This window comes from Myotis daubentonii, chromosome X (assembly GCF_963259705.1).
Source record: "Myotis daubentonii chromosome X, mMyoDau2.1, whole genome shotgun sequence".
Taxonomy (NCBI): Eukaryota; Metazoa; Chordata; class Mammalia; order Chiroptera; family Vespertilionidae; genus Myotis; species Myotis daubentonii.
Genome location: NC_081861.1, coordinates 83328404 through 83400492, shown reverse-complemented (window position 1 = coordinate 83400492; position 72089 = coordinate 83328404).

The following is a 72089-nucleotide window of genomic DNA, read 5'->3' as shown; positions in this document are numbered from 1 at the left end:
TACTTCACCTCCTGCAATCCATATGGGGGCCAAAAGAAGTGGTAGTAATTCATTGCCGAGGGCACCATAAGGGTGATAGTCCCGAAGCACAGGGAGTTCGACTTGCAGACCAAACCACCAAGGACGTGTCAAAAAGATCAGTAGGGCCCCGAGAAATTCTCGTAGCCCTGCCAGCAAGAAGGTTCCCAGAGAAGCCTACTTATGTGAAGGGGGAGCAGAGGCTAGCTGTGAAACTAGGGGCCCAGGAAGGAGAGGCTGTATGGCTAATCTTGCCCGATGGTAGGCCTATAGTGCCAGAAGCCCTGGGGTGGACCATCGCTTCCCAGACCCACCAGAGCACCCACCTGGTGGGAACGAAGCTATCAGAACTAGTGGGAAGAGAATTTTACATCCCAGGGCTCCAGAAAAATATCCCAATATGTGGCTAGGGGGTGCCAAGTGTGTGCCCGGGTAAACCAAGGGCCCCCCTGTTGTAGCCGCTCCAGGGCAGTGATTCCGAGGACAGAACCCTGGAGAACACTGGGAAGTGGACTTCCCCGAGATACCAGGAGGACAAGGAGAGTATAAATAAATACTTGTTGGTTTTCATTGATACCTTCTCTGGCTGGCCTGAGGCATACCCAACCAAGGCAGAGACAGCACAGTCCTTACAGGCTTTGCAGAGCAGCGCCTCATTGGCACGACGGGTGGTGAGAGCCGTACGGGAGGAGGACTTGCTGAGATCCAGTCCAACACAGCCTGCCTTCTCACCGGGAGATCTCATCTAGGTCCAGCTCCACGACCCTAGCAGCCTGGAACCTAGCTGGGATGGACCGTACCAGGTGGTGCTGAGCACTCCAACCGCCATCAAAGTCGCAGGAAAGAGGAACTGGATCCATCCTATGCAGGTTAAGAAAACGAAGGACAGCTTTGAGGAGTGGCGGGTCCAGATGACTGGAGACCCGTTGAAGGTCAGACTCACTCGGTGTTCTTCCTAACTCTCCTCATCTGCCTGCAGCCAGGACTGGGAAACCCCCATTTGGCCAGAAATTACTCTTGGGAGGTCACAGGTTCTATTGATGGGACTGTTATAGGCTCTGTTTTTGGAACAGGGATGACTGTCATCCCGACAGATCTCTGTAAATGTTTGTAGAAAACTGGGGAAATTCCCCTAGCAAAACTGCATTGACTGGGTATGGCTCGGGGGGCCATCGCTGGGTCACCAAAGCCATGGATTTCGGGTGCGGAGACCTAACCCTAGAGCAAGAATTGTGGCACACTGGACATTATGCCTGCCGCCGGGAAGTGGGTAGGAACTGTGGAAGAGAGGGTGACTTCTATTGTTCCTCTTGGGGTTGTGACACCCTAGCCCCATGGAAAAAACCTCCCACTGACAAGCTCCTCAGTCTGAACAGAGAGGTTCGTCCTGGGGCCCCGAAGAAGAACTGTAGGATCAGAAATTGTAACCCCGTCCTCCTCATGCCTCTTGCCTGGCGGACTGACCAAAGGGAAGGGGGAAAATGACGTGGGGACTAAGACTCTATGTAAGCGGCCAAGACCCTGGCCAGCTCTTCAACATTCAAAGCCGAACTCTTTCCCAGTGGTGCAACCCGATTGGCCCCTTGTGTCCCACAGACAAGCCAGAGAGGCCAAGCCAGACACAGCACCCAGTCCCAGCTAAACCTCCTGGTTCCCCTGAGTCACAAAGATCTGGGAGCCCCAGCCCTACTCCACCTGCAGCCACGACCTCGTCAGCCCATGGGGACCTAAAATAGCTTTTGGATACAGGCTGTAAAGTTAATGTTTTCATACACCCAACACTCCAGAATCTTAGAGGAGGACACTGAATCAAAGATTTGATTCCCAATTACACCAGGAGGGAATGTACTGGGCTGTATATTGGGATGCACTGTACCGTCTGATCCTGGAACAGACAGATAGGAAGGTACTGACATCAGGTCAGGCCTTGAGATATGGTCTCCTGTTCCCTCCTCAATATACTGTGCTCTCTGTTCCCGGAATACATAGATAGGAAGGTGATAAAGCTATACTGTGTTGGGAACAAATTGCGTAAACTAGGCTTTGTAACTTTGTAGTTTTTGCAAATAAATAGGCCGTAATGTTTGCAGTCATTGCTGCAGTTTTGCCTTTGCTTTGGTGGTGTGCTGGGACTGCAGACAGGTGGCCAGCTTAATAAAGGTTCCTAAATATAAATTCTGAGTCAGTGGTCTATCTCGCTGAGCCAACCCATAACAGGGGGGGTGGGATGGATGGTGGTGGTCGAAGTCATGAGGAACAGGGTTCTGTGTTAGTTCTGGCAGTGAATAATAAAGAATTTGATTTCCTTTTTACATGGTAGACTATTGAATATTGTTAAACTATTGAAAGGATGGTCAGCTCAAGATCTGAAGTTTTATGCCGCAACTGGTCCAGTTTTTCCTTTAACAACTTGGTGTAGAACAGCATTGCTGGATATTGGAGATACTAGAGGAATCAAGTTTCACTCTAACTGTTTCATTGATGATTCACTTCATGTTACATTTGCCCAATGCATAAGTAACATATTAGTAATATGGGAAATTATGTATGGTGTACATGGTTTTTATCTTCACAATACTTCTGTAAATCTGGAACTATTCAAAAATAAAACACCCGTTAAAACAACACTCAAAATACTAGGAAACGTTAATGTCTGAACATAGTGGAAAGGACCACTGAAATGACGGGGGGGAATGGGAATTGTCTTAGAGGAAACACCACCTCCCTGCCATATGCTGGACTATAATGGAACTAGTGGAAATGAGAGAGAGTGAGAGGACAATTTGGGAAAAATTTTAGGAGTTAAGAGGAAGGTCTCTGTTCTATAATCAGAGTGTCTGAGATTTCTTCATCCTCTGCCACCCTCGCCCCTCCTGGATGGTCAAGCTGAGGCTTCGTCATGTCAAACCACACCATCGCAACCACTGATTTGGGGCAACCAGAGCTGAAGTGAGTGGCTCCTCATTAACCTAAAGAGTATATATAGAGGCCAGGACCCTTTGAGTAGTGTCTGTTGCCTCAAAATAGCGAAACTTAATAAGACGAGAGTGCAGACTAGTAGAGATAAGGAATAAGACTCCAAACACAAGGATGGATGAAGAAACTGCAAGTCCAAAAGTGAATTTATGTTTGTATTTAGGAGGGGGTGGGATGGATGGTGGTGGTTGCAGTCATGTGGAACATGGTGTTGTGTTAGTGCTGGCCATGAGTAATAATGAATTTGATTTCCTTTTTACATGGTAGACTGTTGAATATTGTTAAACTATTGAAAGGGTGGTCAGCTCAAGATCTGAAGATTTATGCCGCAACTGGTCCAGTTTTTGCTTTAAGAACTTGCTGGGGAACAGCATTGCTGGATATTGGAGATACTGGAGAAGTGAGATTTCTCTCTGTTTCACTGATGATTCACTTCATGTTATATTTGCCCCACACATAAGTAAGATTTTAGTAATAAGGGAAATTGGGTATGTTGTACATGGTTATCTTCACAATTTTTCTGTAAATCTGGAACTATTCTAAAATTAAACATCTATTAAAACAACACTCAAATCCTAGGAAATGTTCATATCTGAACATAGTGGAATGGAGCACTGAAATGACGGGGGAGTATGGCAATTTTCTAAGAGGAAACACCACCTCCCTGCCATATGATGGACTATAATTGAATTAGAAGAAGAGAGAGAGAGAGAGAGAGAGAGAGAGAGAGAGAGAGAGAGAGAGATCAGTTTGGGAAAAATTTTAGGAGTTAATAGGAAGGTCTCTGTTCTATAAACAGAGTGTCTGAGATTTCTGCATCCTCTGCCACCCCCGCCCTTCCTGGATGGTCAAGCTGAGGCTTTGTGATGTCAAGCCACACCATGGCAACCACTGATTTTGGGCAACCAGAGCTGAAGTGAGTGGCTCCTCATTAACCTAAAGAGTATATATAGAGGCCAGGACCCTTTGAGTAGTGTCTGTTGCCTCAAAATAGCAAAACTTAATAAGACGATAGTGCGGACTAGTTGAGATTAAGAATAAGACTCCAAACAGAAGGATGGATGAAAAAACTGCAAGTCCAAAAATGAATTTATGTTTGTATTGGGGTGGGGGTGGGATGGATGGTTGTGGTCTCAGTCATGTTGAACAAGGAGTTGTGATAGGGCTGGCCGTGTATAATAATGAATTTGATTTCCTTTTTACATGGTAGACTATTGAATATTGCTAAACTATTGAAAGGATGGGCAGCTCAAGATCTGAAGTTTTATGCAGCAACTGGTCCTGGTTTTCCTTTAACAACTTGGTCTAGTAAAGCATTGCTGGATATTGGAGATACTAGATAAGTGAGGTTTCACTCTAACTGTTTCACTGATGATTCACATCTTTGTTACATTTGCCCCATACACAAGTAAGATATTAGTAATAAGAGAAATTGGGTATGGTGTACATGGTTATTATCTTCACAATTTTTCTGTAAATCTTGAACTATTCTAAAATAAAACACCCATTGGAGGAGGAGAAAATGGCGGAGTTATAAACGAAGGTGTCCTGTGTCTTGTCCTGGAGCAGATAAGGGTGAGCACCTGAATCGGGTAACATACAGCCCGAATAGGCAGAGGATTTTCAGCTTAGAGACTGTCTGCAGCCTGGAAAGACTGAGAACTCCCAGAAAAAAAAATGAGGGTTGGAGACTGCGGCTGAAACCTCTCCCGTGCGTCAGTGTAGCAGTGGAGACCGCACCATTTTAAGAGGCCTTGCCGGCATCCAGATACCAGCTTCTAACCTGGAAACAAGGGATCTCAAGAAGCGGGACTTCGTGAACTCAGACAAGCACTGCTTCTTCCCAAGGAAAGGTTAGACTTCCCCTAAAGGTGCAGTTTGCAGTTCGGGTTGGAGAGAGGACCGAGCTCTCGCGCGAGGTGCGAAATCTGTGCCCCACAGAGTCTGCGGCCATTGGGACCAGCGGGACCCGCGAGTGGGGAAGGGTCCCCACAGGGTTGCTGGCAGAAGGGAACGCTAAAAATAAGCCCATAGCTGGACTGGATGTAAAAAAGCAGCCTTGGGCTTTGCCAGTGTGCTGTCTGCTTGGTGCCAGGGGCGAGTGGGCACGCTGAGACTGTGCGCAGACCTGGAAGGTGGAGGCTTGCGAATTCGCACAATGTATCAGGCTCTTGTTCCAGTTCCCCTTAGATCGTGTGTTTGATTATTAAACCCAGTGCATGGGATTCCCCAGTTGGGGTCATCCGCAGAGCCTGTAGGGGAAAGTTCCTTTTGGGGAGCCTGGGAAACAGAGCTGGCAGTAAGGATTAAAGAACCAGCTCTGGGCAGTGGTCTTTTCCCAAATCAGTTTCAAGTACCATAGAGAATAATAACCCTACTGATAGAGAGGACTTATAGCCTTGGAGGTCAATCCAGACACACTGCCACCCAGAGGGAGAGCCACGAACTGTTTCTTCTGTGATCACAAATAAAGGCAGTCTGGTAAACAAATACAACCTACCTTAAAATCAGGACTGTGGTTTACAGCATGGAGGGACAGTGTATCGCAGGGAAATTCAACACTCTCCTGAAAGCCTGGCAGGACTAAGGCGTGCCAAAAAGAAGAGTAGAAGACCTGAAGCACCTTCACTACTGCATATTTTTATTTTTTTTTAATTCTTTTTTTACCATTTTATTAAGAACCTATTTTTTAATTTTTTTATTTTTTTTCATCACTTGATTTTACCTTTTTAATTACTACATTTTTTAAACCAGTATTATTGCTATCATTTTACCATTTTTTCAAGTGTCATTTTATTTTTTTATTTTATTTTTTATTTTTCTTTATTTTATTTTGGGATTAGTGTTCTACACTCTATTTTCATCGTTCCTTCAGCATCATTTCTCTCTAACTCACCTTTATCCTTAAGTCAAAACTCTCTTCCTCACTTTTCCTCTTTTGTTGTCCTGTTTCTCTTACCCTATTCCTGCTTTAGATTTTCTCTATTCCTTCTTTTTACCCACTGTCTAAATTTCACCCTACTTATATATCAAATTTCCAATCCCTTCCTCTAAATCCATATACACCTCTCTCTTATCTTTCTTCAATATCCAATTCTCTCTCTCTCTCTCTCTCTCTCTCTCTCTCTCTCTCTCTCTCTGTCGTTTTGCTAGTGTTTGCTTGATTTTGAGTATATTGGGTTTTTTTATGCTTGTTTGGGAGATTGTTTTGTTTTTCATTTTCATTTTTCTGTTTTGCTTACTTTTTCTTTCTCTGGTTATTTTTGTGCTTCTGTTTTCCCTTGCCTCGCTTGATATTAGTGGTTGTTTGTAGTTTGCATTAATCTCCAGAGATCTGCTGCTGGAATTCATTGAGATTAGTTGCGGCTCTCTTAGAGTTTTCTCCCCATACAAATAGCCTCTTCCCCACCTCTCTTTCATTCTCTTACTTTTTTTGTCTCTTTGTTTTTTTCTTCTCTCCCTTTTCCCAATCTCATTTCAGCACTCGTTTTTGGTTTTTCTTTTTCTCTTTAATCTTTTTCTCTTTTTTCTTCTTTATCCCCTAATTCTCTTCGCTCAGAGGGTCACCTTTATTTGGGGTTATTAATATTTGTGAATACATTTTGTTCAGTGCCTTGTACATTGTGCCTTGTTGTGTTGTATTTTGTGCCTTTAAATCAACAGAACAGAGAGAGAACTACATAAGCAAACACCTTGAGAAGAGAGATCATAGGGAAACAAAGAACCAACCCAAATATGAAAGAAAACCAGGCATCATCAGAAAAGGAAGTAAACGAAATGGAGGCAATGGAGGCAAGCAACCTGTCAGAGAAAGAATTCAGAGAAATGGCCATAAGGTGGATGAAAAGAATGGAAGACCAATTCAACAATATGTGTAGGAACCAAGAGGAAATGAAGAAGAACCAAGAGGAAATGAAGAGAAACCAAGAAGAAATGAAAAATGACATCACTCCTATAAAGAACTCAATAGAAAGCATCAACAGTAGACTAGAAGAAGCAAAGGACCGCATCAGCGAGCTAGAAGACAAGGTAGGAAAATAATACCCAAACAGAACAGCTTCTAGAAAAAAAAAAATAAAAAGCAAGAGGAGAGCCTAAGAGAACTCTGGGACAACGCTAAACGAAACAACATCCGAATAATAGGGCTTCCAGAAGGAGAGGAAACTGAGCAAGAAATAGAAAACCTGTTTGAAAAAATAGTAACAGAAAATTTCCCTGATATAGGGAAGAAAAAACTCACACAAATCCAGGAAGCTCACAGAGTCCCAAACAAAATGAACCCGAAAAGATCGATGCCAAGGCACATAATAATTAAATTGGCAAACACCAACGACAAAGCAAGAATCTTAAAAGCAGCCAGAGAGAGACAGAAAGTTACCTACAAAGGATCCCCCATCAGACTAGCGACCGATTTCTCAACAGAAACACATCAGGCAAGAAGGGAATGGAATGAAATATACAAAGTCATGCAAAGGAAGGGTCTGAATCCAAGAATACTGTACCCAGCGAGGCTATCAATCAAAATGGAGGGTCAAATCAGGAGCTTCACAGACAAAAACGGTCTACGGGAGTTTATTACAACCAAGCCAGCAATGCAAGAAATGCTAAAGGGTCTGCTGTAAATAGAAAAAATAGGAAACAAAGAAGGAACGCAGCGGTAAAGAACAAAAATGGTGACCAACAAGTTTCTATCAATAATAACTTTAAATGTAAATGGATTAAATTCACCAGTCAAAAGGCATAGGGTAAATGAGTGGATAAGAAAATATGACCCATATATCTGCTATCTACAGGAAACCCACCTCAGAAAAAAAGGATGCACACAGACTGATGGTGAAGGGATGGAAAAAGGTTTTTCAGGCCAATGGAAGTGAAAAAAAAAAGCCGGGGTAGCAATACTTATATCTGACAAATTATATCTCAAAGTGAAGGACATAAAAAGAGATAAAGAAGGCCACTTCATAATACTAAAGGGAGCAGTCCAACAAGAAGAAATAACTCTGGTAAATATATATGCACCCAATAAAGGAGCACCCAAATACGTAAGAAATCTTCTGGAGAAGATCAAGGGAGAGATTGACAGCAATACAATCATAGTAGGGGACCTTAACACCCCATTATCACCACTGGACAAATCCTCTAAACAGAAACTCAGCAAAGAAACATCAATCCTAAATGATTCACTAGATCAGATGGAATTAATTGACATCTTCAGGACATTTCACCCAAAAGCCACAGAATATACATTTTCCTCAAGCTCACATTTGTCATCTTCAAAGATAGACCATATATTGGGTCACAGACAAAGTGTCTTCAAATTCAAGAAAATTGAAATCATATCAAGCATCGTCTCAGACCACAAAGGCATAAAACTGGAAATCAACTACAACAAAAACAATCCAGAAAAATCAAACACATGGAGACTAAACAGCATGCCATTAAACAACGACTGGGTTACCAGTGAGATCAAAGAAGAAATAAAAAAACATCATGGCAACAAATGACAATGAAAACACAACAATCCAAAACCTATGGGACACAGCAAAAGCAGTCTTGAGAGGGAAGTTCATAGCTCTACAAGCCTACTGCAAGAAACAAGAAACAATGAGAATAAATGACCTAACTCTACAACTCGAAGAGTTAGAAAGAGAGCAACAAAAAAAGCCCACTGTAAGCAGAAGGAAGGAAATAACAAAGATCAGAGTGGAGATAAATGGTATAGAGACCAAAAAAGCAGTACAAGAGATCAACAAAACCAAGAGCTGGTTCTTTGAAAGGATAAGCAAGATTGATACACCTCTAGCCAGGCTCACCAAGAAACAAAGAGAGAGGACACAAATAACCAAAATCAGAAATGAAAGAGGAGAAATAACAAAAGACCCCATAGAAATACAAAGGATTGTTAGAAAATTCTACGAACAACTCTACTCCAACACACTAGACAACCTGGAGGAAATGGACATATTCCTAGAAAAATACAACATTCCAAAACTTAACCAGGAAGAATCTAAAGATCTCAATAGGCCAATAACTATGGAGGAAATCAAATCAGTAATCCCAAAGCTTCCAGCAAACAAAAGCCCGGGGCCAGATGGCTTCACAGGGGAGTTTTACCAAACATTCAAGGAAGAACTAAACCCTATCCTCCTCAGACTATGTCAAAAGATCCAAGAGGAAGGAACACTTCCCAGCTCATTCTATGAAACCAACATCACCCTAATACCAAAACCAGATAAAGACAATACAATGAAAGAGAATTATAGGCCAATATCCCTCATGAACATAGATGCCAAAATCCCCAACAAAATCCTAGCAAATCGGATCCAGCAGTAAATCAGAAAGATCATACACCATGACCAAGTAGGATTTATCCCAGGGATGCAAGGATGGTACAATATCCACAAATCAATAAATGTGATACATCACATAAACAAATTGAGAGAAAAAAAACACATAGTCATATCAATTGATGCGGAAAAAGCATTTGACAAAATCCAACACCCTTTCTTGATAAAAAATCTCAGCAAGATAGGAATTGGGGGATCATACCTCAACATAATAAAAGCCATATATGACAAACCCACAGCCAACATCATAATCAATGGGCAAAAACTAAAACCATTCCCCCTAAAAACAGGAACAAGACAGGGATGCACCCTCTCACCACTCCTGTTCAACATAGTACTGGAAGTACTAGCTGTTGCGATCAGACAAGAAGAAGAAATAAAAGGCATCCAGATTGGAAAAGAAGAAGTAAAACTGTCCTTATTTGCAGATGACATGATACTGTACATACAGAACCCTAAAGACTCCATCAAAAAACTATTAGACTTAATAAATGAATTCAGCAATGTAGCAGGATACAAAATCAATGCTAAGAAATCCATGGCATTTCTTTACACCAATAGTGAACTTACAGAAAGTGAAACTACAGAAGCAATCCCATTTACCATTGCACCAAAAAATTAAAATACCTAGGAATAAACTTAACTAAGGAGGTAAAAGACTTATATGCCAAAAACTACAGGACACTGAAAAAAGAGATAGAGGAAGACATAAACAGATGGAAGAACATACCGTGTTCATGGATTGGTAGAATCAACATCGTCAAAATGTCCATACTACCCAAAGCAATTTATAGATTCAATGCAATCCCTACTAAATTACCAACGGCATATTTCACAAATCTAGAACGAACGTTCCAAAAATTCATCTGGAATAAAAAAAGACCCCGAATAGCTGCAGCAATCTTTAGAAAGAACAAAGTAGGTGGGATCTCAATACCAGATATCAAACTGTATTACAAAGCCACTGTTCTTAAAACAGCTTGGTACTGGCACAAGAACAGACATATAGATCAATGGAATAGAATAGAGACCCCAGAAATCGACCCAAAGCACTATGCCCAATTAATATTCGACAAAGGAGGCAAGAGCATACAATGGAATCGAGACAGTCTCTTCAATAAATGATGTTGGGAAAATTGGACAGATACATGCAAAAAGATGAAACTAGACCACCAACTCACACCATACACAAAAATAAACTCAAAATGGATAAAAAACTTAAACGTAAGATGGGAAACTATAAAAATACTAGAGGAATCCACAGGCAGCGAAATTGCAAACATATGCCGAAGGAATTTCTTCTCTGATAATGCTCCTAGGGCAATGGAAACTAAAGAGAAAATAAACAAATGGGACTACATCAAAATAAAAAGCTTTTGCACAGCAAAGGAAACCATCAACAAAAAAACAAGAAGACCCACTACATGGGAGAACATATTTGCCAATGATACCACCGATAAGGGTTTAATATCCAACATTTACAGGGATCTCATGAAACTTAACAAAAGGAAGATAATCCAATAAAAAAATGGGCAACCGACCTAGATAGACACTTTTCGAAAGAGGACATACAGAAGGCAGAAAGACATATGAAAACATGCTCAAAGTCACTAATTATACGAGAGATGCAAATCAAAACGACAATGCGTTATCATCTCACACCGGTCAGAATGGCTATCATCAACAAATCAACAAACAACAAGTTTTGGAGAGGATGTGGAGAAAAAGGAACACTTGTGCACTACAGGTGGGAATGCAGACTGGTGGAGCCACTGTGGAGAACAGTATGGAGCTACCTCAAAAAACTACAAATGGAACTCCCATTTGACCCAGTGATCCAACTACTAGGAATATATCCCAAGTAACCAGAAACGCCAATCAGTAAGATATATGCACCCCTATGTTCATAGCAGCACAATTCACCATAGCTAAGATTTGGAAACAGCCTAAGTGCCCATCAACAGATGAGAGGATTAGAAAACTGTGGGACATATACACAATGGAATACTATGCTGCGGTTAAAAAAAAAAGGAACCCTTGCCTTTTGCAACAGCATGAATTAAACTGGAGAGCATTATGCTAAGTGAAATAAGCCAGTCAGAGAAAGATAAATACCACATGATCTCACTCATTTTCGAATTATAGAGAACAACATAGAGTGATGAAAAGGGACAGACCCAAAGACTGAGAAAAAGTGATCAGGCTATCAATCCCCAGAAGGAAAGTAGGGGAGAGCAGGAGTAAGGGGAAGAGATCAACTGAAGGACTTGTATACATGTATATAAGCAAAACCAATGGACATGAACAACAGGGGGATGGGAGCATGAGTGTGCGGGTTGGGGGGGGGAGGTTGGGTTTTAATGGGGGGAATGAGGACACATGTGTAATACCTTCACTAATTATAATAAAAAAATAAAATAAAACATCCATTAAAACAACACTCAAAATCCTAGGAAACATTAATATCTGAACATAGTGGAACGGACCACTGAAATGACAGGGGAGTATGGGAATTGTCTTAGAGAAAACAGAAACTCCATGGATATGCTGGACTATAATGGAATTAGAAGAAATGAGAGAGAGAGAGAGAGAGAGAGAGAGAGAGAGAGAGAGAGAGAGATCAGCTTGGGAAAAACTTTAGGAGTTAAAAGGAAGGTCTCTGTTCTATAACCAGAGTGTCTGAGATTTCTGCATCCTCTGCCACCCCGCCCTTCCTGGATGGTCAAGCTGAGGCTTTGTGATGTCAAGCCACACAATGGCAACCACTGATTTTGGGCATCCAAAGCTGAAGTGAGTGGCTCCTCATTAACCTAAAGAGTATATAGAGGCCAAGACCCTTTGAGTAGTGTCTGTTTCCTCAAGATAGCTAAAATTAATAGGACGATAGATCAGACTAGTAGAGATAAGGAATAAGACTCCAATCACAAGGAAGGATGAAGAAAGTGCACGTCCAAAAGTTTATTTATGTTTGTATTGGGGAGGGGGTGGGATGGATGGTGGTGGTTGTAGTCATGAGGAACAAGGTTTTTTGTAAGAGCTGGCAGTGTATAATAAAGAATTTGATTTCCTTTTTACATGGTAGACTATTGAATATTGTTAAACTATTGAAAGGATGTTCAACTCAAGATCTGAAGTTTTATGCCGCAACTGGTCCAGTATTTCCTTTAACAACTTGGTCTAGAATAGCATTGCTGGATATTGGAGATAGTAGAGAAGTGAGGTTTCACTCTGTTTCACTTACGATTTACTTCATGTTACATTGGCCCCATAATTAAGTAAGATATTAGTAATAAGGGAAATTGGGTATGGTGTACATGGATATTATCTTCACAATTTTTCTGTAAATCTGGAACTATTCTAAAATGAAATATCCATTAAAACAACACTCAAAATCCTAGGAAATGTTCATATCTGAACATAGTGGAATGGACCACTGAAATGACGGGGGAGTATGGCAAGTGTCTTAGAGTAAACACCACCTCCCTGCTATATGCTGGACTCTAATGGAATTAGAAGAAATGAGAGAAGGAGAGAGAGGTCATTTTGGGAAAAACTTTAGGAGTTAAGAGGAAGGTCTCTGTTATATAACCAGAGTGTCAGAGATTTGTGCATCCTCTGCCACCCCCACACTTCCTGGATGGTCAAGCTGAGGCTGTGTGATGTCAAGGCACACCATGGCATCCACCGATTTTGGGCAATCTGGGCTGAAGTCAGTGGCTCCTCATTAACCTAAAGAGTATAGATAGAGGCTAGGACCCTTTGAGTAGTTTCAGTTGCCTCAAGAGAGCGAAACTTAATAAGACGATAGTGGAGACTAGCAGAGATAAGGATTACAACTCCAAACACAAGGATGGATGAAGAAACTGCAAGTCCAAAAGTGAATTTATGTTTGTATTGGGGTGGATGGTGGGATGGATGGTGGTGGTCGCACTCATGAAGAATAGCGTGTTGTGTTAGTGCTGGCAGTGTATAATAATGAATTGGATTTCCTTTTTACATGGTAGACTATTGAATATTGTTAAACTATTGAAAGGATGGTTACTCAAGATGTGAAGTTTTATGCCACAACTGGTATGGTTTTTTCTTTAACATCATGGTCAAGAAAAGCATCGTTGGATATTGGAGATACTAGAGAAGTGAGGTTTGACTCTGTTTCACTGATGGGGAGGGATCTGAGGAGAGGGCAGGTATGTGAGAAGGAAGTAATGTAATTTTCTTTAGTTGGGGCACCAGACAATCATTCCATACTGAGCCAGACATTAGCATAAGGACAAGGAGAAGTCTGAATGGGTTTTTTTTTCTCAACACTTTCTCATACTGGCAAGGAAAAAAGAAGCTGATGTTTAATTTAGGTTTGGATTGGTGGGGTGGGATGGATGGTGCAAGGTCGCAGTCATGAGGAACAAGGTGTGGTGTTAGTACCGGCAGTGTATAATAATGAATTTGATTTCCTTTTTACATGGTAGATTATTGAATACTGTTAAACTATTGAAAGGATTGTCAGCTCAAGATATGAAGTTTCATTCCGCAACTGGTCCAGTTTTTCCTTTAACAACTTGGTCTAGGACAGCATTGTTGGATATTGGAGATACTAGAGAAGTGAGGTTTTACTCTAACTGTTTCACTGATGATTCACTTCATGTTATATTTGCCTCATGCATAAGTAAGATATTAGTAATAAGGGAAATTGTGTATGGTGTACATGTTATTATCTTCATAATGTTTCTGTAAATCTGGAACTATTCTAAAATAAAACACCCATTAAAACAACACTCAAAATCCTAGGAAACGTTAATATCTGAACATAGTGGAACAGACCACTGAAATGACGGGGGAAAATGGGGATTGTCTTGGAGGAAACACCAGCTTCCTGCCATATCCTGGAGTGTAAGGGAACTAGAGGAAATGAGAGAGAGTGAGAAGACATTTTGGGAAATATTTTAGGAATTAAGAGGCAGGTCTCTGTTCTATACCCAAAGTGTCTGAGATTTCTGCATCCTCTGCCACCCCCACCACTCCTGGATGGTCAAGCTGAGGCTTTGTGATGTCAAGCCACACCATGGCAACCACTGATTTTGGGCAACCAGAGCTGAAGTGAGTGGCTCCTCATTAACTTAAAGAATATATATATAGCCCAGGCCCCTTTGAGTAGTGTCTGTTGCCTCAGGAGAGTGAAACTTAATAAGATGATATTGTAGACAAGTAGAGATAATGAATAAGACTCCAAACACAAGGATGGATGAAGAAACTGCAAGTACAAAACAGAATTTATGTTTGCATTGGGTGGGGTTGGAAGGATGGTGGTGGTCGCAGTCATGAGGAACAGCGTGTTGTGTTAGTGCTGGAAGTGTATAATAAAGAACTTGATTTCCTTTTTACATGGCAGACTATTGAATAATGTTAACCTTTTGAAAGGATGGTTACTCAAGATGTGATGTTTTATGCCACAACTGGTATGGTTTTTTCTTTAACATCATGGTCAGGAAAAGCATCGTTGGATATTGGAGATACTAGAGAAGTGAGGTTTGACTCTGTTTCACTGATGGGGAGGGATCTGAGGAGGGGTCAGGTATGTGAGAAGGGAGTAATGTAATTTTCTTTAGTTGGGGCACCAGACAATCATTCCATACTGAGCCAGACATTAGCATAAGGACAAGGAGAAGTCTGAATGGGGATTTTTTTTTCTCAACACTTTCTCATACTGGCAAGGAAAAAAGAAGCTGATGTTTAATTCAGGTTTGGATTGGTGCAGTGGGATTGATGGTGCAAGGTCGCAGTCATGAGGAACAAGGTGTGGTTTTAGTGCCGGCAGTGTATAATAATGAATTTGATTTCCTTTTTACATGGTAGACTATTGAATACTGTTAAACTATTGAAAAGATGGTCAGCTCAAGGCATGAAGTTTCATTCCGCAACTGGTCCAGTTTTTCCTTTAACAACTTGCTCTAGAAAAGCATTGCTGGATATTGGAGATACTAGGGTAGTGAGGTTTCACTCTAACTGTTTCACTGATGATTCGCTACATGTTACATTCGCCCCATACATAAGTAAGATATTAGTAATAAAAGAAATTGGGTATGGTGTTGATGGTTATTATCTTCACCATTTCTCTGTAAATCTGGAACTATTTTAAAATTCAACATCCATTAAAAAAACACTCAAAATCCTATTTAATTTTAATATCTGAACTTAGTGTAATGGACCACTGCAATGACGAGGGAGTATGGCAATTGTCTTGGAGGAAACACCACGTCCCTACCATATGCAGGTCTATAATGGAACTAGAGGAAATGAGACATAGAGAAAGAGGACAGTTTGAGAAAAATTTTAGCAGTTAAGAGGAACGTCTCTGTTCTATAACCAGAGTGTCTGAGATTTCTGCATCCTCTGCCACACCCGCCCCTACTGCATGGTCAAGATGAGGCTTTGTAATGTCAAACCACACCATGGCAACCACTGATTTTGGGCCACCAGGGCTGAAGGGAGTGGCTCCTCATTAACGTAAAGAGTATATAGAGGGGCCAGGACCCTTTGAGTACTGTCTGTTACCTCAACATAGCGAAACTTAATAAGACAATATTTTAGACTTGTAGAGATAAGGAATAAGACTCCAAACACAAGGATGGATGAAGAAACTTGAAGTCCAAAAGTGAGTTAATGTTTGTATTTGGGGAGGGGTGGGATGGATGCTAGTGGTCGCAGTCATGAGGAATAGCGTGTTGTGTTAGTGCTGGAAGTGTATAATAAAGAATTGGATTTCCTTTTTACATGGCAGACTATTGAATACTGTTAAACTATTGAAAGGATGGTCAGCTCAAGATGTGAAGTTTTATGCCACAACTGGTACCGTTTTTCCTTTAACATCATGGTCAGGAACAGCATTGTTGGATATTGGAGATACTAGAGAAGTGAGGATTGACTCTGTTGCATTAATGGGGAGGGTTCTAAGGAGGGGGCACGCATGTGAGAAGGGAGTACTGTAGATTTCTTTAGTTGGGGCACCAGACAAGCCATTCCATACTTAGACAGACACTTAGCATAAGCACAAGGAGAAGTCTGAATGGGGATTTTTTTTTTCTCAACACGTTCTCATACTGGCAAGGAAAAAAGAAGCTGATGTTTAATTTAGGTTTGAATTGCGGAGGTGGGATGGATGGTGGTGGTCACAGTCATGAGGAACAGGGTGTTGTGTTAGTGCTGGAAGAGTATAATAAATAATTTGATTTCCTTCTTACATTGCAGACTATTGAATACTGTTAAACTATTGAAAGGATGGTCAGCTCAATATCTGAAGTTTTATGCCACAACTGGTACAGTTTTTCCTTTTACAACTTGTTCTAGAACAGCATTGATGGTTATTGGAGATAGTAGAGAAGTAAGGGTTCACTCTGTTTCACTGATGATTCACTTCATGTTACATTTGCCACATACAAAATTAAGATATTAGTAATAAGGGAAATTGGGTACGGTGTATATGGTTATTATCTTCAATTTTTTCTGTAAATCTGGAAATATTTTAAAATAAAACATCCTTTAAAACAACACTCAGAATCCTTGGAAATGATAGCAACTGAACATAGTGGAATGGACCACTGAAATGAGGGGGGAATATGGGAATTGTCTTGGACGAAACACTACCTCCCTGCCATATGCTGGACTATTACGGAACTAGAGGAAATGAGAGAGAGGTCAGTTTGGGAAAAATTTTAGGAGGTAAGAGGAAGGTCTCTGTTCTATAACCAGAGTGTTTGAGATTTCTGCATCCTCTGCCATGACCGCCCTTCATGGATGGTCAAGCTGAGGCTTTGTGATGTCCACCCACACTATGGCAACCACTGATTTTTGGCAAACAGAGCTGAAGTGAGTGTCTCCTCATTAACATAAAGAGTATATATAGAGGCCAGGACCCTTTGAGTAGTGTCTGTTGCCTCAAGATAGCGAAACTTAATAAGACGAGAGTGTAGACTAGTAGAGATAAGGAATAAGACTATAAAAACAAGGATGGATGAAGAAACTGCAAGTCCAAAAGTGAGTTTATGTTTGTATTGTGGTGGGGGGAGGGACGGATGGTGGTGGTCGCAGTCCTGAGGGTCAGCGTGTTGTGTTAGTGCTCACAGTGTATAAAAATCAACTTGATTTCCTTTTTACATGGTAGACTATTGAATATTGTTAAACCATTGAAAGGATGGTCAGCTCAATATCTGAAGTTTTATGCGGCAACTGCTCCAGTTTTTCCTTTAACAACTTGCTTTAGAACAGCATTTCTGTATATTAGAGATACTAGAGAAGTGAGGTTTCACACTGTTTCACTGATGATTCAATTCATCTTACATTTGCCCCATACATAAGTAAGATACTAGCAATAAGGGAAATTGGGTATGATGTACATGGTTATATCTTCACAATTTTTCTGTAAATCTTGAAATATTCTAAAATAAATAGTCCATGAAAAAACACTCAAAATCCTAGGAAACATTAATATCTGAACTTAGTGGAATGGACCACTGAAATTACGGGGGAGTATGGCAATTTTCTTGGAGGAAACACCACCTCCTTACCATATGCTGGAGTATAATGGACCTAGAGGAATTTAGAGAGAGAGAGAGGACAGTTTGGGAAAAATTTTTAGGAGTTAAGAGGAAGGTCTCTGTTCTATAACCAGAGTGTCTGAAATTTCTGCATCCTCTGCCACCCCCGCCCCTCCTGGATGGTCAATCTGAGGTTTTGTGATGTCAAGCCACACCATAGCCACCACTGATTTTGGGCCACCAGAGCTGAAGTGAGTGGCTCCTCATTAACCTTAAGAGTATATATAGAGGCCTGGACCCTTTGAGTGGTATCTGTTGCCTCAAGAGAGCGAAACTTAATAAGACGATATTGTAGATGAGTAGAGATAAGCAATGAGACTCCAAACATGAGGTTGGATGAAGAAACTGCAAGTCCAAAGGTGAATTTATATGTGTATTGCGGGGTGGGTGGACGGTGGTGGTGGCAATCATGAGGAACAGGGTTTTGGGTTCGTGCTGGCAGTGTAAAACAATGAATTTGATTTCCTTTTTACATGGTAGACTATTGAAAATTGTTAAACTATTGAAAGGATGGTCTGCTCAAGGTCTGAACTTTTATGCCGCAACTGGTCCAGTTTTTCCTTTCACAACTTGGTCTGGAAGAGCATTGCTGGATATTGGATATACTAGAGAAGTGAGGTTTTACTCTGTTTCACTGATGGGGATGGGTCTAAGGAGGGGGCAGGCATGTGAGAAGGGAGTAATGTAATTTTCTTTAGTTGGGGCACCAGACAAGCCATTCCATACTGAGCCAGACACAGCATAAGGACAAGGAGAAGTCTGAATGGGGATTTTTTTTCTCATCACTTTCTCATACTGGCAGTAAAGAAGAAGCTGATGTTTAATTTAGGTTTGGATTGGAGCGGGGGATTGGATGGATGGTGGTGATCGCAGTCATGAGGAACAGGGTGTTGTGTTAGTGCTGGAAGTGTATCATAATGAATTTGATTTCCTTATTACATGGCAGACTATTGAATACTGTTAAACTATTGAAAGGATTTTCAGATCAAGATCTGCAGTTTTATGCCACAACTGGTACAGTTTTTCCTTTTACAAATTGGTCAAGGACAGCATTGCTGGTTATTGGAGATAGTAGAGAATTGAGGGTTCACTCTGTTTCACTGATGATTCACTTCATGTTTCATTTGCCTCATACATAATTAAGATATTAGTAATAAGGGAAATTCAGTACGGTGTACATGGTTATTATCTTCAAAATTTTTCTGTAAATCTGGAAATATTCTAAAATAAAACATCCATGAAAACAACACTCAAAATCCTAGGAAATGGTAGCAACTGAACATAGTAGAATAGACCACTGAAATGATGGGGGAGTATGGGAATTGTCTTAGAGGAAACACCACTTCCCTGCCATATGCTGGACTACAATGGAACTAGCGGAAATGATAGAGAGAGAGACTTCAGTTCGGGAAAAATTTTATGAGCTAAGAGGAAGGTCTCTGTTCTAAGACCAGAGTGTCTGAGATTTATGCATCCTCTGAGCCCCCCCCCCCGCCCTGCTCCTCCTGGATGGTCAAGCTGAGGCTTTGTGATTTCAAGCCACACCATGGCAACCACTGATTTTGGGCAACCAGAGCTGAATTGAGTTGCTCCTCATTAACCTAAAGAGTATATATAGAGGCCAGGACCCTTTGAGTAGAGAAGTATCTGTTACCTCAAGATAGCGAAACTTAATAAGACGATAGTGTAGACTAGAAGAGATAAGGAATAAGACTCCAAACACAAGGATGGATGAAGAAACTGCAAGTCCAAAAGTGAATATATGTTTGTATTTGGGGTGTACTGGGCTCCATATCGGGGCGCGCTGTACCGTCTGTTTCTGGAACAGACAGATAGGAAGGTTCTGACATCATGTCAGGCCTTGAGATATGGTCTCATAGTCCCTCCTCAGTGTACTGTGCTCTCTGTTCCCGGAAAACATAGATAGGAAGCTGATAATGCTTTACTGTGTCAGGAACAAATTGCGTAAACAAGGCTTTGTAGTTTTTGCACATAAATAGGCTGTAATGCTTGCAGTCATTGCTGCAGTTCTGCCTTTGCTTTAGCGGTGTGCTGGGACTGCAGACAGCTGGCCATCTTAATAAAGGTTCCTAAATTTCAATTCTGAGTCATTGATCTATCTCACTGAGCTAAGCCATTACATTTGGAGGCCGCAGCGAGATAACTGGCAGGGAGGAGAGGTACCCCTTGATTAGGGCAGGAGGCTCTCCCCCACTTGTCCCAGGGCTCTCAGTGAGATCACCCACACCTGTGAAGAACGACTACCAAGGAGGCCTCCAGTCCACCCAAAACTTTCAATTCGGAAACCGAGCCACCTGGACTCTTGAGAGAGGTAAGGACCGGTCATTAAACTGGATTTGGTACGTCCCAAGGAAGGACCTATATGGAGGGCTGGACTCAGTGGTACTCCTGGTCCTGACCCGCGGCCACGATGGTGGCTGGGGTCCTGTTTTGTGCGGCTGTAGGCTGCACTGGGTTTGCCTGTCTGGAATTTGTTTGTCTTGGTGTTTATTGTCAAAAAGTTGTTTGCCTCTGTGTACACCCTGCTGAAATGTTTTTTGAAAAATTTTCAGGACTTCAAGGAGCGAGCTGCAGGTTCCGGGCAACCTTAGGTTGCATTTCGCTGATTTATTTTGTCTTTGTTCTTTGTTGTCTTTGTCTTTGTCAAATGGGTTAGGGTCAGTCATCTTCGTCAACCCCCTACCAGTCTGGCCCACTCCGAGCGAGTGGAAGGGGAGAGTGATCACCTCCCTGGAAGCCATAGAGCTCCCTTAGGCAATTAGTCAGGAATTGGTTGGATGGTTTAAACTCTGAATAAACATTTGGTAGAAGGCAAAACTCTAACTGTCTGGTGTATGAATGTAAGTATGAGAGTCTGTGTGAAGTGAAAGAAACTGAAGTTCTGGGGTAGATTTAAAAGTTATAATGTTAATGCTTTTTGATTTACTGCGATTCTGTGAACGGGAGTGGCCCACTTTCCAGGAGGGGTTGCCTGATGCAGGGTCTTTTGATCTGACCACTGCCTACCGGGTCCATTATGTTATATACGGCCGCCCAGGGCATCCTAATCAAATTCCTTATATTCGGATTTCTGTTGACATATTGTCCAAGAAACCCCGGTGGATGACAGCTTGCCTCCTGAGGGGAAAATTGGGACAGAGACAGACAGTCCTCTTGGCTTTGGCCCAGAAGAACAAAACTCCCCCTGTTCTCCAGGGTCCAAGTGAGGATGCACTTCCCAGGGTCCGGCCTCCCCACTATGCACACCCACCCGCCGGCCCGATGGTGGCTAAAGACCCTGGCCCGAACCTCTGTCTCCTCCACAGCCGGTTTCCTTTCCTCCAAAAACACCAGTCCAGGACCTGGCTTCGTTCTCCCCTCCTCACACTAGGCAAGGGACACCATATGGAGAGAGAGAGAGAGAGAGAGAGAGAGAGAGAGAGAGAGAGAGAGAGAGAACCTGCAGGACCCACAGCATCCGCCAGCCCTGCAGTTCCTATGCTGCCACTACGGCAGGCAGGCCCTTTAGATTTGGGTCCAGACGGGCATCCTTTCATGGTCTATGTCCCCTTTTCTACCAGTGACCTGTAAAATTGGAAGAACCAGAATCCTTCTTTCTCCCAGAACCCACAGGGGTTAATCTCTCTTTTAGAGTCTGTGTTTTTTACCCATCGCCCTACCTGGGATGATTGCCAACAGTTGATGCAAACTCTTTTCACTTCAGAGGAGAGAGGGAGAGTCAAGGCAGAACGGAGGAGATTTGTACTGGGTCCGGATGGGCAGCCTACCTCTGACCAAGATAAATTAGAGGCTGTGTTTCCCTCCAGGCGACCTGAATGGAATCCCAATAGTGAGAGGGGAAAGGAGGCTCTTGATCGCTATCGCCAGACTCTATTGGGGGACATCTGAGCTGCTGTTTGGAGACCAACAAACCTCTCTAAAGTGACAGAGACAGTCCAGGGGCCTAATGAGAGCCAGGCAGCATTCCTGGAGAGGCTGTGTGAGGCCTATCAGGTGTATACCCGCATTGACCCTGATGCCCCAGAAAATCGGAGCGCTGTCATTGTAGCATTTGTTTCCCAGTCGGCCCCAGATATTAGAAAATATTGCAGAAGTTAGAAGGCTTTGAGGGGAAATCAATCTCTGAGTTGGTTGAGGTAGCCCAGAAGGTTTTTAACAATTGAGAGGACCGGACGGCAGGTTTAAACATCCGGATGGCCAAGGTCCTCCTGGCCCTGAACGAGGAAAAAGGCAGAAGGGGCTGGAGTGACAATAAGAATAAAGGAAAGCCTTGTCGGAGTAAAGGAGTCCAAGCCAGGCTTGGAAGAAATCAGTGTGCACTTTGCAAAAAGGAGGACACTGGAAAAGGGAGTGCCCTGAATATTCGGGGGAACCGACTCCCGTGCTGGTGGAGGAGGTGGATTAGGGGTATCAGGGCTCAGCTGGCCCCCTTGAGCCCAGGATAACTCTGACAGTGGGGGGCGAAAAGGTGGACTTCCTTCTGGACACGGGAGCCACCTTCTCTTTCATAAAACAGCCAATGGGTCCGGTCTCTAAGACCAAAATCCCCCTCAAAGGGGCAACTGGAAAAGTGAAATCCTACCCATGGACGAAAGGTCAGATCAGCGACCTAGGAAATGGCTCAGTGACTCACTCATTCCTACTAATGCCAGCGTGCCCTTACCCTCTGCTAGGCTGGGACTTGCTGAGTAAATTATAGGCCACAATCTCTTTTAAAGGGCCAGGGCCAGAGGTCAAGTTGCAAGACCCAGGGACTGTGGGGATCTATCTTCTGACATTGCCCTTGCAGGAGGAATATTTACTCCATGAGGAGGAGCCTGGGGAAGTCTCCACAGATACCTATCTCCAACAACTAAGACAGGCTATCCTGGGAGTTTGGGCAGAGGACAATCTTCCAGGGTTAGCTAAACTCCGGCCTCCAATTGTAGTCCAGCTAACCAGCAGTAACACCCCAGTCAGAGTCCGGCAATATCCAATGAGCCAGAAAGCAAGAGTGGGAATCGCCAAGCACATTAAGAGGCTGAAAGAGGCTGGAATCTTGATTCCTTACCAATCTGCTTGGAACACTCCCCTGTTGCCAATACAGAAACCAGGGACTGAGGATTTCAGGCTGGTGCAGGACTTAAGGGAAGTAAACAAGAGGGTTGAGACTATCCATCCCACGGTTCCGAACCCTTACACTCTTCTCAGCCTCCACAAGCCAGAACACTGGTTCTATACTGTTTTAAACCTCAAGGATGCCTTTTTCTCCCTTCCCTTGGCAAAGCAGAGTCAATCTATTTTCGCCTTCGAGTGGGTGGACCCGACCGAGGGAGAGTCTGGACAGTTATCTTGGACTAGGTTGCCACAAGGGTTTAAGAACTCACCCACTCTGTTCGATGAGGCCCTAAACCAAGACCTCCTGGAGGTCCGTCCGGACCATCCACGGGTGACTCTGCTTCAATATGTAGATGACCTCCTACTGGCCACGGAAGAGGAACAGGACTGTAGGCAGGCCACTCGAGAGTTGCTGACCACCCTAGATCAATTGGGGTATCAGGTCTCAACCAAGAAAGGTCAGCTATGCACTACCCGAGTAACATATTTGGGTTACAACATAGAAGGGGGTAGGCGAACTTTATTCAGTAGCAGAATAAAGGCCATTTTGTAAATCCACAGGACTACCAGCAAAAGGCAAGTCCGGGATTTCCTCGGGGCAGTGGGTTATTCCAGGCTATGGATACAAGTTTTTGCAGAAATTGCGAGACCACTATACTCTGCAACGGGGGAAAGGCAGGCCGCCCTGGTCGGGACAGAAAAGGAGAAAGAGGCTTATAAGAGACTGCAAGAAGCCCTGAAAAGCACCCCAGCACTCGACCTGCCAGACCTAACCAAACCCTTTCAGCTATATGTAGCTGAAAGCAAAGGGGTGGTGAAAGGGGTCCTCACACAACCCCTAGGACCATGGGAACGCCCCGTAGCTTATCTCTCTAAGAGACTTCACCCTGTGGCCTCGGGATGGCCCAACTGCTTGAGAGCCATTGCAGCCACCACCCTCCTGGTAAAGGAAGCTTCAAAGCTAACCTTTGGCCAAAATTTCCAAGTAGTTCCTCCGCATGTAGTTGAGACCTTATTAAGGAGCCCCCCGGGAGAGATGGATGTCCAACCTCCGCATTACCCAGTACCAGGTGTTACTGCTAGACCCACCACGAGTCAGCTTCCTGAAAACAGCTGCCTTAAACCCGGCCACACTCCTCCCTGACGAGGAGGCAGAGCCCCCTTTGCATGACTGCGAGGAGACATTGACTGCCTTCACTTCCCTCTGAGAGGACATTGTGGACCAGCCCCTGCAGAATCCAGATGAGACCCTCTACACCAAAGGGAGCAGCTTCGTAGAGGAAGGTACCCGGTATGCGGGGGCAGCAGTGGTGACACAAAAGGACCTTCTCTGGGCACAGGCCTTAGGACGAGGCACCTCAGCCCCAAAGGCAGAACTTATAGCACTCACTCAGTCCCTTGTGGAGAAAAGGAAAAAGAGTGGACATTTTCACAGACAGTTGGTATGCTTTCGCCACTGTACACGTGCATGGGGCCCTATATCAGGAAAGAGGCCTCCTGACCTCAGGAGGAAAGGACATTAAAAATGCTTCTGAGATACTTAACCTCCTGGCAGCCATATGGGGGCCAAAAGAAGTGTCAGTAATTCATTGCCGAGGGCACCAGAAGGGTGATAGTCCCGAAGCACAGGGAAATCCACTTGCAGACCAAACCGCCAAGGACGAGGCTTAAAGACCAGTAGGGCCCCGAGAAGTACTCGTAGCCCTGCCCACACGAAGGCTCCCAGAGAAGCCTACTTATGTGATGGGGGAGCAGAGGCAAGCTGTGAAACTAGGGGCCCAGGAAGGAGAGGCTGGATGGCTAATCCTGCCAGATGATAGGCTTATAGTGCCAGAAGCCCTGGGGCGGACCATCGCTTCCCAGACCCACCAGAGCACCCACCTGGGGGGAACGAAGCTATCAGAACTACTGGGAAGAGAATTTTACATCCCAGGGCTCCAGAAAAATATCCCAAGATGTGGCTCAGAGGTGCCAAGTGTGTGCCGGGGTAAACCAAGGGCTCCCTGTTGTGGTCGCGCCAGGGCAGCGATTCTGAGGACAGAACCCTGGAGAACACTGCGAAGTGGACTTCACCGAGATACCAGGAGGACAAGGAGTGTATAAATACTTGCTGGTTTTCATTGATACCTTCTCTGGCTGGCCTGAGGCATACCCAACCAAGGCAGAGACAGCACAGTCCTTACAGGCTTTGCAGAACAGCGCCTCGTCGGCACGACGGGTGGTGAGAGCCATACAGGAGGAGTTCATGCTACAATCAAGCTCAACAGAGCCTGCCTTCTCTCCGGGAGATCTCCTCTGGGTGCAGCGCCGCGATCCTAGCAGCCTGGAACATAGATGGTATGGACCTTACCAGGTGGTGCTGAGCACTCCAACCGCCATCAAAGTCGCAGGAAAGAGGAACTGGATCCATCCTACGCAGGTTAAGAAAACGAACGGCAGCGTTGAGGGGTGGCAGGTTCAGAAGACCGGAGACCCATTGAAGGTCAGACTCACTCGGTGTTCTTCCTAACTCTCCTCATCTGCCTGCAGCCAGGACTGGGAAATCCCCATTCGACCAGAAATTCCTCTTGGGAGGTCACAGTTTCTATTGATGGGACTGTTATAGGCTCTGTTGTTGGAACAGGGGCGTCTGTCATCCCGACAGATCTCTGTAAATGTTTGTAGAAAACTGGGGAAATTCCCCTAGCAAAACTGCATCCACTGGGTATGGCTCGGGGGGCCATCCCTGGGTCACTAAAGCCAGGGGTTACGGGTGCGGAGACCTAACCCTAGTGCAAGAATTGTGGCACACTCGACATTATGTCTGCCCCCGGGAAGTGGGTAGGAACTGTGGAGGAGAGGGTGACTTCTATTGTGCCTCTTGGGGTTGTGACACCCTAGCCCCATGGAAAAAACCTCCCACCTACAACCTCCTCCCTCTGAACAGACAGGTTCGACCAGGGGCCCCGAAGAACTGCACGATTGGAAATTGCAACCCTGTCCTCCTTGTGCCTCTTGCCTGGCGGACAGAACAAAGAGAAGGGGGAAAGAGGTGGGGACTAAGACTCTATGTAAGCGGCCAACACCCTGGCCAGCTCTTCATCATTCAAAGCCGAACTCTTCACCGGTGGTCCAACCCGATTGGCCCCTTGCGTCCCCTAGACAAGCCAAAGAGTCCAAGCCATGCAAAGCACCCAGCCCAGGCTAAACCTCCTGTTTCCCCAGGGTCAGAAAGCTCTGGGAGCCCCAGCCCTACTCCACCTGGAGCCACGACCTCGCCAGATCTTGGGGAACTACAACAGGTTTTGGATACAGGCTGTAAAGTTAATGGTTTTATACACCCAATACTCCAGAATCTTAGAGGAGGACGCTGAATCAAAGATTTGATTCCCAATTAAGACCAGTAGGGAATGTACTGGGCTGCAAATCGGGGGGCAATGTACCTTCTGTTCTTGGAACAGAGAGATAGGAAGTTACTGACATCAGGTCAGGCCTTGAGATATGGTCTCATGGTCCCTCCTCAATATACTGTGCTCTGTGTTCCCGGAAAACATAGATAGGAAGGTGATAATGCTATACTGGGTCAAGAACAAATTGGGTAAACAAGGTTTTGTAACTTTTTAGTTTTTCACATAAATAGGCTGTAATGCTTGGAGTCATTGCTACAGTTCCGCCTTTGTTTCCGCGGGGTGCTGGACCATCTAACAGCTGGCCAGCTTAATAAAGGTACCTAAGTATAAATTCTGAGTCGGTGGTCTATCTCACTGAGACAACCCATAACAGGGGGGGGGGATGGATGGTGGTGGTCGAAGTCCTGAGGAAAAGGGTGTTGTGTTAGTTCTGGCAGTGAATAATAAAGAATTTGATTTCCTTTGTACATGGTAGACTATTGAATATTGTTAAACTATTGAAAGTATTTTCAGCTCAAGATCTGAGGTTTATGCCGCAAGTGGTCCAGTTTTTCCTATAACAACTTGGTCTAGAAGAGCATTGCTGGATATAGGAGATAATAGAGAAGTGAGGTTTCATTATAACTGTTTCACTGATGATTCACTTCATGTTACATTTGCCCCATACATTAGTAAGATATTAGTCATAAGGGAAATTGCGTATGGTATACATGGTTATAATCTGCACAATTTTTCTGTACATCTGGAACTATTCTAAAATAAAAAATCCATTAAAACAACACTCAAAATCTTAGGAAATGGTAGCAAATGAACATAGTGGACTGGACCACTGAAATGACGGGGGAGTATGCGAATTGTCTTAGAGGAAACACCACCTCCCTGCCCTATGCTGGACTATAATGGAACTAGATGAAATGAGAGAGAGAGAGAGAGGACAGTTTGGGGAAAATTTTAGGAGTTAAGAGGAACGTTTCTGTTCCATACCAGTGTGTCTGAGATTTCTGCATCCTCTGCCACCCCCGCCCCTCCTGGATGGTCAAGCTGAGGCTTTGTGATGTCAAGCCACACCATGGCAACCACTGATTTTGGGCAACCAGGGCTGAAGTGAGTGGCTCCTCATTAACCTAAAGAGTATATATAGAGGCCAGGACCCTTTGAGTAAAGTCTGTTGCCTCAAAATAGAGAAACTTAATAAGACGATAGTGTAGACTATAGAGATAAGGAATAAGACTCCAAACACATGGATGGATGAAGAAACTGCAAGTCCAAAAGTGAGTTTATGTTTGTTTTGGGGGGAGGGGATGTGGGATGGATGGTGGTGGTCGCAGTCCTGACGGTCAGGGTGTGTTAGTGCTCACAGTGTATAAAAATCGATTTGATTTTCTTTTTACATGGCAGAATATTGAATATTGTTAAACTATTGAAAGGATGGTCAGCTCAGGATCTGAAGTTTTATGCCGCAACTGGCCCAGTTTTTCCTTGAATAACTTGCTCTATAACAGCATTTGTATATTAGAGATACTTGAGAAGTGACGTTTCACTCTGTTTAACTGATGATTCATTTCATGTTATATTTGCCCATGTATATGTAAGATAATAGTAATAAGTAAAATTGGGTATGGTGTACATAGTTATTAACTGCACAATTTTCCTGTAAATCTGGATCTATTCTAAAATAAAACATCCATTAAAACAACACTCAAAATCCTAGGAAATGTTCATATTTGAACATAGTGGAATGGACCACTGAAATGACGGGAGAGTATGGCAATTGTCTAAGAGCAAACACCACCTCCCTGCCATATGATGGACTATAATGTAATTAGAAGAAATGAGAGAGAGAGAGAGAGAGAGAGAGAGAGAGAGAGAGAGAGAGAGATCAGTTTGGGAAAAATTATAGGAGTTAAGAGGAAGGTCTCCGTTCTATAAACAGAGTGTCTGAGATTTCTGCATCCTCTGCCACCCCCGCCCTTCCTGGATGGTCAAGCTGAGGCTTTGTGATGTCAAGCCACACCAAGGCAACCACTGATTTTGGGCAACAAGAACTGAGGTGAGTGGCTCCTCATTAACCTAAAGAGTATCTATAGAGGCCAGCACCATTTCAGTAGTGTCTGTTGCCTCAAGATAGTGAAACTTAATAAGATGATATTGTAGACTAGTAGACATAAGGAACAAGACTCCAAACACAAGGATGGATGAAGAAACTGCAAGTCCAAAAGTGAATTTATGTTTGTATTGCGGAGGGGGTGGGATGGATGGTGGTGGTCGCAGTCATGAGGAACAGGGTAATGTTTTACTGCTGGCAGTGTATTAAAATGAATTTGATTTCCTTTTTACATGGTAGACTATTGAATATTGTTAAACTATTTAAAGGATGGTCAGCTCAATATCTGAAGTTTTATGCCGCAACTGGTTCAGTTTTTCCTTTAACAACATGGTCTAGAATAGCATTGCTGGATATTGGAGATACTAGAGACGTGAGGTTTCACTCTAACTGTTCCACTGATGATTCACTTCATGTTACATTTGCACCATACATAAATAAGATATTAGTAATTCTGGAAATTGGGTATGGTGTACATGGTTATTATCTTCACAATTTTTCTGTAAATCTGGAACTATTCTAAAATAAAACATCCATTAAAACAACACTCAAAATCCTAGGAAATATTCATATCTGAACATAGTGGAATGGACCACTGAAATGACGGGGGAGTATGGCAATTGTCTAAGAGGAAACACCACCTCCCTGCCATATGATGGACTATAATGGAATTAGAAGAAATGAGAGAGAGAGAGAGAGGTCAGTTTGGGAAAAATTTTAGGAGTTAAGAGGAAGGTCTCTGTTCTATAACCAGAGTCTGAGATTTCTGCATCCTCTGCCACGTCCGCCCTTCCTGGATGGTCAAGCTGAGGCTTTGTGATGTCAAGCCACACCATGGCAACCACTGATTTTGGGCAACAGGAGCTGAGGTGAGTGGCTCATCATTAACCTAAAGAGTATATAAAGATGCGAGGACCATTTGAGTAGTGTCTGTTGCCTCAAGATAGCGAAACTTAATAAGATGATATTGTAGACTAGTAGAGATAAGGAACAGGACTCCAAACACAAGGATGGATGAAGCAACTGCAAGTCCAAAAGTTAATTAGAAGTCTGTTTCTCAACTGGATGACGAAGAAGTGAATAAGGTCAGAATACCTTATTCAAACGCTGCCGCTTCCCCAGTAATTCCTCACCCAAGATTTTGGCCTTGTGCTTTTTTGCCACAGACACTTCCTCATTCAATCCATTGCCATTTAATTACAAGCACATTTCCTAATCATTTTCCAATTTCTTCCCTAAAAACAATGTCTTTCTGTGTTTAACTTGTTTCCAAACTACATAACCAAGATAGTACCGATGGTAACTTTGGAATTTAAGCTGAATGAAGACAAGAGGGAGAAAGACAGAAAGAATCTGATAATTGTATTTTACTACAGGAAGGGTTAACCCTCCAGTAAGCAAGACAACAACCTCCAGGAGGTAAGGAAGAAAAGAAGCTGATGTTCAATTTAGATTTGGATTGGGGGGTGGGGGTGGGATGGATGGTGGTGGTCCTAGTCATGAGGAATAGGGTGTTCTTTTAGTGCTGGCTGTGTATAATAATGGATTTGATTTCCTTTTTAAATGGTAGACTATTCCATATTGTTAAACTATTGACAGGATTGTCAGCTCAAGATGTGAAGTTTTATGCCACAACTGGTACAGTTTTTCCTCTAACATCTTGATCTAGAACAGTAATGCTGGATATTGGAGATACTAGAGAAGTGAGGTTTCACTCTGTTTCACTGTTGATTCACTTCATGTTACATTTGCCCCATACCCTAGTAACATATTAGTTATAAGGGAAATTGGGTATGGTGTACACAGATATTATCTTCACAATTTTTCTGTAAATCTGGAACTATTCTAAAATAAATCATCCATTAAAACAACACTCAAAATTCTAGGGAAATTTAATATCTGAACATAGTGGAATGGACCACTGAAATGACGGTGGAGTATGGCAATTGTCTGTGAGGAAACACATCCTCCCTGCCATATGCTGGACTATATTGGAACTACAGGAAATGAGAGAGAGAGAGAGAGAGAGAGAGAGAGAGAGAGAGAGAGAGAGAGAGATCAGTTTGGAAAAAAATTTAAGTGGTAATACGAAGGTCTCATATGTATAACCAGAGCATCTGAGACTTCTTCATCCTCTTCCACCCCCGACCCTCCTGGATAGTCAAGCTGAGGCTTTGTGATGTGAACCACACCATGGCAACCACTTAATTTGGGCAACCAGAGCAGTAGTGAGTGGCTCCTCATAGACCTAGAGAGTATATATAGAGGCTAGGACCCTTTCAGTAGTGTCTCTTGCCTCAAGATAGCGAAACTTACTAAGAAGGTATTGTAGACTAGTAGAGATAAGGAATAACACTCCACACACAAGGATCAGTGAAGAAACTGCAAGTCCTAAAGTGCATTGGAAGTCAGGTTCTCAACTGGATGATGAAGAAGTGGTTAAGGTCAGAATACCTTATTCATATGCTGCCCCTTCCCCAGTAATTCATTACCCAAGTGTCTCCCTTGTGCTTTTTGGCAACAGACCCTTCCTTATTCAAGTCATTTTCATTCAATTACAAGCCCTTTTCCAAATCATTTTCCAATTTCTTCCTCTAAACCAATGTCTTTCTGTGTTTAACTTGTTTCCAAACTAAATATGCTATGCCCAGATTTCAAGATTCCCCCAAGACACACCACATGGGAGCCGAGTCCGATGCAAAAGCATAGAGTCTTTTATTCAAGCCTGGGACGTGTTTCCCCTCCTTCCTCCATTACTAGATGCAAGAGAGAGCCCCGATTCCCAAGGGAACAAAGAATTTATAGGGCTTGGTGTCGGGGGGTGGGGGCACACTCTGACCACTAATTTGGCTGATTCCAGTTGGTTGATTGAGGGTAGGGGGCTAGAGACGCCGGTGTAGGGTACAGGTAGGGTCTGGTTACAGAAAGACAGGGGGGTGGCGAGCATACTCTTGGCCTTGGGCTAGTATCCCCCACTTTCCCATTGGCTGAGATAAGGGCAGGCTGAGTAACTGATACATTCTGCGGCTTTTTCTGGGAAGAGGGGATAAGGGCACAGCTACCAGTCCTGTTCTGTCCTTACATTCCCCCCTTGTCTTGGAACTTCCGGGTAAATCATGAGATGGACTGAACTATCAACTGAATTACTTTTATACACTTCTTGACAAATTGGACTAGTCTGCTAATAATGCAAGGGACCTAAGTCAACAGCAGCGGGAGGATTACAAGGGGTCTGCGGAGGTCCGCTGTCTTCTTGAGGGTGATCTGCAGTGGGTGTGTCTAGTCAGAGGTCAAATACCAGTCAGGCTCCCTGCTTTCCTGGGCACAGAATGATCTGGGCTTGTGACATGGCAGAGACTAACTATAAAAAATGATCTGGTGGAAAGGAAAGAAAACATTTCAGTTTTAATAACCTCCATCAAAAGTGAGTTTTTCTTCTTAAAAATTCCTCTATGGCTATCAAAAGGCCAAATCAAGATGAATTCATCTACAGTATTCAATTTGGCCAGATGTTTTCATAAACACAATGAGAATGGTAACTGACTACCTTTGCTGCAATTTCATGATTGAATCTTAATGTGCACCATTGGGCCAGGAAACCAAGCCATCCAGCTGCCATCAGGCCTGCCTGCAGTATCTGCTGCATTAGGTGAATCCCTCACCTGTAGCAACTCCACCTGAGCCCATGCTCTAGGCTTTAAGGCCCATCTCAGTAGCCCTACTACTTGTTGTGGTCCAGAGTGTGTGGGGGTTCCGCAGGGATGCAGAGGTTTCCTTATTGCTACACTTCTACTCTTACAAACCGCCAGTGATCGTAGGGCATGGGCCTGAAGCTCCAGCGCCAGCCACCTTCAGGGCTCCCAAGCAGGATACTACGCTTTCTCCATGGCACTCTTATTGGCTTCAAATCTTCAGAGCTCAGACAGGTTTCTTTAAAACATGATACTCCAAAGTTTCCGGTTAATAAAATCACTACTGAAAACCGGTCTTATTGATTTCATGCCAAGAAATGTATTGCCCTGACTTATTAAGCATTGACAGATTTCAGAGGAATTATATAATGAGATAAACATACTGATCTGCTCTAAGATCTTCTGATTTTTCTTGTCAGTCCTTTAAGAATGCATAACTATGCCTCAGACCTTCCCTTCTAAATAGGACTTTCCCAGCTCTCTACTGCCGAGGTTTGTACCACCCCTGACATGGGCATGGTCATGCAGGCCTGCAAGACAGTACACAGGCTGCCAACTGTTAGCAGTTTCTCAATAGAGACCAAAACCTGATGGGTATTCTTCTTTGTCCAGTTTGGAATCTGCCCTCTTGGCAGCCAAACACCCTTTACATTTGGGGTTAATCCCATATAGTCCCCTTCCAGGTCATCTAACACATAGCTATAACAATGTCCCTCAGTGTGGGACACTGGACACTTACCAGTTATTTCCAAAGACTACCAAGGACTATAGACCATCACGGGCCCACAGCTACAGCTACATTTAAACCTGTAAGAGAATTGAAGGTTAATACAACATATTAATACAATGAAACTAAATATTGGACACATGGCCGCTTCAAGCAGCTAAATGCTACACTACTAAACATGAAATATGGCAGCGCTATACAAACATTTTAGGGAGGTGAATAAAGTACACTCTTTGACATTTCTATATAAGGTAAAATTGTCCTTGTCTTTCTGAAGCCATGTCTATGAAGATGCAGGCATCATCTGAGCCTATTATACAATTTTCTGCAGGTATAGTCCTTTTCAAGTTGGGGTGAGTCCTGGGGTTCTGAACTTCTTTACCCACACTGAGTCCCCATGATGGAAAAGATGTACAGAGTCCGAGGTGGCACTGCCAGGGCATCTCGAACAAGCTTATTGGTGGCTTGTAATTTCTGTAAGAGATCACGTCCAAGTAAGGGGTACAGGCATTCTGGCATAACTAGAAACGAATGAGTTACCCTGTTCTTTCTGAGGTCTACAGTCCCTCTTTGATGTACAAAGAAAAAGGCAGTTTGTCCTGTGGCTCTTAGAACTGGTGTCTTCTTAGATGTTACTGGTCCCATTGGCTCTGTCAAGACTGAATAGGCTGCTCCAGAATACACCAGATAATTAGCGGGGGTTCTATTTATCTACAAATATTTATACCTAAGTAGACATATAAACATCAAATAAACATCCACATTTACACCTTTCAGTGAACAAGTATTATTACAGTCTTGGGAATTTTGGCAGATAACAGGAACACTGATCAAGTCCCCTGATTGGGGCCTGACAAGCACAGATATGGGGGCCTTTTCCTGGGGGGTGTATAGTCTCCATCCTTTCTCTCTTGGCACTGCTAAGGACTGGATCATTGCAGAGGTCTCTTCACCTAGGCAAGGCTGTGCTGAGCCATCTGGAGCAAAAGTGTTTCTGCTTCCATTTTGACTAAAAGGTCTCTGTCCATTAGAGGGACCAGGTCAACTGGTAAATAGAGAAATTCATGAACCACCTGATGGCCGCCTAACTGATGTCAGCGGGATGGCAGAACAGTCTGCAGCTGTGATACCATAAGGGTAGCCCCAATAATGCTTACTTCCGGTCCTGAGAGGGGAGCTACCTTCTGAGTAACTACCGAGTGCTCTGCCCCTGCATCAATCTTAAAGTTCACAGTCTGGCCCCCAATCTTCATTTTGACCATCGGCTCATGGGGGCCCAGTTGGAAAAAGCCCAGTCTGTCCTAGGAACAGTCAGCTGTTGCCAGTCCAAGGTGGTCTTCCTCAGTCGGCTCTGGCTAATAGTGGCTGGGTGGTTTGGATGGCCTTGCCAGCTTCTTCTGGCCTGGTACTAAACTTTACTCTGTCCCTTCTTACTCATGCAGAACAGGACCCAAGGCAGCGAGGTTTGAGCAATTTCAAAATTCCTTAACATATATTTTATCATTCATGTTGCAGGGAGGGAACGGTTTGCCTCCTCCTGAATAAAAGAACTCATCAAAATAAGGCTTATTTTCTAACTTTATTTGTCCCTGGGTGTGGACAACAAATGACACTAATCAGATTCACATAAAAGATTTAACCTTTGTTTAGGGAGGCAAATGCAAAGCATTTACTCCCAAGTGTCATTGGTTTAGGGAAGATAAGATTTCTGCTCAGTTTCCCTATTTTACTAGTCCCAGCTGACTGGTCTATCATGCATTCAATTTTCTTAAAATGTATTCTGGCACAGGAGAAAGTTTTTGGCTGTACACAGGTAGTTTAACCCCTATATTACTGGGCTTGGACCTCTGCCCAGAAATCTGGAGTATATAAGTTCACTCTGCAGCCTTCGGTTTTTCTAACCCAAGGAGGTTTCAGCCAGTCCCTGAGTCAGACTCCCCCTCTCCTGGAGAATTTCAAAGTCCTGATGGCTTCCAGGTCCAGGGAGAGTGCCTTTTTGTTAACTCTTTGGGCCCTGCTTTTTGCCTTTTTACCAGTTTCCTCTTCGTGGCAGAGAAGCAACCAGGCCTCTTTCAAGGGAGTGCACTAGAAGGGGATATTAGCCCCTCCTGTGAGCCAGCTGCTCCACCTAGGGTCTCCCAGGGGCCCAGCCAGAGCAACCCCCAGCAAATTATGGAAGCTGCTGCCCTTTTGAAGTGTTATGGACTCAAGCAGTGTGTTCACTGGATGTAGCCGGCAGCAAAGCGCTAGCTGGCTTCTGCCTGCAACTGCTCACACCCACAAGCTCTGCCCCGCAGCACACACCTCACTGGTAGCTCCAGCACCTCGGCGTTCTCCACCTTAGCCTGCACTTAGGTGCCCAACAGCAGCTGCTGTAGCTCAAGTAGGCTAGCGTTGATCTAGGAGCAGGCGTCTTCTTTTCCCCCAGGGGCTTCTGGGCCTTGCCGTCAGCTCAGGCATTCAACCCCCCGTTCTTTGACCTGGCTCTCAGGGGCTGAGTCTGCCTGGCAAACAGTTCTAAATTACCAGGGGTCTTCGGATTCTAGCTTTGTGCCTCCTCTGCTTTTCTAGCGGGAGTTTAGTTGTTGTTGTGTTTTTTTGTTTGTTTGTTTGTTTTTATTCTTTGAAACCTTGATCCTTTAATGATTTCCAAATTGAACATTCAGCAATTTTAGATTAATATTTATGAACATATTTTAAATGTACTTTTACTCTTAAGATATATCTAGACCTTTTGTGATAAAACTAAGAACAGATATCGGTCTGATTCAGCATTGAAGGGGTTAAAAGAATAAACCAAGGCAGAGAAAGACTTTGCTTACAATTATTTTTTTGTAACCTTGAAGTTCAATTGATAAGACCTGTTAAGTTTGCAGCCAGCAGCATAACTACCAAAACCCGGCCCCCCTTGTCTCAGCCCAGGCCCATTGCTTTTCCTCACAGAGTCGGCCTGGAAATATAACGAATGCATAGGGAGGTTTCTTGCATACAGAAAACCAGGAGACCTTTTGAAATCCACTTACAGATGCTTTCAGAATCCGGATGAGGGAGGAAGGGAAAGACCAGGTTATGTTCTCTATGTGGTTTCTAATAAACAATTGAAAACAGCAAGTTAAACAAAATACAGTCACAGGCAGTAATTCTCGCCATCCTGCGGAGCTGTCCACCAAAGAGATAAGAAAACCATGAATAACAAGTTCTTAGAAATTTGCTACTTTGTTAATTTGCTAAGCAAACAGTTCACTTGAAAAGACGTCTCTCTTGCTCTTTTATAAGCAATCTCAGACTAAGCCATCTTGGAATTACAGCGATTTACAACCCAGGTAAGAGCAACTTATAGACAGAAATTTATATTAACTAAGTGGGCTGATTCCTTCTGTAATGGCGAGCAAAAGACTCTGAGAACTGCTAGAGATTCTTGCAGCCTATCCCGGGTCCAGTCCAAATGTTCAGCCAGATGAATTAACAGAAATGCAAAACAAATCAAAGTAATTTCCACTTCAGACAGACTAGTAATGAACAGTCAAAATAGACAAACACTCGAATTCACACTCTCTCAGTTGACTAGACCAGAGTGGAGCTGAACAGAAAACAAAACAATGCCCAACTCCCCAGATTAGCGTGGGGGCACTCCTGGCACCCATGTCCCAGAACAGAATTCTCGACCAATGTTCTGGTGAGAACCTACTGGAGGAGTTAAGACTGCTTCCAGTCCCCCCTCTCTATAGCAAATTGGCTAGCCCTACACAAACAAACAGCTGTTCACTAATGCTTTCTCAATGTCTCAGCATTCATTCCAACTCCACAATCTCTATTGCACCCCTTCAAAAGTATTTTTAACAGGTTTACTTTTTTCCGACCTCATGATGATTGGTGACGAGAGACAGATAATGGAGGGAGTGACCTGTTTTCACAGGTCCTTACTCAGTTGCCCGCCTGACCAAAGTCGTGGAGCCACACAAAGGAGAGGAGAAGGCAGGCACCCTCCCTCCACACTCACATACTTTCACCAAACATTCATTCAGCAAAGGAATTTAGCTCCCACAACACACAATTTTTCCCAATTCAATCCGAAACTTAAACTTTTAGCAAATATTCAGCATTTCTCAATCAGTAACATTTTTAAGAATAAACATCAAAAATGCAAGACATAAGTTTTTTATCATTTGAATTCAGTAAGCTTCAAGGTCCCAAGTTCCCAGCAGTTCTGGAAAACCACACCTGAGGCTGGCAAGCAGGTTTGGCCCATCCCTTGACTTTAAAATGACCATAATGCTTAAAGGAGTTGTTTGAGTCTGTCCCATAACGTCCATCCAGTAAGTCCATAGAAAAAAGAAAAAAAAATACAAACAGACAAATAGAGTCTTCCAACTCTATGGAAGCAAAACCAAAACAACCTTCCGACTCCGCGGAAGCAAAACTACAGGTTAGATAAGACGATGGCCATGCACTACTCGTCTCAGTTTGAGGGTTTTCTTGGCCCCTCCAGATGGAGGATCGGGGCGTCCCAAAACTCCTCCCATGCGTGGGCCCCCAGTGCATCCACCTAGGTCGTTAGGGGCATTACAGATTTCATAATTGAGCTCACACAGGACAGAACATACAGAACACAACAGACAACACACACACACACTTACCACGGTTAGTCAGACCCTCCTATTCCGGGTCCCTCGTGAGTCTCCGGGGACCCGGACGAGGCTCCAAATATTAGGCCCAGATTTCAAGATCCCCCAAGACAGACTACTAGGGAGCGGAGTCCGATGCAAAAGAATAAATTATTTTTTTCAAGTCCGGGACATGGTCCCCCCCCAACTGCCTCCTTTACTGGATGTAAGAGAGAGCCCCGAGTCCCAAGGGAAAAAAGTATTTATAGGGCTTGTTGTCGGGGGGTGGGGGCAACTCTGACCACTGATTTGGCCTATGCCATTTTGTTGAGTGACGCCAGGGCAGGGTACAGCTAGGGTTCTTCTTACACAGAGACAGGCGGGTAGCTAGCATATTCTTGGGCTTGGGCTAGTTTCCCCCACATTCCCACATTCCCATTGGCTGAGATAAGGGCAGGCTGAGTAACTGATACATGCTGTGGCTTTTTCTTGGAAGAGAGGATAAGGACACAGCTATCAGTCCTGTTCTGTCCTTTCACATAACCAAGATTTTGGCGATGGTAAATTTGGTCTTTAAGCTGAATGAAGACAAGAGGGAGAAAGACAGAAAAAATCAGATAATTGTATTTTTCTACAGGAAGGGGAAAACCTCCAGTAAGCAAGCCAACAAATGCAGAAGAAGAAGTGCTGGAGTGTTCATCTACCAGAGGTGATACCCCGGGTCTCCCAGAGGAACACACTTAACAATATGTATCTCTCTATCAAAAATGCTTCAGAAATGGGCATTATGAGAAGATGAAAACATTAATGGTCTCCTTGAATAAATACCACCAAGGGTATAAAGGAAATGTGTTTGTATTTTTTCGAGTTTTCAGATGATGGGGAGGGATAAAAGGAGGGGGAAAGCATGTGAGAAGGAAGAAATGTAGAATTCTTTAATTGGGGCACCAGACAAGCCATTCCATACTGAGCCAGACACTTAGCATAAGGACAAAGAGAATACTGAATGGGGATTTTTTCCTCAACACTTTCTCATACTTGCAAGGAAGAAAGAAGCTGATGTTTAATTTAGGTTTGGATCGGGGGGGGGGGGGAATGGATGGTGGTGTGTCGATTGTTTCCTTCCATGTCCAGCGTGGAGTAGGGTTCGGTATCTGAAAGAGGAGCCGCACAACAAATGAGAGAAAAAGACACGAGATAACTTTGTAATATTGGAGGTGCAGACGAGCAAGTCCAACTCAAGGAGAGGGACTTCCACCCATGCTCAGGCTGCTCCAATCATTTATTGATCTGGAGTAGCCTTTAGGCAGGTGACTCCCCATTAACAGGCAGACTAACCCATCAGCATGGATTTACATAATAGTAAATGGGGGAGTAGTTTCAGCTATCACTGTCTGGAAAAACAGAGGTGGCGCCTAGCTCTGAGCTTTTCTAGGGCTTCAAAGGCACCCAGCCTTCGGGGGGATTCGGGGAGTTCTCTGTCTATGCTTATCAGGTAGTTAAGGCAATAAACTGTTTCCCACATCTCCCCCTTATTTTTTCTTTAAAAAAATAATCAAGTCCCAATTTCAATGTCCAAAAGTTCTGAGTCCATGTTTCAATATCCAAAAGTTCATATGTACATGCCAGCAATGAAATGTTGGTCTGGATGCTGGAAAATGCAGGTCCGGTCCTTTCTGGTCTTGTCCTGGGCAACCTGCAGCGCCGCACAGCTGCTGACTGCTAGCATGGCAAGGCGTCTTCCACCATCTCCATCTCTGAACTGTCTCTTCTGTCTTTGTGGCTGGATTTTTGTGATCCTTTGTTACAGGAATCCACATGGTCTTGTAGCTGTTCTCTGAAAGTATACAACCATATTCTTGACCAACGGTTAAAGGAAAAAAAACAAAACCTTACTTGGGATCTTTTCTTTAACATGATCTTTCCCTGGCTTACCCTGGCATAATGTGTGTTTTTTCTGGGTATCTCACTATTAGCATTATAAACGAAAAAAAATTTTCTCTAAATGTAATTTAGTTACAGGATCTATTTCCTTACATGGTATTCTTCCACTATATTTTTCCACTATCCCGACCCTTTTTTTGTTTTAATTAGGAGACTTCTTGGATATTTTATAATGCAGTCTAGATAGCTTTAAATATTAATTTTTTGCACGCAAAAAAATGAACCTGAGCATGCTTTAGGTTCATAGCATGTTTACCAAGAAATGAAAATTTTTGTTAATACTTTTTGAATAATTATTCATTTCAAATTAGCCAAATTTAATTAATTTGAAAACTTGAATTTAATTAATTTGAAAACTATTTTGCTGCCAAATTTAATATTTTAACAATAATCTTAATTTACACTGTAAATATTAATGAAAAGGATCACTTTACATCCTTGTGAAGGCTCTGAGCATTCCTGTTGTTAGTCTAGATTTAGACATAGGGTCTGTTAGCCAAGCCTCCGTTTATCTGGATTCTGATTTCAGCTGGATCAACTCCCTTCTGTTATTTGGTTCCCGATCTGGGCTGGAAATGGGAAGCAAGAAGCAGCCATGGGGACAGGAGACCTTCCTCAGAAGGGGCGAGTGTTCAAGCCCGTGCACCATTGGCGGGGGGTCTGTGCACCACCTTTGTTGCACCCCAAGTTTTCTCCTACTGGCCCTTGGCTGTGCCTGTCTTAGGTCGCCCCACCCTGTGGGGTCTTACCCTTCGTTGACTAACAACTATAACTGGGCCAAGTAGGGTGATGTGAGGTTCAGCTCTGTCTCCTTGTTAACCTATGTCCGTCTGGCCTCCATGCCCAGCAACTGCCTTTGGATCCCCTCGCCTGCTGGCGGGGCCCTGGCATTGATCATAGGGAACCCAGGTTTCTTCTCCAGAGAGGGCCCAGCTTACACCATTGGGCCAGAGACAGATCCATGGTACCAGCTTTTCATGATCCCAGCTTGAACAGAGAGCTCAGATAACAGCTGTAGGCAATTGGATTCCTCTTGGCAGAAAAAAGTCAAGATAGGTCAATACAGAATGCTTAAGTGCCTGCCCCAGGAGGCCCTCCACACAGTGGAAAGGAATAAATCCCTTCATGTAAACCATTCAAATTCCTTTGTAAATTTGTTTGGGATAAATGCACAATATACTGTTTTAAAGCATCAAAAATTATTAATGAGACTTGTAGAATAATACCATGTAAGAATATTCTTTGCTCTAGGTCTTGACAACTTAATTTTAAACTGGCTGTCTCCAAGTTTGGAATGAGGAACCTAGTTTGCAGAAAACAAAGCAATTTACAGAAGCAGAGACAGCATGCTATCCAAATTACAGTTTTGTTTAAACACATTATCTAGAGTCCTTAGGTAACCTAGGTAAAACTTAGGCATGTTATCTAAATTACAGTTTTGGGTCTACAACCCTTGAGTGACCTGGGTTAAACTTTGGCACTTAGGCAGTTTTGGGTCTCCAGAACACTGAGTTGACATGCTAACTGGAGCCCTCTGAACTTGGGATAGATGTGCTGTCCTTCCCAGGTAAAGGAAAAATGTGCCTTCTAAGACATATGAAATTTATAGTTTTTACCTGAATTAATTATTACCATACTTCACTTTACTGTGCTCCAGGTGGCCTCTGGGCTATTGGTTGTCTGGTTTGTCTTCCTCCTGTTCCGCTTCTTCAGTGGACTGCTTGAAGTCGCTGCTCTCTGTGGCTGAGGTAGTTGATTGTTTACAGCTACATGTTATGGCTCCAGGCGCAAGATATTCAGTCTGGCTAGACTCCTGATGCAGTTTAATATTTCCAGCAGGAATCCATACGGGTTTGGAAAAATTCTCTGGGAAAATACAAGTATACCCTCTGCCAAAGCTTAATAATGGGTCAGGTCCCTTCCATAAACCAGATTCGGGATCCTTCCATTTAACTAGACCATTTTCTTTTGTTTTATTCTGACACCAATGTAGCTCCATAGGTGTCTTTCCATCAGCATCACAAGTGAAAAAAATTTAGAGTAATTAAGGCTTGATGCAGCCTACCCACATGTGATTTCTCCATCATCCCCCCTTTTTGTTTTTCTAATTGAGATTTCAGTCTTTGGTGTTGACGTTCAATAATGGCCGGTCCCTGGGAATTATATGGTATTCCTGTAATGTGCTGAATTTTCCACTGTTTACAAAATTCCTGGAATTGACAGCTTGTATAAGCAGGTCCATTATCAGTTTTAATAATCTTTGGAATTCCCATGACGGCAAAAACAGCTAGAAAATGATTAATAACCTGTTTTGCCGTCTCTCCTGTAGATACAGTGGCCCACAGGACTTTGAAAAAGCATCTACAGAGGCATGTAACACTCCAAGACATACAAAAGGATTATAATGTGTTACATCCGTTTGGCAGATATGGTCCCTTAGCAAACCTCTAGGGTTGACTGCTGCGTTAGGCCCTTGAGGTAGATGTAACATGCAACTGGGACATTCCTTGATAATCTGTTTTGCTTTCTGTTGAGAGATTGAGAATTGTTTGGACAACATTTTAGCAGGCTGATGTAAAAGCTGATGAGACTCTGAAGCCTCTTTTAATAAAGCAACCAATTGATCAGCATGTGCATTTCCCTTAGTTAATGGGCCAGGTAATACACTGTGAGCCCTGATGTGAGTGATATAAAAAGGGTATTTTCTCTGCTGCACAATCTGCTGAACCTGCTTAAATAGTAAGAATAAACTTTGGTCACAAAGCGATTTCAGCCGGGCAGTTTCAATTCTACTTACTAGGCCCGAAGCATAAGAGGAATCAGAAATTATGTTAACAGGCTGTTGGAAATCTTGCAATGCAGCCTTAATAGCTTCTAACTCAATTCTTTGCAAAGAAGTATGACTGGTCAGTATGACTCGGTCAGAATTTATAGCGTGATAGGCAGCTTTCCCATTTGATGACCCATCAATAAAAACAGTCAAAGCTCCAGGAATTGGTTCCTGCCTAGTATTTTTTGGTATAATGATGGAGGTCTTATTTAAAAATTGTAAAAGTTTATCTTTTAATAGGTGACAACTAAGTTCCCCTGAATATCCACTTAACCCAATTTGCCAATTTACATCAGTTTGAAACAACATTTCTAATTGCTTTCCAGTGAGGGGAAGATAGATGCATTTAGGTTCTTCTCCTCTAAGCTGCTTGCAATGGTTCCTAAGCTGATATATTAATTGAGCCATTAGTCCTATATAAGTAATAGCAGTTTTAGAGGACTGATGACCTAGGTGGACCCATTCCATAATAGCGGGAGAGTCTTTATTTTAGAAGATGACTCCAGTGGGACTATTTGCAGTATGGTTAATCTGTCCCAATAAAAGCAATTCAGGCTGTACCCGTGCTACTTGAGCTGAGGATATCACCTGTTCAATTCTTAGCAACTCCTTTCTGGCATCATCTGTTAGTGTTCTGGGTGAGGAAAGGTCAGAGTCACCCCTAAGTATATCAAATAAATTTGTCATTTGTCCCGTAGAAATTTTTAGGTAGGGTCTTAGCCAGTTAATGTCCCCTAATAATTTCTGAAAATCATTAAATATTTTAAGACAATCTTTTCTTAGATCCACCTTTTGTGGCCTAATGCATTGGTTTTCAATAATGGTTCCCAGATATTTAATAGGTGTTTCTTTTTGTACCTTTTCCGGAGCAATTTTTAAGCCCCATTTAGGGAGCTCCTTCTCTAATTGGAAAAATATTTCTAAAGTCTGCTCTTCCTGTGGACTTGCTAAGAGCAAGTCATCCATGTGATGGATAATGTAACATCGGGAATATCTGTCCCTTAAAGGTTGAACGGCTTGAGCCACATATTTTTGGCACAAGGTAGGGCTATTGCCCATTCCTTGAGGCAAAACTTTCCACTGATATCTTCTCATGGGTTCTATATTATTAATAGATGGCACTGAAAACGGAAATCTTTCTTTATCTTGAGGTGCCAAGGGAATGGTGAAAAAACAATCCTTCAGATCTACTACTATGAAAGACCAATTTAGAGGGATTTGTGAAGGCGCTGGGAGTCCAGGTTGCAAAGCACCCATGGTATGCATAGTAGCATTAATTGCTCTGAGATCATGTATCAATCGCCATTTCCCTGCCACCTTCTTAGGTATAATAAATATAGGCGTATTCCAAGGGCTATTGGAAGGCTCTATATGACCAGCTTCTATTTGTTCCTGTATCAATCCATGAATATGACCTAATTTCTCCTTGGTTAATGGCCACTGATCCACCCATACAGGTTTATCATCTTTCCATTGTATTGGATCAGAATGGGGGCGAGGAGACTGAGCAGTGACCACTCCTAAAAAGGTTGATATCCTTGCCTTCCTGGTTTTTTTACCCCTTGATCACTCTGATTTCCCATCTGAGTTACAAGCTGCTGACCTTTGCCAGTAATAATACAAGCTTGTAAACCTTCTAAGACATCCCGGCCCCATACATTGACTGTAATTCCAGAGACAATGTAGGGCTGAAACCATCCTGTCTGTCCTTCCTCATCTTGCCATTTTAAGACTGCAGCACTATGTTGTGTGTTATCAGGAACTCCCACCCCTCTAATTGAGTCCATAGCTTCTACCATGGACCAACTAGGAGGCCAGAATTTTTTGCTGATAATGCTGACATCTGCCCCAGTGTCTACTAGGCCTTTTAACATTTTTCCTTCTATTCTCAAATTAATCATAGGACGAGTTTTGCTAATTTCCTGTATCCAATAGATGTCTGAGCTTTCAAGTCCTTGCATTCCTCTTTTCTATTTACAGCCTTGCCTTGTTGAGCATAAGGTAGAAGTAGTATTTGAGCAATTCTTTGTCCTGGAGTAATTTGCATAACATGATTGCATTCCAGTATTCCTTTAATTTCTCCCTCATAATTTGAATCTATGACTCCAGGCAAAACAGTTAATCCTTTCAGAGTGTTTCCACTTCTCCCTAAAATTAACCCTAAAGTTCCTGATGGCACAGGTCCCCAGATTCCTGTAGGAACAGCTTGCGAAGCCATATCAGGGGTCAAAGTGACCTCTATAGTACTGTTAAGATCTAGGCTTGCACTTCCTGGAGTGGCCCAAATCAGAGATTCCACTGTGGGCTTTGCAGGGAAGATCTCCCCTTTTATTGATGGGGCTGGGGGTTGCCCCGTTGTCCGTTTCCCTGCGGTTGGCCATACCCTGTGTCTTGATTTAACGGCTGCCCATTTTTGTGGAATCTTGATTTAGAATGGCCGGCCCAATGGTAGCCCTTCTGGCATCTAGGACACAGAGAGGTTGGATCTGTTTTATCAGCTGAGGAGGCCAGATGTTAGCGCCTTTCCCTGGAGCGCCCCCTTGTGTCCTTCTTGGTTGTCTACATTCTTTTCTAAAATGTCCTATGTTTCCACAGTTATGACACCTTTTATTTACAGTAGCAGTGGCAGTGAGTAAATTCACTTGACAAGTGCCTGACCCCACATTCTGACATGCTCAAGTCATTTCTGTAATGGCACTGCCTTTTCTCAGAGGCATCAGGCATTTCTTACAATCATCATTGGCATTTTCATAGGCTAATTGTTGAATTAAAATGTCTCCTGCTGCCTCATGTTGAATCTGTCATCCCACTGCTCGAGTGAGAGGAGCCACAAAATCAGAAAATGATTCTAAAGGCCCCTGTAAACATTTACTAAAAGCTCCCTCAAAGTCCCCTTTTGCTGGTAAAGTCCACCACGCTTTCCTTCCACAAACTCGAATTTGCTCATATGCCAGTGGCACATAATCTAACTGGGTTCTAACATCGTTGTATTGTCCCAGTCCTGCTAGCATTTCATAAGTTATTTGAGCATTCAGCCCGCGGTATATTTGGGCTTGCTCCTGGCATCTCTCCAAGAATTCTCCTTTCCATAGTAAATAATCTCCTCAATCCAGAGTTGCACGTGCTAGAGAATACCAATCATGAGGGATTAGGAAAGCTTCAGAAATACTATACATAATTTCTCCTGTAAAAGGAGCTGTTGGACCATTTTGGACTACACTTTCACGTAAGGCCTTTATCATTTTAAAGTCAATTTTTACATGCTGTCTGATTACCTGATTCCGTAGCTGTGGATCAGGTACCTCTATGATAGGGAAAGCAAGCCTTTCTTCCGCCAGTATTTCCCTCAATCCTTCTCTGATGGCTTTTTGCACAGGTGATTCAAATGACAGAGAATTAAGCATATCAGAATTAGGACGTGCATGGGGAAGTGGAGAGGAACCTTAAGGCCATTCTTCTAACGTGTCTTCCCACTCCTCACTAGGAGGAGCTGAGGGAACCAGTTGAGGAGACTCCTCCTCAGCCTCTTTTAATAGTTTGGCAAATGCAATATTATGTTCCCCATGGAAAAAGTTTTTTTTTTGAGATGAGTTTTTTCTTGATGCTAACCTTTTTCCAAGTTCTAACTAACTGTTTTGGCAACCTTTTAAGATCTAATGTACCTTCCTCAAGAAAAGCAAAGGTTATGTTCTATAATAACATGCAAAAACTGTAAAAGATTACCTTCTAAAATTTTAACACTTTAAACATGCAAATCAAAAGCACATAATACAGTTTCTTAGTTTTTTAATAGCCAAATATAACTTTTTAGAGCCAAATCTACTTTCTTAAAGCCAAATCCTGCCCCATTTGTTAGCCTGGTTAAGAAAACGTTCCCAGTGTACTTACAGACCCGGGTTTCTGTAGTTGATCCTGGGCATTGCATGCGGTAGATTTTCCCTCACCTTTTTTTGGTGAGTTTTCCACACCTTTTAGGTGAAAACTTCCTTTCTAGCTCCAGCGAGCCCTGCATTTCCAGATTACCAGTTGGGCGCCAGATGTGGAGTGTTTCCTTCCAGGTCCTGCATGGAGTAGGGTTCGGTACCTGAAAGAGGAGCCTCGCAACAAATGAGAGAAAAGGACACGAGATAATTTTGCAAAATTGGAGGTCCAGGTGGGCAAGTCCAACTCAAGGAGGGGGACTTCCAACCATGCTCAGGCTGCTCCAATCTTTTATTGATCTGGAGTAGCCTTAGGCAGGTGACCCCCCATAAACAGGCAGACTAGCCCATCAGAAAGGATTTACATAATAATAAATGGGGGAGTAGATTCAGCTACCACTGTCTGGACAAACAGAGGTGGAGCCTAGCTCCATGCTTTGCTAGGGCTTCAAAGGCACCCAGCCTTTGGGGGTTTGGGGGAGTTCTGTGTCTATGCTTATCAGATAGTGAAGGCAATAAACTGTTTCCCACAGTGGTGGTTGCAGTCATGAGGAGCAGGGTGTCTTGTTAGTGCTGGCAGTGTATAATAATAAATTTGATTTCCTTTTTAAATGGTAGACTATTGAATATTGTTAAACTATTGAAAGGATGGTCAGCTCAAGCAAGAATATTTATGCCACAACTGGTCCAGTTTTTCCTTTAACAACTTGGTCTAGAACATCACTGCTGGATATTGGAGATACTAGAGAAGTAAGGTTTCACTCTAACTGTTTCACTAATGACTCACTTCATGTTACATTTGCCCCCTTCAAAAGTGAGTAAATACTAATAGGGGAAATTGGGTGTGGGGTACATGGGTATTATCTTCACAATTTTTCTGAAATCTAGAACTATTCTAAAATAAATCATCTATTAAAACAAAGCTCAAAATCCTAAGAAATGGTAACAACTGAACATACTTGAATGGACCACTGAAATGACAGGGGAGTATGGGAATTGTCTTAGAGGAAACGCCACTTCCCTGCCATATGCTGGACTATAATGGAACTACAGGAAATGAGAGAGAGAGAGTGGTCAGGTTGGAAAAAAATTTAGGAGTTAAAAGGAAGGTCTCTCTTCTATAACCAGAGTGTCTGAGATTTCTGAATCCTCTGCCACCCCCGCCCCTCCTGAATGGTCAACCTGAGGCTTTGTGATGTCAAGCCACACCATGTCAACCACTGATTTAGGGCAACCAGAGCTGAAGTGAGTGGCTCCTCATTAACCTAAAGAGTATACATAGAGTCCAGGACCCTTTGAGTACTGTCTGTTGCCTCAAGATAGCGAAACTTAATAAGACGATATTGTAGAATATTAGAGATAAGGAATAAGACTCCAAACACAAGGATGGATGAAGAAACTGCAAGTCCAAAAGTGAATTTATGTTTGTATTGGGGGGGTGGATGGTGGTGGTCGCAGTCATAAGGATCAGGGTGTTGTGTTAGTGCTGGCTGTGTATAATAAAGAATTTGATTTCCTTTTTACTCGGAAGACTATTGAATATTGTTAAACTATTGAAAGGATGGGCAGCTCAAGATGTGAAGTTTTATGCCAAAACTGGTACAGTTTTTCCTTTAACATCATTGTCTAGAACAGCATTGTTGGATATTGGAGATACTAGAGAAGTGACTTTTGACTGTGTTTCACTGATGGGGAGGGATCTAAGGAGGGGTCAGGCATGTGAGAGGGGATTAATGTAGATTTCTTTAGTTGGAGCACCAGACAAGCCATTGCATACTGAGCTAGACACTTAGCATAAGGACAAGGAGAATTCTGAATGGGGATTTTTTTTTCTAGACACTATCTCATACTGGTAAAGAAAAACGAAGCTGATATTTAATTTATGTTGGGATTGGTGGGGTGGGATGGCTGGTGGTGGTCTCAGTCATATGGAACAGGGTGTGGTGTTAGTGCCGGCAGTGTACAATAATAAATTTGATTTCCTTCTTACATGGTAGACTATTGAATACTGTTAAACTATTGTAAGGACGGTCAGCTCAAGATCTGAAGTTTTATGCCGAAACTGGTCCAGTTTTTCCTTTAACAACTTGCTCTAGAACAGCATTGCTGGATTTTGGTTATACTAGAGAAGTTAGGTTTCACTCTGTTTCACAGATGATTCACTTTATGCTAAATTTGCCCCACACTTAAGTAAGATATTAGTAATAAGGGAAATTTGGTATGGTGTACATGGTTATTATCTTCACAATTTTTCTGTAAATCTGGAACTATTTCAAAATAAAACATCCATTAAACAAACACTCAAAATTCTAGGAAATGTTCATATCTGAACATAGTGGAATGGACCACTGAAATGATGGGGGAGTATGGCAAGTGCCTTAGAGGAAACACCACCTCCCTGCCATATGCTGGACTTTAATGGAATTAGAAGAAATGAGAGAGGGAGAGAGAGGTCAGTTTGGGAAAAACTTTAGGAGTGAAGAAGATGGTCTCTGTTATATAACCAGAGTGTCTGAGATTTATGCATCCTCTGCCACCTCCGCCCTTCTTGGATGGTCAAGCTGAGGCTGTGTGATGTTAAGGCACACCATGGCATCCACCGATTTTGGGAAACCTGGGATGAAGTGAGTGGCTCCTCATTAACCTAAAGAGTATAGATAGAGGCTAGGACCCTTTGAGTAGTGTCTGTTGCTCAAGATACCGAAACTTTATAAGACGATAGTGCAGACTAGCAGAGATAAGGAATAAGACTCCAAACACAAGGATGGACGAAGAAACTGCAAGTCCAAAAGTGAATTTATGTTTGTATTGGGGAGGGGGTGGGATGGATGTTGGTGGTCTCAGTCATGAGGAACAGGGTGTTGTGTTAGTGCTGGCAGTGTATAATAATGAATTTGATTTCCTTTTTACATGGCAGCCTATTGAATATTGTTAAAAGAATGAAAGGATGGTCAATGCAAGATCCTAAGTTTTATACCTTAAGTGGTCCAGTTTTTCCTTTAACAACTTGCTCTAGAACAGCATTGCTGGATATTGGAGATACTGGAGAAGTTAGGTTTCACTCGAACTCTTTCACGGATGATTCTCTTCATGTTAAATTTGCCCCATACTTAAGTAAGATATTAGTAATAAGGGAAATTGGGTATGGTGTACATGGTTATTATCTTCACAATTTTTCTGTAAATCGGGAACTATTCTAAAATAAAACATCCATTAAACCAAGACTCAAAATCCTTGGAAACGTTCATATCTGAACATAGTCAAATGGACCACTGAAATGACGGGGGAGTATGGCAAGTGTCTTAGAGGAAACACCACCTCCCTGCCATATGCTGGACTATAATGGAATTAGGAGAGAGAGAGAGAGAGAGAGAGAGAGAGAGAGAGAGAGAGAGAGAGAGAGAGGTCAGTTTGTGAAAAACTTTAGGAGTTAAGAGGAAGGTCTCTGTTATGTAACTGGAGTGTCTGAGATTTCTGCATCCTGTGCCACCACCGCCCATTCTGGATGGTTAAGCTGAGGCTTTGTGATGTCAAGCCACACCATGGCAACCACTGATTTTGGGCAACCAGAGCTGAAGTGAGTGGCTCCTCATTAACCTAAAGATTATATATAGAGGCCAGGACCCTTTGAGTAGTGTCTATTGCCTCAAGATACCGAACTTAATAAGACGATAGTGCAGACTAGCAGAGATAAGGAATAAGACTCCAAACACAAGGATGGATGAAGAAACTGCAAGTCCAAAAGTGAATTTATGTTTGTATTGGGGAGGGGTTGGGATGGATGGTGGTGGTCTCAGTCACGACAAACAGGGTGTTTCCTTAGTGCTGGCAGTGTATAATAATTAATTTGATTTCCTTTTTACATGGTAGACTACTGAATATTGTTAAACTATTGAAAGATGGTCAGCTCAAGATCTGAAGTTTTATGCCTCAACTTGTCCAGTTTTTCCTTTAACAACTTGCTCTAGAACAGCATTGCTGGATATTGGAGATACTAGAGAAGTGACGTTTCACTCTAACTGTTCCACTGATGATTCACTTCATGTTATATTTGCTCAGTAAATAAGTAAGATATTAGTAATAAGGGAAATTGGGTATGGTGTACATGGTTATTATCTTCACAATATTACTCTATCTGGAACTATTCTAAAATAAAATATCCATTAAAACCACACTCAAAATCCTTGGAAATGTCCAAATCTGAACATAGTGGAATGGACCACTAAAATAACGGAGGAGTATGGGAATTGACTTAGAGGAAACACCACCTCCCTGCCATATGCTGGACTATAATGGAATTAGAAGAAAGGAGGGAGAGAGAGAGAGGTCAGTCTCAGAAAATTTAGGAGTTAAGAGGAAAGTCTCTGTTATATAACCAGAATGTCTGAGATTTATGCATCCTCTGCCACCCCTGCCCTACCTGGATGGTCAAGCTGAGGCTTTGTGATGTCAAGCCACACCATGGCAACCACTGATTTTGGGAAACCAGAGCTGAAGAGAGTGGCTCCCCATTAACCTAAAGACTATATAGAGGCCAGGGCCCGTTGAGTAGTGTCTGTTGCCTCAAGATAGCGAAAATTAATAGGGCAATAGTGCAGACTAGTAGAGATAACGAATAAAACTCCAAACACAAGGATGGATGAAGAAACTGCAAGTCCAAAAGTGAATTTATGTTTGTATTGGGGAGGGGGTGGGATGGATGGTGGTGGTCGCAGTCATGAGGAACAAGGTTTTTTTTTTTAGTACTGGCAGTGTATAATAATGAATTTCATTTCCTTTTTACATGGTAGACTATTGAATATTGTTAAACTATTGAAAGGATGGTCCGCTCAATATCTGAAATTTTATGCCGCAACTGGTCCAGTTTTTCCTTTAACAATTTGGTCTAGAACAGCATTGCTGGATATTGGAGATACTAGAGAAGTGAGGTTTCTCACTAACTCTTTCACTGATGATTCACTTCATGTTATATTTTTCCCATACAAATGTAAGATAATAGTAATAAGGGAAATTGGGTATGGTGTACATGGTTATTATCTTCACAATTTCTCTGTAAATCCGGAACTGTTCTAAAATAAAACCTCCATTAAAACAACACTAAAAATCCTAGGAAATGTTCATATCTGAACATAGTGGAATGGAGCACTGAAATGACGGGGGAGAATCGGAATTGTCTTAGAGGAAACACCACCTACCTGCCATATGCTGGACTATAATGGAATTAGAAGAAATGAGAGAGAGAGAGGTCATTTTGGGAAACATATTAGGAGTTAAGAGGAAGGTCTCTGTTCCATAACCAGAGTGTCTTAGATTTCTGCATCACCTGCCTCCCCCGCCCCTCCTGTATGGTCAAGCTGAGGCTTTGTGATGTCAAGCCACACCATGGCAACCACAGATTTTAAGCAACAAGAGCTGAGGTGAGTAGCTCCTCATTAACCTAAAGAGTATATATAGAGTCCAGGACCCTTTGAGTACTGTCTGTTGCCTCAAGATAGCGAAACTTAATAAGACGATATTGTAGACTAGTAGAGATAAGGAATAAGACTCCAAACACAAGGTTGGATGAAGAAACTGCAAGTCCAGAAGCGATTTATGTTCGTATTGGGGGTGGGGGGGTTGGATGGATGGTGGTGATCGCATTCATGAGGAACACGGTGTTGTTTTAGTAATGGCAGTGTATAATAATGAATTTGATTTCCCTTTTACATGGTAGACTATTGAATATTGTTAAACTGTTGAAAGGCTGTTCTGCTCAAGATGTGAAGTTTTATGCCGCAACTCAGCCAGTTTTTTCTCTAACAACTTGGTCTAGAACAGCATTACTGGATATTGGAGATACTACAATAGTGTGTTGTCACTCTTACTGTTTCACTGATGATTCACTTCATGTTTCATTTGCCCCATACATAAATAAGACATTAGTCATAAGGGAGATTTGGTATGGTGTACATGGTTATTATCTTCACAATTTTTCTGTAAATCTGGAACTATTGTAAAATAAAACATCCATTAAAACATCAATCAAAATCCTAGGAAATGTTCATATCTGAACATAGTGGAATGGACCACTGAAATGACGGGGGAGTATGGGAATTTTCTTAGAGGACACACCACCTCCCTGCCATATGCTGGACTATAATAGAACTAGAGGAAAGGAGAGAGAGAGAGAGAGAAGACAGCTTGGCAAAAATTGTAGGAGTTAAGAGTAAGCTCTCTGTTCGATAACCAGAGTGTCTCAAATTTCTGCATCCTCTGCCACCCCTGCCCCACCTGGATGGTCAAACTGAGGCTTTGTGATGTCAAGCCACACCATGGCAGCCACTGATTTTGGGCAATCAGACCTGAAGTGAGTGGCTCCTCATTAACCTAAAGAGTATATATAGCCAAAACCGGTTTGGCTCAGTGGATAGAGCCTCAGCCTGCAGACTGAAAGGTCCCAGGTTTGATTCCGGTCAAGGGCATGTACCTGGGTTGCGGGCACATCCCCAGTAAGAGATGTGCAGGAGGCAGCTGATCGATGTTTCTCTCTCATTGATGTTTCTAATTCTCTATCTCTCTCCCTTCCTCTCTGTAAAAAAATCAATAAAATATATTTAAAAAAAAGAGTATATATAGAGGCCAGGACCCTTTGAGTAGTGTCTGTTGCCTCAAGATAGCGAAACTTAATAAGACGATATTGTAGACTGGTAGAGATAAGGAATAAGACTCCAAACACAAGGATGGATGAAGAAACTGCAAGTCCTAAAGTGAATTTAAAGTCAGTTTCTCAACTGGATGACGAAGAATTGTATAACGTCATTAGACCTTATTCAAATGCTGTCCCTTCCCCAGTAATTCCTCACCCAAGATTCTGGCCTTGTGCTTTTTGGCCACAGACACTTCCTCATTCAATCCATTGTCATTCAATTACATGCACATATCCTAATCATTTTCCAATTTCTTCCCCAAAACCAATGTCTTTCTGTGTTTAACTTGTTTCCAAACTACATAACCAAAATAGTTCTGATGGTAACTTTGGATTTTAAGCTGAATGAAGACAAGAAGGAGAAAGACAGAAAGAATCAGATAATTGTATTTTATTACAGGAAGGGGAAACCCTCCAGTAAGGAAGACAACAACCTATAGTAAGCAAGGAAGAAAAGAAACTGATGTTTAATTTAGGTTTGGATTTGGGGGGTGGGATGGATAATGGTGGTCCCATTCATGTGGAACAGGGTGTTGTGTTAGTGCTGGCAATGTACCATAATGAATTTGATTTCCTTTTTACATGGTAGACTATTGAATATTGTTAAACTATTTTTTATTTTTATTTTTTTTATTGCTTAAGGTATTACAAAGGGTATTACATGTGTGTATTTTTTCCCCCTGCCCTTGACTATCCCCTGGCATCCCCGACCCCCAGCGTCCCATGTCCATTGGTTATGCATATATTAGTATGTATGCATATACTAATTCGGTTGATCTCTTATACCCCTCCCTCCTGCCCCCCAAGTTTCCCTGGCCTTCCCGCTTCATTTTGACAGTCTTTTCGAGGCAGCTCTGCCTCTGCATCTATTACTGTTCAAAAGTTTATAATGGTCTCTATTATCCATTAATGAGTGAGATCATGTGATATTTTTCCTTCATTGACTGGCTTATTTCACTTAGCATAATGCTCTCCAGTTCCATCCATGCTGTTGCAAATGGTAAGAGTTCCTTCTTTTTTACAGCAGCATAGTATTCCATTGATTACGGCTTCAATGTCTTCCATAGTTATTGGCCTTTTGAGATTTTTAGATTCTTCCTGATTGTGTTTTGGAAGGTTGTATTTTTCTAGGAATTTGTCCATTTTCTCCAGGTTGTCTAGTTTGGTGGAGTAGAGCTGTCCATAGTATTTTTTTAATCAATCATTTGTATTTCTGTGGGGTGTGTTGTTATGTCGCCTCTATCATTTCTGATTTTGTATTTGGGTCCTCTCTCTTTGATTCTTGGTGAGCCTGGCTAGAGGTTTGTCAATCTTGTTTATCCTTTCGAGGAACCAGCTCTTGGTTTCATTGATTTTCTGTATTATTTTTTTGGCCTCTTTGTCATTTATTTCTGCTCTAATCTTTATTATTTCCTTCCTTCTGCTCACCCTGGGGTGTTTTTTTCTGCTCTCTTTCTAATTCTTTGAGTTGTAGAGTTAGATGATTTACTACCATTTTCTCTTGTTTGTTGAGATAGGCCTGTAGAGCTATAAACTTCCCTCTCAGGACTGCTTTCATTGCGTCCCAAAGGTTTTGGATTGTTGTGTTTTCATTGTCATTAGTTTCCAGGATGTTTTTAATTTCTTCTTTGATCTCATTGGTAACCCAATCAATATTTTATAACATGCTATTCAGCTTCCAAGTGTTTGAGTATTTGGGGTTGTTTTTATTGTAGTTTATTTTTAATATTATGCCATCGTGGTCTGAGAAGATGCTTGGTATGATTTCAATCTTCTTGAATTTGGGGAGAGTCTGTTTGTGACCCAATATGTGGTCTATTTTTGAATCTGTACTATGAGCAATTGAGAAGAATGTATATTCCGTGGCTGTTGGGTGAAGTGTTCTGAAGATTTAAATTAAGTCCATCTGATCTAGTGAGTCATTTAGGATTGCTGGTTCTTCGCTGATTGTTTGTCTAGAGGATTTATCCAGTGATGACAGTGGTGTATTAAAGTCCCCTACTATGATTGTATTGTTGTCGATCTCTCCTTTGATATCTTCCAGGAGTATTTTTATGAATTTGTGTGCTCCAGCATTTGGTCCATATATGTTTATCAGGGTTATTTCTTCTTGTTGTATTGATCACTTTAGTATTATGTAGTGGCCTTCCATATCTCTTGTTATGGCCTTCACTTTGAGGTCTATTTTGTCCAATATAAGTATTGCTACCCCAGCTTTCTTTTCTTTCCATTTGCCTGAATGATATGTTTCCATCCCTTCACTTTCAGTCTGTGTGATTCCCTTCTAATGAGGTCGGTCTCTTGTAGACAACAAATGTATGGGTCATGATTTTTTATCCATTCAGCCACTCGATGTCTTTTGGTTGGAGCATTTATCCCATTTACATTTAAAGTTATTATTGAAAGGTACTTGTTTGTAGCCATTTCTTTTTTGTGTGGCTGTTTTCTTTGTGAGCTTTTTATTTCTTCTTTTTACAGCAGTCCCATTAGCAGTTCTTGCATTGCTGGTTTGGTGGTGATAAACTCCCTTAGCCTTTTTTTGTCTGTGAAACTTCTTATTTCCCCTTCAATTTTGAACGATAGCCTTGCTGGATAGAGTATTCTTGGATTCAGTCCTTTGCTTTGCATCACTTTGTAAATTTCCATCCATTCTTTTCTGGCCTGATGTGTTTCTGTTGATAAATCATTTGATAATCTAATGGGAGATCCCTTGTATGTAACTTTCCGTCTCTCTCTTGCAGCCTGTAAGATTCTCTCTTTGTCCTGAACATTTGCCATGGTCATTATGATGTGTCTTGGTGTGGGTCTTTTCGGCTTCACCTTGCTTGGGACTCTCTGGGCTTGTGTGATGTTTTTCTTCCCCACCTCAGGGAAGTTTTCTGATATTATTTCTTTGAGTAGGTTTTCTAATCCTTGTTCCTCTTTCTGTTGTTCTGGCACCCCTATTATTCGTATGTTGTTTCATTTTATGTTGTGCCAAAGCTCCCTTAGACTCTCCTCCTGTCTTTTAATTTTTTTCTCCAATTGAATTCAGTTTTGGTGTGTTTTGCTTCCTTGTCTTCTAATTCACTAATTCGGTCCTCTGCTTCTCCTAGTCTACTGTTGATACTTTCAATGGTGTTTTTTTTTTTTTTTTTTTTTTATTGCAGCTATGTCACTCTTCATTTCTTCTTGGGTCTTACTTATGTTGTTGATTTTTTCATCTATTTCTTCTTGCTTCTTGCATAAGTTGTCGATTTTTTCCTCCATCTGGTTTACGCACTCTAGGACCCTTGTTCTGAATTCCGTTTTTGTCATGTTGCATGCCTCTGTATCACTTAGCTGCTTTTTTGGCGAGTCCTCCTTTTCTTTCCTTTGAGGATTTCTTTGTCTACCCATGTTTGATCTCACTGACATATATAGATATTAAGTCGTTCAGTTGCTGCTCCCTAGGTGGCAGTGGCACCTCGGGCTGTGGTTGCTCCTTGGGCGGTTGTGGTAGCAGCTGCTCCTCTGTTGGGAGCAGGTCCTCTGCTGGGTGCTCTTCACAGCTGTTGTGGCATTTCTGGCTGGTGGAGGGAGGCTTCACACAGAGCAGCTGTTCCTCAGACAGAGCGTGTGGTGATCAGGAGGCCGCTCTTGCTTGGATCTGCTGCGTTGATATAAAGGCACAAAATACAACACAACAAGGAACAATGTACCAGACACTGAACACAAATGTATTTACGGTAATAATAACCCCAAATAAAGGTGGCCACCCGAGCTAAGAGAGGTGGGGGACAAGGAAGAAAGAAGAGAAAAAGATAGAGAAGAAAACAGGAAAAAAAAGAGAGAGAAATGAGAATGAAGTAGAAGACGGGAGGAGACTATTCCTATGAGGAGAAACATCCGATAGAACCGCCACTAGTCCCATCAAATTCCAGCAATGGATCCCCGGAGTGAATACAAACCACAAACAACCAATAATATCAAGCAAGGCAAGGGTAAACAGAAGCACAAAAATAACCGGTGTGGGGAGGGTGGGATGTGAAAAAGAAAAACAAAAAGAAAAAGCAGAACCACCTCACAAACAATCTTTAAAAAAAACAAATATACTCAACAATCAAATAAACAGCAACAAAACAATAGAGAAAAGAAGAGAAAAAAAAATGGATAGTGAAGAAAGATAAGGGAGAGGTGTATAAGGATTTAGAGCAGGGGATTGGAAAAGGGATATATAAGTAGGGTGAAATTTAGACAGGGAGTAAGAAGAATAGGGAAAATCTAAAGCAGGAATAGGGTAAGAGAAACAGGACAGAAAAAGGGGAAAAGTGGGGAAGAGGGTGTTAGCACAGTGGCACAATTGAGGTAGAGGAAAATGATGCTAAAGGAAAGATGAAAATAGAATGGAAAACCCTAGTCCAAAATAAAATAAAGAGAAAATAAAATGACACTTTAAAAAATGGTAAAATGGTAGCAGTAATAATACTGGTTAAAAATAAAAATGTAGTAATTAAAAGGGTAAAATCAGGTGATGAAAAAAGTAAAAAAAAAATGGTTTCTTAGTTAATAGGTGAAACAATAAGTAAAAAAAAAAAAAATGGGCTGTAATGACGGTGCTTCAGATCTTCTGCCCTTCTTTTTGGCACGCCAGGTATTCAGGAGAATGTTGAATTTCCCTCTGATACACTGTTCCTCCATGTTGTAAGCCACAGTCCTGATTTTAAGGCAGGCTGTATTGGTTTCCCAGACAGCCCTTATCTGTATGTACACAAGAGTCAGTTCGTGGCTCTGCTTCTGGGTGGCAGTGTTTCGGGATTGACCTCTGAGGCTATAAGACCTCTCTGACCAGGTGTTCTCTATTGTACCTGAAGCTGGTTCCCCAGTAGTCACTTCCTGCTCTGTTTCCCAGGCTCCCAAAAAACAATCTTCCCTTATAAGCTCTGCGACTGACCCCAACTGGGCAATCCCATGCACTGGGTTCAATAATCAAATGCACAGATTTAAGATTCTGGGAAGAGGTGCGAACTCACAAGGCTCCACCTTCCAGATCTGCGTGGAGTCTCTGCACACACTCTGGCACCTTGCACCAAGTAGCCGGCAAACTGGCATAATCTGAGGCTTCCCATTTGTGTCCAGTCCAACTGTGGGCTTATTTATAGCGTTCCCTTCTGACAGCAGCCCTGGGGTAGACCTTCCACACTCGTGGGTCACGTCGGCTCCAACGGCCGCGGTCTTTGTGGGGCGCAGAGTTCACCCCATCCTGCCCGCTTTCCACTCTCCAATCTAAATTGAAAACCGCACCGTTGGGGGAAGTCTAACCTTTCCGTGGGGAGAAGCAGGGCTCCTCTGAGTTCACATAGCCGCCCTGCTTGAGAGCCATTGTTGCTGGGTTAGTAGCTGGTATCTGGATATCAGTAACAGCCACTCAAGTTGGCATGGTCTCTGCGGCTGAGCCAGCTCACCTGGAGAGGATTTAGCCTCAGCCTCTACCCATTCCCTTTTTATAGTAATTCTCTGTCTTTCCTGGCTGCAGACTGTCTCTCAGCTGAATCTCCTCTGCTTATTCGGGCTGTATGTGACCCCTTTCAGCTGCTCTCCCTTATCAGTTCCAGGACAAGGCACCAACAAGTCCCTCTAAACCTCCGCCATTTTCTTCCTCGAATATTGTTAAACTATTGACAGGATTGTCAGCTCAAGATGTGAAGTTTTATGCCACAACTGGTACAGTTTTTCCTTTAACAACGTGGTCTAGAACAGCAATGCTGGATATTGGAGATACTAGAGAAGTGAGGTTTCACTCTAACTGTTTCAAAGATGATTCACTTCATGTTACATTTGCCCCATACCGAAGTAAGATATTAGTAATAAGGGAAAGTGGGTATGGTGTACATGGTTATTATCTTCACAATTTTTCTGTAAATCTGGAACTATTCTAAAATAAACCATCAATTAAACCAACACTCAAAATCCTAGGAAATGTTCATATCTGAACATAGTGCAATGGACCACTGAAATGAAGGGGGAGTATGGAAGTGGCTTAGAGGAAACAGCACGTCCCTACCATATGATGGACTATAATGTAACTAGAGGATATGAGAGAGAGAGAGACATCAGTTTGGGAATAAATTTAGGAGGTAAGAGGAAGTTCTCTTTTCTATAACCAGAGGGTTTGAGGTTTCTGCATCTTCTGTCACCACCGCCCCGCCTGAATTGTCAAACTGAGGCTTTGAAATGGGCATTATGAGAAGATTAACACATTAATGGTCTCTTTTTTTTTTTTTTTTTTATTGCTTAAAGTATTACAAAGGGTACATTAATGGTCTCTTGAATAAATACCAGCAAGTGTATAAAGGAAATGTGTTTGTATGTTTTTTGTGTGTTTCCAGATGATGGGGAGGGATCTACGGATGGGCAGGCATGTGAGAAGGGACTAATGTAGAATTCTTTATTGGGGCACAAGACAATACTTTCCATACTGAGCCAGATACTTAGAATAAGGACAAGGAGAAGACTGATTGGGGATTTTTGTCTCAACACTTTCTCCTACTGGCAAGGAAGAAAAGAAGCTGATGTTTAATATAATTTTTGATTGGGGGGGTGGGATGGATGGTGGTGGTAGCAGTCATGAGGAACAGTGTGTTGTGTTAGTGCTGGCAGTTTATAATAATGAATTTTATTTCCTTTTTACATGGTACACTATTGAACATTGTTAAACTATTGACAGGATTGTCAGGTCAAGATGTGAAGATTATGCCACAACTGTTACAATTTTTCATTTAACAACGTGGTCTAGACCAGCATTGGTGGATATTGCTGATACTAGAGAAGGGAGGTTTCACTCTATTTCACTGTTGATTTACTTCGTGTTACATTTGCCCCATACCCAAGTAATATATTAGTAATAAGGGAAATTGTTTAAGTGTACATGGGTATTATCTTCACAATTTTTCTGTAAATATGGAACTATTCTAAAATAAAACATCCGTTAAAACAACACTCAAAATCCTAGGAAACGGTAATATCTGAACTTAGTGGAATGGCCCACTGAAATGCCGGGGGGTATGGAAAGTGGATTAGAAGAAACAACCCCTCCCTGCCATATGCTGGACTATAATGGAAATAGTGGAAATAAGAGAGAGAGAGAGAGAGAGAGAGAGAGAGAGAGAGAGAGAGAGAGAGAAAGGTCAGTTTGGGAATAACTGTAGGAGGTAAGAGGAAAGTTCTTTTCTATAACCATAGTGTTTGAGACTTCTGAATCTTCTTCCACCCCAGCCCCTCCTTAATGATCAAGCTGAGGCTTTTTGACATCAAGCCACAAGATGGGAACCACTGATTTTGGCCAACCAGAGCTGAAGTGAGTGGGTCCTCATTGACCTAGAGAGTATATAAAGAGAGTTGGACCCTTTGAGTACTGTCTGTTGCCTCAAGATAGCCAAAAATAATAAGAAGATATTGTAGACTAGTGGAGATAAGGAATAAGACTCCAAACAAAATAATGGATGAAGAAACTGCAAGTTCCTAAAGTGAATTAGAAATCAGTTTCTCAACTGGAGGACGAAGAAGTGGATAAGGTCAGCATAACATATTCAAATGCTGCCCCTTCCCCAGTTATTCTGCACCCAAGATTCTGGATTTGTGCTTTTTGGCCACAGACACTTCCTCATTCAATCCATTCTCATTCAATTAAAAGCCCTTTCCAAATCATTTTCCAATTTCTTTCCCAAAAGCAATGTCTTGCTGTGTTTAACTTTTTTCCAAACTTCATAACCAAGATAGTGGTGATGGTAAATTTGGACTTTAAGCTGAATGAAGACAAGAGGGAGAAAGACAGAAAGAATCAGATAATTGTACTTTACTACAGGAAGCGGAAAACCTAAAGTAAGCAAGCAAACGAATGTAGAAGAAGAAGTGCTGGACTGTTCATCTACCAGCGGTGATACCCAGGGTCTCCCAGAGGAACACAATTAATAATGTGTATCCCCGTATTAAAAATGCTTAAAAATGGGCATTATGCCAAGATGAAAACATTATTGGTCACCTTTACTAAATACCAGCAAGCATATAAAGGAAATGTGTTTGTATTTTTCCGTGTTGACAGATGATGGGGAGGGATCTAAGGAGGGGCAGGCATGTGTGAAGGGAGTATTGTAGAATTCTTCAAGTGGGCTACCAGACCAGCCATTCCATACTGAGCCAGACACCTAGAATAGGGACCAGGAGAAGACTGAAGGGGGATTTTTTCCTCAACACTTTCTCATACTGGCAAGGAAGGAAAGAAACTCATGTAAAATTTAGGTTTGTATTGGGGGGTGTGATGGATGGTGGTGGTCGCAGTCACGAGGAACATGGTGTTGTGTTAGTGCTGTCAGTGTATAATAATGAATTTGATTTCCTTTTTACATGCTAGACTATTGAGTATTGTTAAATATTGGCAGGGTTGTCAGCTCAAGATGTGAAGTTTTATGCCACAACTGGTGCAGTTTTTCCTTTAACAACTTGGTGTGGAACAGCATTGCTGGATATTACTATTACTAGAGAAGTGAGGTTTCTCTCTAACTGTTTCACTGATGATTCACTTCACGTTACATTTTTCCCATACCCAAGTAAGATATTATTAATAAGGGAAATTGGGTATGGTGTAAATGCGTATTAACTTCACAGTTTTTCTGTAATATGGAACTATTCTAAAATAAAACATCTATTAAAACATCACTCAAAATAGGAAATGGTAATATCTGAACATAGTGGAATGCACCACTGAAATGATGGTGGAGTTTGAGAAGTCGCTTAGAGGAAACACCACCTCCCTGCCATATGCTGGACTTTAGTGGAACTAGTGGAAGAGAGAGAGAGAGAGAGAGAGAGAGAGAGAGAGAGAGAGAGAGAGAGAGAGATCAGTTAGGAAAAAATTGTAAGTGGTAAGAGGAAGGTCTCTTTTCTATAACCAGAGCATCTGAGTCTTCTGCATCCTCTTCCATCCCTGCTCCTTCTGGATGGTCAAGCTGATGCTTTGTGATGTCAAGCCAGACCATGACAACCACTTAATTTGGGCAACCAGAGCTGTAGTGAGTTTATTGCCTTCACTATCTCATAAGCATAGACAGAGTACCCCCCGAAGCCTGGGTGACTTTGATGCCCTAGCAAAGTTCGGAGCTAGGCGCCACCTCTGTTTGTCCAGACAGTGATAGCTGAAACTGCTCCCCCATTTATTATTATGTAAATCCTTGCTGATGGGCTAGTCTGCTTGTTACTAGGGGGTCACCTCCCTAAGGGCTATGCTATCGGTGCATCCCAGATCAATAAAAGCTTGGTGAGGCCTGAACACGGAGGAAGTCCTTTGGGACTTGCCGCCTGGTTCCCCAATATTGCAAAATTATCTCGTGTCTTTTTCTCTCATTTGTTGTGTGGCTCCTCTTTCAGATACCGAACCCTACTCCATGCAGAATGTGGAGGGAATCTTACTCGACATCTGGCGCCAGACGGGTAATCTGGAAGTGCAGGCCTCGCTGGAGCGAGAAATGGAAGTTTTCACCCAAAAGATGTGGAAAACTCACCAAAAAAATGTGAGGGGAATTCCAACTCACGCAATGCCCAGGTTCAACTCCAGAAGCCCGGGTCAGTAAGTACACTGGGAACGTTTTCTTAACCAGGCTAACAAACGGGGCAGGATTTGGCTTTAAAAAAGTAGATTTGGCTTTAAAAAGGTATATTTGGCTTTTTTAAAAAAAGTAAGAAACTTTATTATAGACTTTTGATTTGCATGCTTAATGAGTTAAAATTTTAGAAGGTAATATCTTATAGTTTTTGCATGTTATTATAGAACATAACCCTTGGTTTCTTGAAAAAGGTACATTAGATCTTAAAGTTGCCAAAACAGGGCATTTCATTTCCTAGAGGCTTTAGGAGAGGTCAAGGAGGATGGATCTCTTCCCCCTTGCACCCTCCGCTCCTTAAGAGGAGCAGAAAGAAAAGAAAAAAAATAGGAGGAATGGCCTTCATGGCTCCCTCCACATCCATGTCCTAATTCTGAAATGTTTGATTCTCTGTTAATAGAATCACCTGTGCAAACAGGCCAAATTATAAAGAAATTGGAATATTTTCATTAAAATATATTTTATTGATTTTTTAGAGAGGAAGGGAGAGATACAGAGAGTTAGAAACATCGATGAGAGAGAAACATCGATCAGCTGCCTCCTGCACATCTCCCACTGGGGATATGCCCGCAACCCAGGTACACCCCTTGCCCAGAATCGAACCCGGGACCTTTCAGTCCACAGGCTGACGCTCTATCCACTGAGCCAAACCGGTTTCGGCAAGAAATTGGAATATTAAAAGGTACTCTTAAATCAGGCTGAAAAAAGAGTGCCATGGTCACCTCAATGTGGTTTCTTTTTCAAATTAATATCTGAATTTATGTTTGGAATCTAAAATCGGTAATAAGTAATGAAACCTTGCTGCTGAATCTGCCTCTGGTGTGAGAGATTCAAAGGTGGCTGGAAAGGGCAGAGCTATAAGCTCTCCCACAATGAGATTACTCAATATTTTATTTAAAAATTACCGGAGAACATGTTTGGAACACCTAAAATTGGCTAAGATAAACTTAGGTGCTAGCCATTGCTTTAGAAAGCGAAATAGGAAAAAATTTAAAATGACTTTTTCTATTAAGCATGACTTTGGGAAAAATACGCCATCTGAGACATTTGCTGAAACTTCCCCCAAAGCAGGATGTGGGCGAAGGGAAGAAGGAGCACATGGCCATCCAATATGGACGCCCCCTCCCCAAGTATTGTAAAATTAAAGTCCTTCTTGTAATTGAAAAGCTTTTACAAATTCATAAATGCATCCAGGATTTCTTTGCACATGTAAAGGGGAAAGGCCAGTTTAAAAAACGAGTGCGCATAGTTTTGAGCTGAACTTGACTTTTGCTGTGTATAGAATAAAAACCCGAGACTGTTTTGGCCTTAAATATGGCGTACATGAACCTGAGAAAGAAATGCAGGCTGGTTTCCCAAGGAGATTTAAAGTAGCTCTTTTGAAATTTCCTGCCCTGAGGCAAGTACCACCAGGAAGTTGCTAGTCAAGTTTACCTGTGAATAGCTATGGTTTTGCTTCTTGACTTCCCCAGCAGGAAAATTGTGACCATTCTGAAATTTAGCAGCTATGCCAGGCTTATTGGCTGGAGACTTAAAACTTTTAGGGTCAAATCATCTAAAAGTATTGAGATTTACAATACTGAAATGTTGATCTGAGTATGCCTAGTATGAAGTCTAGAAGATAGAAGTTAATGTATTAATGGAAAATGCCTTCTATTTTATTTGAAATGTATCCTTAAATGCAAAAGTATTGATTTGAAAAATGCCAAGTATTTAATTTGCTACCTAAGATTTAAAGCTCTGAAAGTTTAAGGTGCAAATTGAATCGGGAAAAATTAATTAAATATCTAATGTATAACTTGTTTTTGAAAAAATTAAATGTGTTTTCTCTTAAATGATTAGGAATTCAAAATATATTACTTCTTGGTCTGATTTTAAAAAAAGAGGATAATTTTTAAGATCTCAACTGAAATTTTTAATACAAAAACCAGTTTAAATTTGATTAATATTCTTTAAGATAATTATAAAGGGTATAAACAGCGAATGAGATTTCTGTTTGTCTACAATATAATGATGGCCATCCACCTTTTAGGGATTTTGGTTTGCTCTTCCATTGTTTATTGTGAGAATAAGGAAATCTTCTTTTCTGTCAGTGAACAGTGTAGACAGCCACAATGTTGAGCTGTGGGACTTGGCAGCTTCCATGTTGGCCGCATGGCTTACCCCGCCCCTGGGGGCCGCCATCTTGAAACAGCATAGGCCCCGCCCTCTGATTTAGCCAATCACAAAAGGAATGTCTTCTCACTGTGGCAGGATGTTATTTCAGGGGTGGAGCTTTAAGGCAGAATTTCACTACAGAAATGCGGATGGGGCAGAAAGTGTTTCTAATCTCTTAAATCTAGAAAACCCTGCTTTCCTTAAACTAAAGACAATTAAAGGTTATATGTTCCCTCCCTAAACAAAAGTTAAATAGCTTATGTCAAAGCATTAAAAGGGACTGATAACAGTAATCCAATCTCTGTGACCCCAGCCAAAATTTTAAAACCAGTTTAAATTTAACTGATATCTCTTAATAATTAAAGTAAGTATATAATTTTTAAATCATATATATATATATATATATATATATATATATATATATATATATATAGTTGATGGTCTTTCAAGTTGGATTTCAAAACTATAACAAAAGAATGACTTTGAGAAATTTCCCGGGCCCTGAAATGGTTTCAAAAGTTTATTCTCTCATTTTAAAGGATTTTTTAATTTAGCTAAATTTAATACACTTGAAATCACATGGAAAGCTTGATCAAATAAAAATTAATGAATATATTTTAAGTTTTTGCCTCTGAGAAAGGGCAAAACAAGTTATTTTGTTTAATATTTTTAAAATTCAGCAGTGAAATTTTAATATGTAATTTGACATAACAAAAGCACCTCACTTCTGCATTTTAAATTAGGCAGGAAGTGGTGCAGCGTTTGCCCCTTGTGAATCAGAAGTTTACTAAATACTAAATTTACTTGCTCTGCTTTTTAAAAAATACTTACTTAAATTACAATCCTTGTAAGCAATTGAATCCTAGTAAAGTAAATTCTTCTGAAAAGGTTACTGAAGGCTTCCCATGATTCCTATGTATATGCAAATAAGCCAAAGGGTATACTCTTTAAAAATATAATTGCTAACATTTAAAGATTGTTGTTAAAATACTAAATCTGATAATAATTAGTCACCATAAATGAAAAATCACTTGAAATATATAGCTTTGCGAAAGTATTTGTTAAAATCTCAAAAGGCAACCATGTTCTTCACATTTGTTGCTTGTGTGAGAAAGCTGTCTGAAAGGAAATAAAAAGAGGTTTCCTTCAGATGTCTAAGTAAAATTAAAAATCAATATATTGCGCCTCATAAGCTAAATTAAATAATTTGTGTTTTGCCTCCTTAAACAAAGTTTATGTAAATTTACTTAAAGACTAATACCAGAAATTTAATTGTCATTTACTGTCCATAACTAAGAGCAAGTAAAGTTAAAAGAATAAATGTTATTGCAAACTGACTTAAATTGGAAAATTGGGCTAAGTGGATATTCAGGGGAACTTAGCTGTCACCTATTAAAAATATGAACTACTACAATTTTTACATAAGACCTCCATCATTATACCAAAAAACACTAGGCAGGAACCAATTCCTGGAGCTTTAACTGTTTTTACTGATGGGTCATCAAATGGGAAAGTTGCCAATCATACTATAAATTCTGACCAAGTCATACTTCTGTGCAAAGAATTGAATTAAACGCTATTAAGGCTGCATTGCAAGATTTCCAACAGCCTGTTAACATAATTTCTGATTCCTCTTATGCTTCGGGCCTAGTAAGTAGAATTGAAACTGCCCGGCTGAAATGGCTTAGTGACCAAAGTTTATTCTTACTATTTAAGCAGGTTCAGCAGATTGTGCAGCAGAGAAAATACCCTTTTTATATCACCCACATCAGGGCTCACAGCATATTACCTGGCCCATTAACTAAGGGAAATGCACATGCTGATCAATTGGTTGCTTTATTAAAAGAGGCTTCAGAGTCCCATCAGCTTTTAAAAATCCCAACTTGAAAAACAAAAAAGGGGGATGATGGAGAAATCACCTACAGGTAGGCTGCACCTAGCTTTAATTACTCTAAATTTTTTCACTTGTGATGCTAATGGAAAGACACCTATGGAGCTACATTGGTGTCAGAATAAAAGGAACAGCCCAGAGACCACCTGGGGCATGGTAAAGTGAAGTATGGTAACAATTAATTCAGGTAAAAACTATAAGTTTCATATGTCTTAGAAGGCACATTTTTCCTTACCTGGGTAGGACAGCACAGCTATCCCAAGTTCAGAGGCCTCCAGTTAGCATGTCAACTCAGTGTTCTGGAGACCCAAAACTGCCTAAGTGCCTAAGTTTAACCCAGGTCACTCAAGGGTTCTAGACCCAAAACTGTAATTTAGATAACATGCCTAAGTTTAACCTAGGTCACCAAGGACTCTAGATAATGTGGTCATCCAAAACTGTAATTTAGATAGCATACTATTTCTGCTTCTTTAAATTTCTTTCTTATTTTTTGAAAACTAGGTTCCTCATTCCAAACCTTGAGACAGCCAGTTTAGAAAATTAAGTTGTCATGACCTAGTACAAAGAATATTGCTACATGGTATTATTCTACAAGTTTCATTAATAATTTTTGGTGCTTTACAACAGTATATTGTGCATTTATCCCAAACAAACTTATAAACTAATTCTTTGACATGAAGGGATTTATTCCTTTCCACTGTGAAGGGCCTCCTGGGGAAGGCACTTAAGCATTCCGTATTGACCTATCTTGATTTTTTTGCGAAGAGGATTCCAATTGTCTACAGCTGTTACCTGAGCTCTCCGTTCAAGCTGGGATCATGAAAAGCTGGTACCATGGATCTGTCTCTTGCCCAATGGCGTAAGCTGGGCCCTCTCTGGAGAAGAAACCTGGGTTCCCTATGATCAATGCCAGGGCCCCGCCAAAAGGGGAGGGGATCCAAAGGCAGTTGCTGGGCATGGAGGCCAGAGGGACATAGGTTAACAAGGAGTCAGAACTGAACCTCACATCACCCTACTTGGCCCAGAGATGGTTAATAGTCAGAGACGGGTAAGACCCCACAGGATGGGGCGAACTAAGACAGGCACAGCAGGGGGCCAGTAGGAGAAAACTTGGGGTTCAACAGAGGTGGGGCATAGATCCTCACCCCCGCAATGGTGCAGGGGCTTGAACACTCACCCCTTCTGAGGAAGGTCTCCTGTCCCCATGGCTGCTTCTTGCTTCCCATGCCCAGCCCAGATCAGGAACCAAATAATAGAGGAGACTTGGCCCAGCTGAAAATGGTACCCAGAAAAACGAAGGCTTAGTTTAACAGACTCCAAATTTAAATCTAGCCTAACAACAGGAATGCTGGGGCCTCCTCAAGCACGGAAAGTGATCCTTTCCAATAATATTTACAGTGTAAATTAAGATCATTGTTAGAATATTAAATTTGACAGTAAAATAGTTGTCAAGTTTTCAAATTAACTAAATTTGGCTAACTTGAAATAAGTAATTATTCATATAGTATTAACCAAAATTTTCATTTCATGGTAAAATTGCTTAACATGCAATGAACCTAAAGAAGTCATATTTTTGTGCAAAAAAAAATAAAAATTTAAAGTTATCTAGAGTGCATTATAAAATTTTCCATAAGCCTCCTAATTAAATCAAAAAAGGGGGATAGTGGAAGAATACCATGTAAGGAAAAATATCCTGTAACTAAATTACATCTAGAAAAATTATTTTTTTCATTTTGTACTGCTAACAACAAGACACCCATGAAAAACATATGTGGTGTCAAAATAAGCCAAAGGAAAATCATTTGTGCAAATATAAAAAGGATTCCCCAAGTAAAATTTCCTTTATTAACCTTCGGTCGAGTATATGTTTGTATACTTTCAGAGAACAACTCCAAGACCATGTGGATTCCTGCAACAAGAGATCCCGGAGAGAAACAGACCAGATTGCTCCAGCCACAAAGACAGGAGAGACAGTTCAGAGATGGAGATGGTGAAGACGCCTTGCCATGCTACCAGTCAGCAGCTGTGCGGCACTGCAGGGAGCCCAGGACCAAACCAGAGGGTACCGGATCTGCATTTGTCCACCATCCAGAACCAGCATTTCATTGTTGGCATGTACACATGAACTATCGGATATTGAAACTTGGAATCAAAACGGTTGGACATTGATTTTGGGACTTAAACATTTTTTGTTCTTATATGTTTATTTCTGTTTTTTTTTTTTAAGGAAAAATAAGGGGGAGATGTAGGAAACTGATTATTGCCTTCACTATCTGATAAGCATTGACAGAGAACCCCCCGAGGGTGGGTGCCTTTGAAGCCCTAACAAAGGTCAGAGCTAGGTGCCACCTCTCTTTGTCCAGACAGTGGTAGCTGAAACTGCTCCCCCATTTATTATTATGTAAATCCTTGCTGATGGGCTAGTCTGCTTATTACTATGGGGTCACCTGCATAAGGGCTATGGTATGGGTGCATCCCAGATCAATAAAAGCTTAGTGAGGCCTAAACACAGAGGAAGTCCTTTGGGACTTGCAGCCTGTTCCCCAATATTGCAAAATTATCTCCTGTGTTTTTCTCTCATTTTTTGTGCTGCTCCTCTTTCAGATACCAAACGCTACTCCACGCAAACGTGGAGGGAGTCTTACTCGACAGTATCATAATGAATTTGATTTCCTTTTTACATGCTAGACTATGGAATATTGTTAAACTATTGACAGGATTGTCAGCTCAAGATGTGAAGTTTTATACCACAACTGGTACAGTTTTAATTTAACAACTTGGTATAGAACAGCATTGGTGGATATTAGTTATACTAGAGAAATGAGGTTTCACTTTAACTGTTTCACTGATGATTCACTTCACGTTACATTTTCCCCATACCCAAGTACGGGAGTATTAAAAAGGGAAATTGGGTATGGTGTACATGCGTATTAACTTCACAGTTTTCTGTAATATGGAACTATTCTAAAATAAAACATCTATAAAAACAACACTCAAAATACGAAATGGTAATATCTGAACATAGTGGAATGGACCACTGAAATGACAGTGGGGTTTGAGAAGTTGCATAGAGGAAACACCACCCCCCTCCCATATGGTGGACTTTAGTGCAACTAGAGGAAATGAGAGAGGGAGATAGGGAGAGAGAGAGAGAGAGAGAGAGAGAGAGAGAGAGAGAGAGAGAGAGAGAGAGAAAGATAAAGAGAGATCAGTTTGGGAAAATTTTTAAGTGGTAAGAGGAAGGTCTCTTTTCTATAACCAGCGCATCTGAGAGTTCTCATCCTCTTCCACCCCCGACCCTCCTGGATGGTCAAGCTGAGGCTTTCTGATGTCAAGCCACACCATGGCATCCACTAAATTTGGGCAACCAGAGCTGTATTGAGTGGTTCCTCAGTGACCTACAGACTATATATACAGGCCAGGACACTTTGAGTAGTGTCTCTTGCCTCAAGATAGCCAAACTTACAAAGAAGATTTTGTAGTCTAGTGGAGACAAGGAATAAGACTCCAAACACAAGGATGGGTGAAGAAACTGCAAGTCCTAAAGTGAATTAGAAGTCAGTTTCTCAACTGGAAGTCAAAGAAGTGGATAAGGTCAGAATACCTTATTCAAATGTTGGTCCTTCCCCAGTAATTCCTCACCCAAGATTCTGTCCTTGTGCTTTTTGGCCACACACACTTCCTTATTCGATCCATTGGCATTCAATTCCAAGCACTTTTCCAAATCATTTTCCAATTTCTTCCTCAAAATCAATGTCTTTCTGTGTTTAACTTATTTCCAAACTACATATGCTAGGCCCAGATTTAAAGATCCCCCAAGACAGACCACTAGGGAGCTGAGTCCGAAGCGAAAGCATAGAGTCTTTTATTCAAGCCCGGGACTTGGTTCCCCTTCTGCCTCCGTTACTGGATGCAAGAGAGAGCCCCGAGTCCCAAGGGAACAAAGAATTTATAAGGCTTTGTGTTGGGGGGTGGGGGCACACTCTGACCACTATTTTGGCCGACTCCAGTTGGTTGAGTGAGGACCAGGTGCTAGAGACGCAAGGGGAAGGTGCAGCATTGATCTGGTTACACAAAGACTGGAGCATGGCTAGCATACTCTTGGCCTTGGGCTAGTATCCCCAGCTTTCCCATTGGCTTAGATAAGGGCATGCTGAGTAACTGATACATTCTGGGGCTTTTTCTTGGAAGAGGGGATAAGGACACAGCTATCAGTCCTGTTCTGTCCTTTCACATAACCAAGATAGTGGCAATGGTAAATTTGGACTTTAAGCTGAATGAAGACAAAAGGCAGAAAGACAGAAAGAATCCCCCCTTGTCTTAGAACTTCCGGCTCAAATATGAGACGGACTGAACTATCAACTGGACCACTTCTTGACAAATTGGACAAGTCTTTTAATAATGCAAGGGCCGTAACTCAACAGCAGCGGGAGTATTACATGGGGTCTGCCAACCTCCGCTGTCTTCTTGAGGGTGAACTTCAGCAGCGGAACTTCACCTTCCAGTCAGGCTCCCTGCTGTCCTGGGCACAGAATGATCTGGGCATGTGACCCGGCAGAGACTAACTATAACAAATGGTCTGTGGAAGGGAAAGAAAACATTTCAGTTTTAATAACGTCCATCGAAATAGAGATTTTCTTCTTGAAAATTCCTCTATGGCTATCAAAAAGCCAAATCAAGATGAATTCATCTACTGTATTCAATTTGGCCTGATGTTTGCATAAACACAACAAGAATGGTAACTGTCTACCTTTGCTGGAATTTCATCATTTAATCTTGATGTGCCCCATAGGGCCAGGAAGCCAAGCCATCCAGCTGCCATCAGGCCTGCCTGCAGTATCTGCTGCGTTAGGTGAATCCCTCACCTGTAGCAACTCCACCTGAGCCCATGCTCTAGGCTTTAAGGCCCATCTCAGTAGCCCTACTACTCGTTGCGGTCCAGTGTGTGGGGGTTCCACAGAGATGCAGAGTTGTCCTTATTGCTCCCCTTCTACTCTTACAAACCGCCAGTGATGGTAGGATATGTGCCTGAAGCTCCAGTGCCGGATATCTTCAGGGCTCCCAAGCAGGATACCAGGCTTTCTCCATGGCACTCTTATTGGCTTCAAGACTTCAGAGCTCAGACAGGTTTCTTTAAAACATGATACTAAAAAGTTTCTGGTTAATAAAATCACTACTGCAAACCGGTCTTATTGATTTCATGCCAAGAAATGTATTGCCATGACTTATTAAGCATTGCCAGATTTCAGAGGAATAATATAAAGAGAAAAACATACTGATCTGCTCTAAGATCTTCTGATTTTTCTTGTCAGTCCTTTAAGAATGCATAACTATGCCTCAGACCTTCCATTCTAAATAGGCCTTTCCCAGCTCTCTACTGCCGAGGTTTGTACCACCCCTGACATGGGCATGGTCATGCAGGCCTGCAAGACAGTACACAGGCTGCCCACTTTTAGATGTTTCTCAATAGAGACCAAAACCTGAT